The sequence below is a fragment of the Colossoma macropomum genome, unplaced genomic scaffold, assembly GCF_904425465.1.
Source record: "Colossoma macropomum unplaced genomic scaffold, Colossoma_macropomum, whole genome shotgun sequence".
Classification (NCBI taxonomy): Eukaryota; Metazoa; Chordata; class Actinopteri; order Characiformes; family Serrasalmidae; genus Colossoma; species Colossoma macropomum.
In genome coordinates, this window is record NW_023494789.1 from 49,832,179 (window position 1) to 49,904,267 (window position 72,089).

General features: G+C 39.1%; 1 protein-coding gene across 2 annotated transcripts; it reads left to right on the plus strand.

Annotated features, from left to right (window-relative positions):
- Positions 1-24,704: 24,704 nt before the first annotated feature.
- Positions 24,705-32,080, plus strand: oser1 (oxidative stress responsive serine-rich 1). Of its 2 annotated transcripts, XM_036571565.1 has the most exons (5): positions 24,705-25,064; positions 26,086-26,318; positions 27,418-27,528; positions 29,238-29,348; positions 30,854-32,080. In XM_036571565.1, the coding sequence occupies exons 3-5, from the start codon at positions 27,443-27,445 to the stop codon at positions 31,608-31,610; spliced, it is 954 nt and encodes a 317-aa protein (XP_036427458.1). In that variant the 5' UTR covers positions 24,705-25,064; positions 26,086-26,318; positions 27,418-27,442; the 3' UTR covers positions 31,611-32,080. The 2 variants fall into 2 exon arrangements, with proteins under 2 accessions (XP_036427458.1, XP_036427457.1); XM_036571564.1 differs by lacking the exon at positions 26,086-26,318 and having other exon boundaries at positions 24,706-25,064.
- The last annotated feature ends 40,009 nt before the right edge of the window (positions 32,081-72,089 follow it).

Below are 72,089 nucleotides of genomic sequence, written 5' to 3' on the forward strand. Positions count from 1 at the left end.
TGCCTTGATAATTAAGAAAGGAAAGGAGCCAAATTCCTTTCAAGTGCCCCCCTAAAAATACATGCACACGCTGTCATGTGGAGCAGGCCAAGTTTTCACCCTTTCATGCTGATTTTCACACTTGCAGGTTTTGTGACAATAGCCGCTTTGTCCAAACCTATTTGTCCAGTTATGTTACCCTCATAGCAAAACTGATACAGAGGAGTTTGAGGAAAGAGGTTTTTATCAAAAACAAAAAGCTTTACCACCTGATTATTAAAAGTTTTGAATCACTTTTATATTAATGTTAATATACATATTAGTAATTACCATTGTTTTTTCATTATACAGTATACAATAACTTATACAGTGTTGACTGAAATACTATAAGCTGTTTTATTCAATATATCAAGTTTTTTGGGAACAACAAGATGTTATTAAATGAAAATAATGTAGATACTGTGAATGGATTTCTTTATAATTTATTTGCCTTGAGATTTTATCACTATTTTAAATTCTGGATGTCTCATCCACTTGTACAAGTGCAAAACACACTAACACACCACCACTACATCAGTGTCACTGCAGTGCTGAGAATGATCCACCACCCAAATAGTACCTGCTCTGTGAGAGTCCTGTGGGGGTCCTGACCACTGAAGAACAGGGTAACAAAGTATGCACAAAGTATATATATATACACAACAGTACTGTTGTCGGAACAAAACCTCCAAAATAGTAACTTTACAGGAGAAGGAAAAAACATACTTCACTTTTAATGTAAGTCAATGGAACCAGACTTTTTCCTAATTAATTTGGGCCGTTTATTTTGGTCCAGTCATCATGAAGTTTATACACAATGTAAAGGACAACAGGCATTTTCAAAGTATGTCAAAAACTGAAAAACAACAAAAATGGAGATACAAGGTTTTGTCCCCACAGCAGCGAATTTATCCATGTGGTCTGAGAATTCAGCATCATGTCATTAGTTTCACTTGCACCATATTTAAGTGAGTACTCACATGTTCCAGTCTGACAGGTACATTTTTGCATAATGAGATAAGACTCTATCCAGAGCTACTAGACACAGTTCTGTGTAAAAGTAAGTTGTTTACATCTATTTATCTAGGCAGTAAGCGTAGTCCTGCCTTTTAACACACTGTATGACATTAGAACAAATACAAATAAACATAAATACAGTAAAACATAGCAAGATAGTTTGTTTTAAGTAAAGTTATGAACATGTAGTTTAGATGAATCCAGTTAGAAGAGCTCAGGTTTGGTTCCTGACGTCTCGCTGCCCTCCAGTACAGTCATCACATGGATCTGTTCAGTTCCATCAGCGGCACCTGATTTAATTCAATAAAGGATCCTTTGCTTTGGTGTGTATATCTTTTCCTCTTGTGTGGGTGTGTCACTGACCATCACTGCTGTCATCGCTGGTGTTGCTACTTTGATGTCTAGTGATGATTGTTGACTCTGTACTATGTCTGTTGTGGGGAGCTCTATGGGCTTTTTGAAGATAGTTCTTGTATTCGTTGTGTCTGCTTGTTAATAAAATATTGATGACAAAAAGATAAACTATGCACTGGATGGTAACTGTAAGCACTGGACTTCCTCTAGGAGAGATTTGGAAATGGAAAACGCATTAACATGCATACATTTCTCAATGGATTGTTTATTTATTTGTATTTATTCTAATGTTAGTGTTTTTTGAACAAAGAAAGTCTTACTGCCCACAAAAATCACTTTACAGATGGTAACACTTTATTTGGATGGTCCACTGTAGATTCTTTGTAAATGTTCAGTGTATATTTAAGTAACATTCAACTGAATAGTCATTAAATGCCACTGAACTTGAAGTTGAATGTAACTTAGATGGTTCACTATAGGTGCTTTGTAAATGCTCAGTCTGCCTTTCAATAACATTCAACTAAATACCCATTCAATTCAACTGAACTTGAAATTCAGTGTGAAAGAGTTTATTAAATATATCCCTAACCCTAAACCTAAACCTACACCTAACCTCAACCTCAAGGCAAAACCTACATCTACTCCTAACCCTAACAGTAATGTTGTTGATAATCAACTGAGGATCACCAGAAAGTTTGTTAATGATTTAAGTATCTGTAGAGCATCTATAGGGGACCATCCAAATAAAGAGTGACCTTACAGATTTTTGCCCAGTCCAGTATATCAGCCTGCTGTGAAACTTTTTTCTTTTTCATCACATGGATCACAAACAAATGCTCCAATTTGATATTTTATGTATATCTTAATATTTTACTGTGTTAAATGAGGATTGCCCCATCATAGAAAATCAAAATGTACTTGCTTTTTTGAAATAAGAGTTTGATATAGTGTGTGAAGTTTGAAAACATAACTGTAACATTCTGTCGTGCCTCGTCCTTGTCTTTCACTGTTTTAGCCTTGTTTTTCTGTCATGTGCTTTTGTTTACATCTGACGTGCCTTTGTTTTCTAGTCCATGTGCTTTTTTGTTGCTTTAGCTCCTTCCGTTTTGTCATGCGTTCAGCCCACACTTGTTTCTTGTCCTTAGCTCCACCCCTATCATTGTTCTCAGCTGTCTCTCGTCTTGAGTGTCTGTGTATATATACTCTTTGTTTTAGTGTTCTCTTTGCTTGGCATTGAATGTTATACTGAATGTATGTCTGAGTCTGAGTCTGAGTCTGATTCTGATTGTTGGATTGGTTGTAGCTTTGTTATGTTCTTGTTTTAGTTCTGTTCATATTTCTTTTGTCTTGGCAATGGACTCAAATAAAACCCACTCGCACATGCACCCTGCTTCATCTCCTGGACTCCTAATGTTACAATAACATTCACTCACCACTCCATGCAATATGTCATCCAATCAGAACAGAGCTCATTTACATATATCTGCTTCGAATGGATCACATCAAGGAAAACCAATTTTTTTTTAAACACCTCAGTGTCACTGCTGGACTGAGAATAGTCCACCAACCAAAAATATCCAGCCAACAGCGTCCTGTGGGCAGTGTCCTGTGACCACTGATGAAGGACTAGAGGATGACCAACACAAACTGTGCAGCAGCAGATGAGCTATCGTCTCTGACTTTACATCTACAAGGTGGATTGACAAGGTAGGAGTGTCTTATAGAGTGGACAGTGAGTGGACACAGTGTTTAAAATTCCAGCAGAACTGCTGTGTCTGATCCACTCATACCAGCACAACACACACTAACACACCACCACCACAGCAGTGTTACTGCAGTGCTGAGAATGATCCAGCACCCAAATAGTACCTGCTCTGTGAGGGTCCATAGGGGGTCCTGACCACTGAAGAACAGGGTAAAAGGGGCTAACAAAGTATGCAGAGAAACAGATGGACTACAGTCTGTAACTGTAGAACTACAAAGTGCACCTATATAGTAAGTGGAGCTGATCAAAATGGACAATGAGCGTAGAAACAAGGTCATAATGTTATGCCTGATCGGTGTATAAAATATGGCCCTCAAATAATTTCAGACCTGCAGGATGGTGGGAGTGCACACAGCTGTCTAGAAGATTTTCTGATCTTTCATCGAGGACGCGTGCAGCCAGGCTCAGGCCTGCACAAGCACATTTTACAGCCTCACAAGGTACCAAAATGGCTGAGTTTCGATTCGAAATACCTCAGACTCAGCTCTGCAGAACAGGCCTGGCTGGAGAGGAATACACAGACTCCACTACAGCGTCAGCTTTTCCTATCCAAGTTGTTTCCTGAGCGTCTGACTCTCTGTGCTCTTTGTGCAGTGAAGAGAGCATGTGCAGCTTGCTTGAGGCTTTATCTCCTCTTTTTGATGCTTTGCTCCCCAGAGCCCACAAAGGAAGCCAGTGGAGATAATGTTTCTGATGTTTCTGACTGGACATTCAGATTTGTGTCTAGACTACAGGCTGTGGTTGTTGATGAAGCAGGATGGTGCACGATGCCCTTGAGGGTCACTTCTAAGAATTGAATTGTCAGAAGAATTGATTTCGCAGGCACTGTTGAAAGGAACACTTCCTTTTGGACCTTTTCAGACTTCAGATTCTCAGCAAAGAGAATAACAGGCAGGGTTGGGTAGTAATGGAATACATGTAACAGCACTGCGTAATCAGGAGACAAAAAAATAGATAACTGTATTAGAGAAAAAATACAATAATCAGATTTACAGATACATTGGAAAAAAAAGGGTTTTGACTTTCAGGATTCACTTATTTTCTTTTGAGAGAGTTGTACTGAGTGGTAAAGTCTCATGAAAGAAAATAAATTTAACAACTTAAATGGCCAGGGCCCGCCGGCCGGCCCACCTCTATAACCTATGAAAAGCTCAACCAGTTTGCACTAAAGCCCCTGTGGTTGCTGAATAATCAGTCTTAGTATGTAATAAGCCAGAAGTTTTAAAAGGTTAACTGATAACTAAGCTAAATTTTTCTTCTTTAGTGTTTTAAAACTCACTTATTTTTACAATTTCTTTCACTGCTGTTCATGGGGAGAGATGTAGGCAGTGACAAACCATGACTTTCCCAGCTGAGCCTTGTCATCAATGTCAAAACTGCCATTCTAAACTAAATACAGACTTAAAGCTTGTAACAGACATTATCATGTATGTGAGCTTGTGTTATCGTGTATGTATCAGTGTTACTGTGAATCTTTCAGTAAAGAGTTCTGACACAGAGCTGCCGCTGCTGTTTTACGTTCCTAACAACTAACCCAATCCTGTTTACACTACAGCTCATATTCACAGTCAGTGATGTATCTAGAACTTCCAGAAGGACTAAAGTGATGGGTTTTCCTAGCAAAATTGGTCTCATGAGTGCAGTGTGAAGAGTGAACCACCTTGCAGGACAAAATCAGAATGTAAAGCTGAGGGAACTCAATACTCCAATGTTTTGTTTTTATTCCAAACTACGTATGCCTTGCTTGAATACCAAATTAACTCCACCCAAAAATTTGATATTTTTGCTTTGACATATGACATTTTCAAATGGATTTGCATTTCTGTTTACCTTGTGTTAGTTGTAAAGTTGTAAAGTTGTCCTGCTGAAATTGTCTTTACTGACTATATATATATATATATATGGTGGAAAGTCAGTTTGTGAAATTTCTTCCCTCCTAAATATTCTATGATCAACTGTGAGTGTATTATTGAAAAGTGGAAGTGTTTAAGAACCACAACAGCTCAGCCACCAAGTGTCAGACCACGTAAAGTTACAGAGCAGGTCTCCGAGTTCTGAGGAGCTTAGAGCATAAAAGTCACCAATGCTTTGCTGATCAATAACTGCAGAGTTCAAACCTCCTCTGGCATCAACATCAGCACAGAAACTGAGCGCCGGGAGCTTCATGGCTGGGTTTCCATGGCCGAGCAGCTGCATGCAAGCCTTACATCACCAAGCGCAATGCCAAGCGTCAGATGGAGGGGTGTAAAGTGCCGCCACTGGACTCAGTGGAAACATAATCTGAGGAGTGACCAATCACACTTCTCTATCTGTCAGTCTGATTGAGGAGTCTGGGTTTGGTGAATGCCAGGAGAACGTTACCTGCCTGACTGCACTGTGCCAGCTGTAAAGTTTGGTGGAGGAGGGATATATACACACACATATATATAGACACACACACACACACACATATATATATATATATATATATATATATATATATATATATAATGTTTTCAAGTGGCCACATTGGTGGCCTTTTTTTTTTTAAAGTCTGGCACCCTCAGGCCAGCATGGAGGTCTTAATGTGAGGGGAATGCCACAGTCTGGTTGTGTGTGGCCCTCTCTCTCTCCCTCTCTCCCTCTCTCTCTCCCTCTCCTCTCTCCCTCTCTCTCTCTCTCTCTCCCTCTGGCACATAGCGCAGCAGCTACTCTCTCTGTCGACACCTCCACCCCGTCATTACTGCTGCTCCACTCGGTCACAAAGAGGCAAAAACATAAATGATGAGGTAAAGAATGTGAGTTAACCTGTTTCCATTCCTGTCATTACAAGATAGGGTGACTGTAAACGTAAGTCTCTGTGGAACAGTGAGCACAGCGACAGTGTGTTTATTAGCTGCTCAGAGGTGATATAAGTGTTTATGCACACGAAGAATTCATGGAAAAATCCCGTTCCTCTCGCTAATCAAAGAATAACAGAGCACTCTCCCTCCCTCCGCTGCTCTTCTTTTTTTCCTCTTTATCCGATTAATTCCCTTTCCAGTTAATTGGTTTCCACTTTCGCTGTTAAGTTGTCTGTGCTGGGGAGCAGACAGGGATGGAAAACGCACAGACAGACAGTCAAAAATACCAACATTTAAACGTATTCAAGTGTATAAAAATGAGTGCTCTAAAATTAAATCAGGACATGCTGATTTATTTACTTAGTTAGCTAGTTTACTTATGGTGGTGTGAATTTGGAAAAAAATAAAATGTATAAGAAAATAAGAGAAAAAATACAAAGAAATATCTCATGAATCTCAGATTTGTAACGCATGCTTGAAGGTCGAAATGACGATGTAAAGAGTAAAAAGTATGTTTTTTGTCTTAGAAATTTAATTGAGTAATTTCAACAATACTCAAACTCTTCTTGGTGGTTTTGTATGGTTCAGTTAACGAGCTGTTATTTGCTTACTTTTTTTTTTTTTACCAATTTTTTCAATTAAGGCAGCTTTTATTTTAACCCTGATGGTGCTTTGCGTTCAAGTTCATCAGCTCAGTGTGTATCAGCTTCTGAATTTCAGAATAACAATAACATTTCAGAATAACATTTAAATTATTCCCTTACAAAATGAATTACTCCATTATTTTATATCTTACATGCAGCTGCATCGCGCCATACAATCCTGAACTGCCTGACACAAACAGAAATGTCCTCAAGGCAACGAATTCGGTAATGAATTTGAAATGTGTGCCAAAGAATGAATTTTTAAAAATAGCTTGATACATCGATACAAAGCAACATGCTGTAAATTCTAAACGCTGTAAATGTAAACTTAAAAACTTGAAAAAACTAAGCTGCTTGTAAAACAAGTTGAGTCTCAAATAAAGGGTCCATATTGTGCAAATACAACATTTCCCCCCTTTTTTCTCACCGAGAAGCAGCATTTGGTTACTGTTTTTTTTTGGTTGATGTTTCTATACAGAAAAATTAGAAGAGACTTATCGCAACCACTCTGTGTTTGAAGAGATTTCGAATGAAATGGCCAAACACGGCTGTAGGAGAACAAGGCTGCAGCGTCAGAACAGTTAAAGGTCTGAAAGCAAAGTTTACAAAATCCAAGGACACCAAAGAAGTGACCATGGCTGAATAACGTGCCCTTTTTACGGCTCGAACACGTTCTGGGTGATGAGCCCAGCTGTCAGTCAGTGAAGCTTCATGCTGGCTCCTGTGATGCTGGTGAAGATGAAGCTGATCCTCCGGGAGCGACTGGCGTTCATTGGCAGTCATGATTGTTTACCTAAAGATAAGCCACATGAAGCATTGTTCTTTGCATGTGTGGGTCAGTTTAGGAGCTGATCTGTTCAGACTGATGTCTCATACGGATCACATTTAAAAGATAATGTAAACAGCCAAACAAAAAAAATCGGATTTGGTGAGAAAATCAGATTTTGGTCACTTTTACCTGCTGTGTGAACGTAGCCTAACACTCCTCACTCCGTTCAGAACTCCAACTCCCAGAATCCTCTGGGGGATCACGTGACCGCAGACTCTCATCCATCCACCTATCCACGCTCCCGTTCACCTTATTTCTGATTGTTGACACCTGTTCTAGTGCCTATATGTCTGTTTGTGTCCGTAGCCTCAGTGTGCAGGGTTGTATCAGTGTGCTGTGCATTACTGAGCCTTTATTTCTGTGTTTGACTACCTGGTTTGTTCTTCTTGCTCGTCTTCTCGTTTCTAACCTTTTGGACTCTGTTTTCTCTTTCGTGTAGTGACCTCTAGCTCATGTTCTCTCATTCTGCTTTAGCTTAGCCCGCATTGCCCTGTTTGCCTGTGTTTGGACCTTTGCCTGTTTTTGTACTACATTTCTGGATTAGCCCTTATTTAATATTTTAACCACAGTCTGCTCTGCAAGCGTCTGACAAATATCTGCCTATTCAGCCAACAGCAGTTTAGCCCCACCCACTTACACTGAAGTTATAAGAAGTGTTTCAGCCTGGACTGCTATTTGAATAAGGCACAATCCAGGACAGCCAATCAGAAGAGAGCTCATTTACATATCGCTGTTGTCCGAAGAAAACTTCGTATCTCCAAAGTAGTAACTTTACAAGAGAAGGAAAAAACCTACTTTACTTTTAATGTAAGTCAAAGGAACCGGACTCTTTTCCAAGTCATTTTGGGCCATTTTTTTTGGTCTGTTCATCAAGAAATTTACAAACAATGTTAAGGACAACATGCATTTTCAAATTTTGTCAAAAAATGGAGATACAAGGTTTTCTTCAGCAGCGATATATTAGTCTTAAAGTTAGCCTGTTTGATTCTAAGGGATAAAGAGAGATCTCTCACTCTGACAGAGAACCTATGAGATGGTTCTAACTTTACATCACTTCCTCCTGGATTAATCAGAATATTTCTGAAGGATGTTCAACCTCTAAGCTTCTTTGCTGTATCTTGTCATAAAATCTCATTAGCTGTGTCATTGAGTGTGTTTACATGCACTCAATAATCCAATAACTGCAGAAAATCAGATTTTGTCAGTAATCTGATCAACACGTTTAACACGTTTCGGATAATGGGGAAATTCCAGGTCTACATGAGTCAGACAGTAATCAGATTTCTGTTTTGCAACCAGCCAATAGACTCACAGAAGAAGATGCGACATAAACTTGATAAAACTCAAACTTCATGCTGCAGCTTTTTTTAAGCGTCGCGCCGCTTTACCTGAAAATATGAACATACATCATCTAGAAGATGAAGAATATTTAAATCCTTTATTTCGTTTTTGGTTTCAGCGCCGCTCCAACAGTGTTTTGCTTCATCTCACGACATCCAACATCTGATCTCGCGCATGCGCAGACTGAGAAATCGGAAAGAAATCAGAGTAAGAGTTTACATGCACTGAGAAATCTGATTACTGTGCTAAAATCCAGCCTCTTTATCAGATTTCTTAATCAGATTTCTAGATGTGTATGGTCTTTACATTACCATTTGAATAATCGTATAACTGCAGAAATTCGATTATGATCGGATTATTGAGTGCGTGCATACGCACTCATTGATGCAAGCATCTATAAAGTGTTCTCATACAGGATCTCACTCACTCTAGTGATCGCATAATTAATCTCTCCACAGCTGCTCTTTCATTCTCCATCTGTGCTTGATGATGTTTGAAACGAGGTTCCACCAGAACCGTCTCTAATACCCTCTCAGTGCAGAGGCTCAGGAAGGTAAGATGGAGAGAAGAGAGAAGAGCACCTGGAGAAGAGATCATTCCAGTCTGACTGCTGTGGTCACGTTATCCTGGTGAAAAGCTCTGGATGTTCATCATGTGAGTGAGAATCACAGCTTGCTGTTATTCTCTGGTGGTCCATAAAGTGAGGAAGCAATTATCTTTGGCCTCTTTTTGCAAGGACAGGAGTCGACACTTTACGCTTTCGGCCTCGATCTTCTAATGGGGTTTTGAGAGCTGAAGTGGTCCGACCACTCGAGTGCTGAATTAGGATAACTGGTGAACCGTGATTTATCCGAGTCAGCAAGAGATTCTGGCTTATATGGGGAGGAATTTGTGCCAAACTGAAAAGCAGTGACTGCAGTGGAAAAAGGTGAAATGCAATGCACACATGACTTTACTTTTCCATAATGACATGCAGAGTATGGGCCAAAATGAAAAGCAAAACCTCTGATACAATGTTTTCATGTCGCTTGATCCCATTTTTCTACTTCAAATGTATTTGCTTCATTAAAATGTAACCAGATTAGTGAAATACAGTGCACACACGAGGCTGCATTTAAACAGCAACACACAGAAAGTGTGCCAACGTACGACGGCGTTTAGGGCCACTGTTAAAAAAATTTAATATAGTAGACTTCAAGAATAAAGTCATAATATTTTGAGATAAAAAGTCGTACTGTATGATTTTTGAGAATAAAGTCATAATATTTCTAGAATTATGACATTATAGTGGAATATTACTAGCAGCAATCTCCAAGGTAGCAACCTCTCTGTGTTAAAATGAGGGACGCTGAGGAGTTGGTAGAGTTATACATTTGTGTCGGTTTCACCGAAAGAAAGAAAGAAAGAAAGAAAGAAAGAAAGAAAGAAAAAACAAGAAAGAGAAAAAGCAGGAAAACAAGAAAGAAAGAAAGCAGGAAAACAAGAAAGAAAGCAGGAAAACAAGAAAGAAAGCAAGAAAGAAAGAAAGGAAGGAAGAAAGAAAGCAAGAAAACAAGAAAGAAAGAAAGAAAGCAGGAAAACAAGAAAGAAAGAAAAAAAGAAAGCAGGAAAACAAGAAAGAAAGAAAGCAGGAAAGCAAGAAAGCAAGCAAGAAAGAAAGAAAGGAAGAAAGAAAGAAAGAAAGAAAGAAAAAGAAAGAAAGCAGGAAAACAATAAAGGAAGAAAGAAAGAAAGCAGGAAAACAAGAAAGCAAGAAAGCAGGAAAACAAGAAAGAAAGAAAGCAGAAAAACAAGAAAGAAAGAAAGAAAAAGAAAGAAAGCAAGAAAGCAAGAAAGAAAGAAAGGAAGAAAGGAAGAGAGAAAGCAGGAAAACAAGAAAGAAAGAAAGAAAAAGAAAGAAAGCAAGAAAGAAAGAAAGAAAGAAAGGAAGAAAGAAAGCAGGAAAGCAAGAAAGCAAGAAAGAAAGAAAGGAAGAAAGAAAGCAGGAAAGCAAGAAAGCAAGAAAGAAAGAAAGGAAGAAAGGAAGAGAGAAAGCAGGAAAACAAGAAAGAAAGAAAGAAAGAAAGAAAGAAAGAAAGGAAGAAAGGAAAGCAAGAAAGAAAGCAGGAAAACAAGAAAGAAAGCAAGAAAGAAAAAAAGAAAGAAAGAAAACTTTGATCCCAATGGGAAACTGCAGTGTTTCAATAACAAGACATATAATTGCACATAAAAATGCATATACCATGCAGAAAAAAAAACATAGAAATAAAACTAGACATAAGTTGAAATATAAGAGAAATGAAATAAAGCATATTTACATGGCATATGAGATTTGTTGTATTTACATGATAGCAGACACTAGCCACGTTTACATGCAGCCTGATAATCCGTTAATAATCCGACTAATAGCTCAATCGGAATAGAACAGGTCCATGTAAACACCTCAATCGGAATAGTCTAGTCCGATTGAGGCCATTCGGAATACAATTTCTATCCGATTGAACGAGGTGGGTAAACTTCTAAATAATCCGTTAAATAGAAGAATAATAGCCATGTAAACGCCTGAATCCGATTACATTCCAATCGGAACGTGTAAGTATGTTCTGCGCATGTGCGTCGCGTCATGGCGAAAGTTTATACCGTTCAGCATGGCGGAGCAGAAACGGGTCTGCAGAGGAGACGAAGTTTATGCTCTGAGCTTTAAAAGACGGCGGTGGGACGGACGTCCAGCTTATGTGTCTCAGAACACGACGTCTTCCTCTCGCCGCTTCCTTTATAAGCACATGTGAAGCACGTTTTCCTGAGTCTGACATCATTTTAAAGCAATTAAAACACAAGCGCGCCAACTGGAAACTCATTTCACGCGGACTGGACCTCACGTGATGTTCGCTGTCATGGTAACGTTTACGCTAAACGCTACTCCACGCATGCGCGTCATTTTGCATCGGATTACTTGTAGTGAGCATGTAAACGAAGATTTTCCATCAAATCGTTGAATAGAGTGTGCATATAAACACCTCAGTCTGAATCTGTAATCGGATTGTATTCAATCGGATTGGCAAAAATCTTTGCATGTAAACACAGCCACTGAGTGGTATGAGGTCGACTAAAACCCCAATGACTATAGACATAATTAACTCTGAGTTGCATCAATATTACAGTGTTAAGTGCGCAGTGAGAGTCATTACAGTAGCCGTTGTGATATATTGTACAATGTGTATTAACAGGAGAGGTGATATAGTGATGTGGTTCAGCATCAGTACTCTGTCTCCTGGCACATCAGCACCAGATTGATGTACGATAAGAAACACCTGTGCAAGAAACTGTGTCTATTTAGAATAAAGAGCCAGACGGACTCGGAGGAAACTGTCTGGTTTGTTGAAGGAGAACTCGCAGGCAGTGCTCATCTACACAGCTACCAGTGGTTACATCTCCATGCCATTCAAAAAGGGCATGTAGTTTCACAGGAGACAATGAGGACAATAATCAAAATGATTGATCCCGAAGGCGTGGAACTCCAGGGGCGCTTGCTGTACAGCAACCAGTACAGCAACCAAGGCCCATACGCGTTATGGCAGCCCCCCTACAATTAGCCCACTTTACCCCTAAAATATTGCAGGTTTATTCTTGCAACTTTACAACCTTATTATCAAAACATTACGACAATATTCTCAAAATATTACAATTTTATTTTTAAAAATATCACTTTATTCTCAAAATATTATGACTTTATTCTCAAAGTCTATTATTTATTATTTTATTTTTTTTTATATTGGCCCTAAAACACTGTTGTATGGTAGTATGAGGGAAGACTGATTGAGGGAGGGGGGAGGACTTTAAGAACTAAGGCTAGAGTTCTGTGCAGCTTCTGGCTGTTGCAAGAAGACCAGACCACCCTTGTAACTGAGACTGTTATAGGTCTGAGGAACAGGGGGGAGATGGGGTGGCGGTGGGGACTGCGAGAACCTCGTCACAGAAGACAGAAGGTAAGGATGTGAGTTTAAAGGACATTATATGGAAAGAGAAGGAGTTTCAGGGATGTTCCTCCTCCTAAACTTCAGATATTCCATACCATTATAAGTACCGCACAGTGGAAAGCATTATAGCAATGACTTTATTACTTTTCAAGGTGGATTACATTCAATTCTGACACAAATTCAGCATTTCGTTTTTAACAGTCCTCATGCCCTGTTTTTCAGTAAAGAGGTCAAGCGACATAAAAACACTGTAATAGAGGTTTTGCTTATCATTTTGGCCCATATTCTGTACATCACTATGGGACAGTAATGTCATGTGTGCCCTGCATTTTACGTTTTTCCACTGTAGTGATTGCTTTTCAATCTGACACAAATTCCTCTCCATAGCTTAGGCAGTAACTCTATATCTGTACAGTAACTCTTATGGCTTTGGTGGTAAATGGAATTGAAACATTATTGATCCTTGTTGTAACTCCTTTTAAAGTATTTGAGGTTCGTCAATGGCCACACACACATTTATAAAGATGGTTCTTGAAGAGTTCTTTAGTGCTATGGTATTTAAAAACATTTCATGCTTAAATAATTCTTTGCATGGTGAAATCGATCTTCAAATTGATGGAGAATGTGTTGTGTTTGGTTCTATATAGCACCAAAAAGGGTTCTGCTATTGTTACAATGTCAGGGTTGTATACAATAGAAGCTTGGTTGCAAATTCTTTGCAGGCAATGACTGTCTGAAGTCTAAATCCACAGACATCACCAGACGATGGGTTTCTTCAGTTTATTTATATGTCACTTTTTACAACAGGTGTCACAAAACAGCTTTACGGAATAAAAAATGTGTCCAAGCCCCCATGAGCATTGCCCTTGGCGATGTTTGCAAGGAAAAACTGCCTAAGAGCAAAAAGAAGGAACCTTGAGAGGAACCAAGACTCAAAAGGGGGAACCCATCCTCCTCTGGTTGACACTGGACAGCAAACAATAACAACAGAGAATGAGGTTTGACTATCAGTAAAAAGTATAAAATATGGAAAAGGGGAAAAGCAGGAGAAGCAATGTCTATGATTTAAAAAAAACAGCGCTCTACTGGAGCTGTCTTCAGTTCCTGCTTGTTCTTGGGCTATTTAACCTTCAGTTTCAGTCCTCAGTGAGTGAAATCTGTGCTTGATTGGACTGAGGTCAGGTGATTGACTTGGCTGTTGCAGAACATTCCACTTCTTTGTCTTAAAAAGTCTTGGGTTGCTTTCGCAGTAGGGTTCAGGTCATTGTCCGTTTGCACCGTGAAGTTCCATCCAATGAGTTTAGAAGCATTTGGTTGAATCTAAGCAGATGATACAGCTCTGTACACTTCAGAATTCATCCTGCTTTCGTCAGCAGTCACATCGTCAACAAATACAAGGGAACCAGTGAGAAGGGTCTAGCTGCAGAGCCGCAGTACCGCACTCTCAGCTCTGGATATGATGTCAGGTAAAGGTCAAGAGGCTTGCCATTTGTAACATGGGAGACGTACATACAGATGCCTGTTACCAGAGAACTGGCTCTGCTATTACTGCATAATGTTTAAGAAACCCTCAGATATCAATCTAAAGAACCATTTCACCAAGAACTATTTAAGCATGAAACTCATAGTTCTACATAGAACCATTTCTTTTACTAAAGAACCCTCGGAGAACCTTCATCCATCCTTTTTAAGAGTGCATATGGATCAAAACACCAGTAAAATAGGCCAAAATTTGTATATATCAGCAAGCTAATAAACACACATTTTACAACCTCAGTATTCTTTTTATTTGTCATAAAAACTGCTTGAACGCACGCGATAGGTTAACGAGTTCCTCCTTGTACAAAACTATCGCCTCACTTGCACTTGAAGCAGCATTAATAGGTACCATATACACTTTGGTGCTTAAAAAAAAACGAAAATGTCATGTTAACATTGTCTTGTAAGGGCAGGAAAGTGTGACTGCAATTCTGAAATGAACCACTAGGGGCATACTTGTAAGGAGCTGAAAGTGAGGGTTTGGAAGTGCAGTACTGCGGGACTGCAGTTGGATACTACTGGAACCAGTTCCATGGCAGCCATACACGCCCACCCCATAACACTACCTCCACCATGCTTGAAAATGGAGATCACACTCTTCTCTTCCTGTCACTCTGGTACAAGTTGACCTTTGTCTTATCTGTCCGTGAGATGTTGTTCCAGAAGTGTACAAGGTTTTTGGTTTGGTTGAGAACCACTGGTTCACACTAGGGGGCAGTGAGCACATTTGCCCGGAGCGGTGGGCAGCCCTATCCACGGTGGCCGGGGAGCAGTTGGGGGTTAGGTGCCTTGCTCAAGGGCGCTTCAGTCACGTACTGTCAGCTCAGGGGATCAAGCCGGTGACCGGTCAGAAAGCTGGTTCCCTAACCTCCAGCCTACGACTGCCCCGGTTAATTATTAGGAAAGAATCAAGCTTATAGTCATTATTTAACTTCAACTTCAATGTGAAAAAACAATAAAATAACAATAACTTTATCGACTTCCAAATATTTATGGACCTGACTGTGCACCGAGTTAAGGATTCTTTCTTGAAACTTTACATTATGTGGAGGTTCTTTTAATGTTAAAAACGGTTCTTCATACTTACATATTTCATTTATTAAAAATGGTTCTGTACCCACTAAGCCACGGCGCCACAGCCGGAGATATATTACCCTACCTGCAGAAATTATGATTTAGGTAAATGATTATTCAGTGTTCCTACACGAGAGTGCTTAATTATTGATGTTATGATGTTTAATGCATCGTGTAAAATTTAAACTGCATTCGTTTTTTTTTAATGTCCATATATGAATTGCTGGTATTATTGGGCCGTATGTTCTCTGGTCCAGAGTTTTCATGTAATTTATCATATTTAATTTACTCTTTTGGTCACTTTTTTTTTAGGAAAACATCCAAATAACCATCCAATGAAAGGTTTTCACAATCAAGACTCAAAAGTGGTTCTTCTGTTGCTCAGTACAAAGAACGCTTTTTTGGTGCCTTCGATTTTAAGAGTGTATTTAAAAATTGTGCAGTTATCAAATCTGTTCCAGGCTTCTTATTCACTCAGAGCCAAATCCTCCCCCGACTTCTTGTGCCAGCAATGTACATTTTGCTTACCTTAACCTTAAGAAGGTTAAGCGGTCATAAACATCACAAGGGCCCACTGTTGATATATGGAACCCACTCTCAGAGTTAACCACGGCCATCATCCCCGCCCGCTCCTCCAGACCTTCACTACACCTCCCACTGAGGATGAAGAACTCTGAACAAGAAGTCCATAGACCACTGCCAGACCACAATGGCGATGCCGCATGGAAAGCAGCGACGGGATTCAGAGAGTGGCTACTGCTTCTCGCAGTCAAACAGAGAAGCATTTCATCTCCATATATGGAAGGCTGGAAAGAGATGGCGACGGGGTGAGACAAGGACGAGGAATTACGGCTGGAAAAGTGAATAAGAACAACATTTAGTTCATCCAGTGCGGTACTGAGTGCTATCTTCACAAGTGTCAGTGACTACATGTATATATTTACACTAAGAGTTTCAGACCTGCTGTACACGGAGTCAAACAGCAGAACTGCACTGTCAGCATTTCTTTAAGGTTGGCATTCAGTTTTTCCTGTCACTTCTCAGGAAAGAGTGTTTCTAAACATTTAGTGGTGTGAGATATTTTACCTGCCCTGCTTGCAGTACAAATTAGGATTTAGATAAATACAATTCCATTTCCAAAAAAGTTGGGAATGAAAAAATAGAATGCAATGGTGTGCAAATCATGTAAATCATATTTTTAAAGGAAAGTACTATGAAGACAACATATCAATTGTTGAAACTAAGAAATTTTATTGTTTTTTGAAAAATGTTTACCACTGTGTTTCATCACAACACTCTAAGCGTTTGGGAACTGAGGAGACACTGCTGTAGTTTAGAAAGTGAAATGTTTTCCATTCTTGTTTGATGTAGGATTTTAGCTGCTCAGCAGTTCAGGGTCTCCTTTGTCATATTTTTCATATAATAATGTGCCAAATGTTTTCAGTGGTGACCAGGTCTGGACTGCAGGCAGGTCAGTTTAGCACCCGGAGTCTTTTAATACGGAGCAATGCTGTTGTAATACATGCAGAATGTGGTTTGACATTGTCTTGTTGAAATAATCAAGGCCTTCCCTGAAAAAACGTTGTCTGGATGGCAGCATATGTTGCCAAAACATGTATATATTGTTCAGCATTAATGGTGCCTTTGCAGATGTGCACGTCACCCATGCCATGTGCACTAATGCCCCCCTATACGATCATGAATAGCTTCTTTTGAACTGTGCCCTGAAAACAATCCTGATGGTCTTTAGCGTGGAGGACACAGTGTCCATGATTTCCAAAAAGAATTTCAAATTTGATTTGTCGGACCACAGGATACTTTTCCGCTTCCCCCCAGTCCATTTTAAATGAGCTTGGGCCCAGAGAAGGTGGCAGCATTTCTGGATCCTGTTTATATTTGGTTTCTTCTTTGCATTTTAGAATTTAACTTGCATTTGTGGATGCAGTGATGAACTGTGTTCACAGACAGTGGTTTTCAGAAGTGTTTCATGCAGTGATTTCCACTACAGAATCATGTCTGGTTTTAATGCAGTGCTGCCTGAGGGCCCAAAGATCAAGACCAGCAAATCCTGGTTTTTGGCCTTGTCCTTTGCATACAAAGATTTCTCCAGATTCTCTGAATCTTTTAATGATATTATGTACTGTAGATGATGAAAAGCAAAAGTTCTTTGCTATTTTATGTTGAGGAACGTTATTCTTGAATTGTTGCACTATTTGATGGTGCAGTCTTTCACAGAGTGGTGAACCCCTCCTCGTCTTTACTTCTGAAAGACTCCGCCTCTCTGAGATGCTCTTTTTATACCCAGTGATGTTACTGACCTGTTGCCAATCGACCACCATGTGTTTTTTTTAGCATTTCACAACTTTACCAGCCTTTTGTTGCCCTGTCCCAACTTTTGAGGAACGTGTTGCTGGCATCAAATTCAAAATTGGCATATATTTTTCAAAAAACAATAAAATTTCTCAGTTTCAACAACTGATGTTGTCTTTGTACTATTTTTAATGAAATATGGGATTTAAATGATTTACACATCATTGCATTTTGTGTTTCTTTACATTTTGCACAGTGTCCCAATTTTTTTGGAAATAGGGTTGTAATTACTCAGTGTCCCTACACAAGAGTGCTTAATTATTGATGTTGTGATGTTTTAGTGCATCGTGTAAAATTTAAACTGTAATAGTTTCTTATATCCATGTCTAAAATGTTGGTATTATTGGGCTCTTTGTTCTCTGGACCAGAGTTTTCACCTAATTTATCATATTTAATTTTCACATTTTTTAGCAAAACAGTCAATTTTGGATTTTCTACTATGAATAAATGTATATAAATTTAGATATAATCAAAAAATCCAAATGGGTCCTGTTAGATGTTTATCTAAGGAATAACTATACTATACTTCATCACTTTAGACCAATCAGAACAAGTTCTGCAGGATCATACTAAATTTAGTTATTGAAAATAAGCTGCTGGCATAAGATTATTAGTTATTAATGTCTGTGTCTATGTATATCATGTGAAAAAGTAAGTACACTCCATTAAATGTTTCTTTATTGGGGCCATTTCAGTATTTGATCATCAGCTAAACTGTATGTATAGATAAATATTGTGTAATAGAACAAAAAACAATAAAAATTTGACTTTGCAATCATTTAGTTAATAAATAAGTAAACTGAGATGTAATTTTTTCTGTTGAAAAAGTAAGTACACATCTGACTTCAGAAACTAGTGCTGCGCTTTTTGACAGAAATAACTTTGTGTAAGCATTTCCTATAACTGTCCACCAGTTTCTGGCATCTAATGAAGAATATTTTGACCAACTCTTTCATGCAGATTTATTTTAACTGTGCACTGTTTGAAGGGCTTCTTCTGTACAGCCCATTCCATCCCCCCAGCATTCATGGGATTCAAATCCAGGCTTTGACTAGACCATTCCACCACCCTCCATTTCTTCCTTTTCAGCTGTTCTTTGGTGGATTTACTTGTGTATTTGGGATCATTATCCTGTTGGAAAGTTCACTTCTTCAGCTTTACCTTTTTTACAGATGGTCTCATATTCTCCTCAATTTTAGCATCTTACTGTCTGCTCGGGTTGAATTTGTTGGCCTGGACATGTTGGCAGCGGTTTTAAATCTTGTCTACTTGTAGATGATCTTCCAGACGGTATAATGATTGATTTGCAGTATTTTGGAAAAACGTCTCAAACCCCTTCAGAGACTCATAGGCAACTACTACCTTCTTCCTGAAGGCCTCAGAGAGCTCTTTTGACCCAGGCATAATAATACCCCAAACTCCAATAACAAACAGCAAACCAGACCAGATATCTGAGGTTTAAATGAGTTGAGTGTCTCAGGATATTCTCTAATGGTGTTCTAATCATTAGGACCTGATCAGGTGCATCTGATTTAAATTTGACACGTTTAAAGTAGTGGTATATGTAGGGGAGTATCTACTTTTTCCAATGAGGAAATTGCATTATTGTTTATATTAATTCAAGTTATATTAATTAGATAAAGGATGATAAAAATGTGAATTCTAAGTGTCACTTGTTAAATTATATCATCTTTATCTTTTAGCACTTTTTAAATGAAGACTGTACATATATACTGAAAATATGCTGAAAAAGTCTTTTTTAACTTTTCACATGGTGTACTTGCTTCTTCACATGACTATATATATACAAATATATAAATATATATAGGCTGAAAATTATTATTATATGATTAATAATAATAATAATAATAATAATTATTATTATTATTATTATTATTATTATTATTATTATTATTATTATTATTAATTATCATAATGCAAACCCAATTCCAAACAAGATGGGACAGTAGAAAAAAACAGAATAAAAACAGAAAGGAATGATTTGCGAATCCTTTTTGACCTGTATTCAGTTAAATACAGTACAACAGTCACATGGTGTACTTGCTTCTTCACATGACTACATTTTTTATATATATATATATATATATATATATATATATATATATATATATATATATATATATATAATAATATATATAATAATAATAATAATAACATTATTCATTATCATAATACAAACCCAATTCCAAACAAGATGGGACAGTAGAAAAAATGTGAATAAAAACAGAAAACAATGATTTGTGAATCCTTTTGGACCCTTTTTGGTATTTTCTGGCTCAGTTAAATACAGTACAATGTTTTGATTAATTCATTTTATTGTCTTTTGCATATATATTGTGATAGACTGGCGACCTGTCCAGGGTGTGTCCCACCTTCCAACTGCTGGGATAGGTTCCAACACCCACCCAGAAGGATAAGCAGTTTAGAAAATGTGTGTGTGGGTGTTTTTTGCATATATACGCCTATTTAAAATGTGATGCATGCAACACAATTTTTGGCAAACCTCAACCAGTCCTTGCTCATAAACGACTGAGCCTTTTGTGAATGCTCCTTTTATACCCAATCAAGGGTAGCATCACCTACCTATTCACTTGTTTACCTGTGGAAAGTTCCAAAACAACCAAGCTGTTTGTCATCATTCCACAAACTTCCCAGTCTCCCCATCACATCATGATGAATGCAGCTACATGTTGAGAGTGGAGTAGATCGTAAATCGCTTCTCTGCAGTTACAGACACTTGATAAATACAGAGGAGAGTGTATTAAGAAGAGATGCTCATTAAACTGTCTCCTCTGTCGGAGCACCATGTCCATTTGAAATGCTGACTGTTTGGCTGTTTTGGAGCTTTCTGACCATCCCAGCTTCAGGCTGCAGCAGAGGGGAATGTCCTTAGAGCAAACGCTAAATAAATAAATAGCTAAATTTGTGAAGAGGCACAGCAGGTCTATTCTGGATATCATGTTATTTGCTACAAGAGCCAGAGTCTGTTTCGGTCTTCTGAGTTTGATTTATCTGAAAGCAAAATTATAACTGTGAATTCAGCAATAAAGATATGAAAAACAGAAATATTATGACTAACATTTCACACATCAGTGAGTGCAGAAAATTCCTTGCCTTGTTTGCATTTTAGGCAGTTTTAAGTGACCAGAATGAAGATATAAAACAGGCTCATACCAGGTCCACATCTGGATTATGAATATGAAATAGTAGCATTTTCTTGTGGCAGAATATAACTGGACTGTGGGCGTTCCAGATTTTTCATAACCTTCACTTACAGCCAGATCCTTTTGGAAGATCTTGCTTGAAGCATGAATTCATGTTACAAGTATACTTTAAAGGAATGGTTCCCCAAAAGTAAAATTTAGAATTTGTTTCCCTTTTCCTCAAATGTAGTCAATCAGTAACATGTTTAAAGGAGAATTCCACCAACCTTTCAAACTTTTTCCATAAATCCATCACTGAGATGTAAACAGAGTCATTGTGATGTGAAAAAGTTTATTGTAGACACTCAGATTTCTTTCTATGAGGGAGCTTTTATAGGTGGACGCCTGGTTCCTGTCACCACCACTGTGAACAATTCTGACTCTAACTTTCTCCAGAATGGAGCATTTCACATCAAACCACTCTGCATGTCTTTACTAACATCTTAGCCATTTAATTGTGCAGAATATATGAAAAATCTGTCGAATTCCTCCTTAATGGCTGATTTTTTTAAATTGGAGATACAAGGCTGATGTAGCTAACAAGCAATAAAAGTCTATGTCATCCAAAATCCTTTTCTTACACTTCCATTTTGTAGACTTATGTTACATCAGCCTTCTAGCTCCACTACAAAACTAAATCAGCAACCTTCAGACGTTAAGCATGCCTTGCTAAATAACTACATTTGGAGAAATGGGAAAATTTTTTAAATTTTAGATTTTTGGTGAAGCGCTCCTTCAAATAGGTAGCCTTTAGAGCTCTTTAAATGAGTAATGAGCACTGTCAGTTACACTGAGCTACAGTGAAATGTGTATAAAACTATTCTTAAGGTTTTTTTATGTAGAAATTGTGTTGATCTTTGTTTAAGCAAAAACAAACAAACAAACAGTAATTTAAACAGACTCGACTGATCCTCAGATTAAGCTGACAGTCAACATTACCAGCACTTATCAGCGTTTATAAGCCTATCACTTCTCACTTGGGCCAACTCCTAGATTGACTGGCCTGATATGAAGGATCTCTGCTGAGTGTTGATGTAGGATATGAAGACCAACCCTTTGAGGAAAATAAATGAAGGAGGGTTTTCACAGTAACAGGGAGATATTTGCAAGGAAATGAGCTCCTGTCATTCAGATGGCGCCGAATAGCGCTCTGTTTCTCCGGGACTCCTTTTTCCTTTCCGTTCGGTTCCATTATCAACATGTTGTTACAGCTGAACATTATAAAAGTGCACGCGTTCTTGGGACGCACTTCGGAATAACACCTCGTAGGTGTGGAAATGATTTAACAATCAAAATGAATGTGCACTGAGATTATATTGGCCTTACTTTCCAGTGCAGTTTGATGGTGACTGGACACCACATGTAGGCCTGTAAATCCAAGCAAGAAACATTAATGCCCCCCTCATCAAATTTCCATAAGAGGGCTGAAAAGTGATAGTTTTAATGAGAACTGTGAAAATTCCCCTTCAACAGTGGCCCCTGTAGTCTCCCCATAAGCAGACGCAAAGGGGCATTCGGGGGCCAGAGCGAGCTATGAAAAGGCCATCATTGTGTTCATGAATGGTCAACTGTATAGCCTACTGTGTGCCACGGCGTTTCTATAAATTGAGTGATGGCAGTCTACACAGCTTAAGTTTGTTTGGACAGGATTTTGCGCTGTGTAGATATTATACAAGGTCTGCAGGAACCTCGGGAACCCAACAATGCGCCATTGTCCGAGGCTGGCCTAGCGGACAGGCTCCTACACAACAGCCTAGCATTGACCAATAAACACTTCAGGAGCAGCTGCTGTACGTTCAGCTTTACCATCTGAGTTTGTGAAAAGCAATATTTCCAAAGCAGGTTTGGTTTCTTTAATCTCTGGTAATTGTGATAGTTTGATTTGCGCTAAAACACATCAGGCCTTGTTCTTGTTATAAAAATGTAATAATGCACAAGAATGAAATTTAATAACATTAGGAATGTCTGTGGGGGGGCTGGAATATAAGGCCTGATTATGTCAGGGAACAGAAAATCTTTTCAATGCATGGAACCTGTAGGAGCTCCTCCGTGGTGGTCTAGCAGGAAAATGGTGGGCTTAAAGGAGGTGCTTTGGCGCCATCTGCTGGTGGATTCTTAACACTGCACAACACTAGTGGTAAAGTAAGATTAAGATTAAGTGACCCTTATTCGTCCCACAATGGGGAAATTACACCTCTGCATTTAACCCATCCGTGCAGTGAAACACCACATACACACTAGTGGGGGCAGTGAGCACACTTGCCCAGAGCGGTGGGCAGCCCTATCCACAGCGCCCGGGGAGCAGTTGGGGGTTAGGTGTCATGCTCAAGGGCACCTCGGTCATGTACTGTCGGCTCAAGGGATCAAACTGGCGACCTTCTGGTCACAATGCTGGTTCCCTAACCTCCATGTGACGGTCACACATGCCATATGTTGTTATTTTCAGGAGACCCTGGGCTGCTCAGATATGCTATTGTTTGACATGTAAATGCTGACAGAAATTTGATATCTTTATGAATTTGGATCATTTCTGATCAAAAATGTACCCAATGCCTGCAATATTTTGTACTTTTTTAATTATAGAGATCTTGAAAACAAGTGGAATTGTAGTTATCTTTTCAGAAATTGTTAGTCTGGAGTGTCTGTGAGCTGAAAGTGCAATACTTTGATGGTGATTCATTCTGTTGGTTATTATGAGTAAAAATAAACAATTAGCATAAGGTGGACATGTTTTTTTTATTGATTTTCAGTCCTCTTGGATTCAGGCTGAGTGATGAATTTTAATTTCAAATTGAGTAATAAATTAATCCGGGTCCTAAGGGTTAAACAGTGTCACATCAGGCAGTGAATTCATAACCATTTCATGTAGAACCTTTCTGTGAGGGAGCTTTTAGAGGTGGCCGTCTGGTTCCTATCACCACCACTGTGAAGGATTCTGACTCTGTAAGTTTCTCTAAAATGGAGTATTTCACACCAAACCACTCTGAACGACTTTGTTTACATCTTAACAGTTTAATTATGCTGAAGTTTTAAAGTTCGATTGAATTCCTCTTTAATCCATGGTTATACAGCAGCCTAGTTCTGCTGAAGTGTGACTTCGCTGCGTTCATTAAAGTACGACCTCATGTGTTAACAGACTTGTATTGGGACTCTTGAAGCATATTTGGTGATGCGCTTGAGAGGAAACACAACAAAGTGCATTGCGACATATAAAATAGTTCTGTATAGAACCATGAACACTCAAAGAACACTTTACATGATTAAAGGGTTCTTTGCACTGTGAAAGTGTTCTTCAGAATGATGGAGAATGTGCTGTAAATGGTTCTATATAGAACCTTGTTGAAAAGAGTTCTCCTGTTGTTACAAGCTTGACATCGAAACAATAGAAGAACCGTTTCTGGTGCTATATGGAACCCTTTTTCCTAAAAGGTTCTTTATAGAACCATCTACAGCACATTCTCCATCCAAGACCCCTTTAATCATGCAGAGTGTTCTTTGAGTGTTCATGGTTCTAGATAGAACTGTTGCCTTTACTAAAGAACCCTTGAAGAACCTTCTGTTTTTTTTGAAGTGTGCAGGCTACCTTAACTAAAACGCTAATCTGGTCTATTCTCTTCCCCTGTTGCTGTTCCCAGTCCGGGGGAATCACATGATATTTACGAGTACTGGCCGAACCCTGTAATGCCCCGAATGAACTGGAAGTTTCGATTGCGTCATTGCGGTGTGACGAATGCGTACGCTGCGCTCTACGTCATCGCAGTGTGCGCTGCTGCAGAGTCACTGTGCGGGTCTGAGTGTAAACAGCCCAAGCGGAGGAGAGTCTGCAGTCACAGCGCTTTGTTGTGGAGCGACAGATGGATTGATAGTCATTATACAGAGAGATCTGTGCTTGTTGTCAGACGCAGTGTTAGTGCGGGCAGCTCTGCCCAATTTCAGCGCAACAGGGCGGGTTTAACACGGTAAACACAACCGCTCTGAGCGTAGCTTAAGCTAAGCTATCGTAGCTTAGCGTTAGCTTTAGCTGCGAGAGGCCTTGTACGCGGCGGGAGCTGCAGCTGCTGTATGCCCGGACTTTAGCTGGATCTTACGGGCTGGCTGGAGCCCTTGAGCCGTGAGTATTTTGCCTTTGCTTCCAAAAAAAAACATGAAGGAAAAATACGTAGGTGAAGCGTTCGAATTTCCCCGTTCCACCTTAAATGGTGCAGCAGTTCGTTTCTGGCGCCTCAGGCACCAGAATGTAATTGCTGCAGCATTTAAGGTGGAACGGAGAATTCGAAGAAGAAGCTAACTAGGTGAACATTCGTTGGCTGTTTTTTTAGTAGTGTCTATACGTAATGAATGTGTCTCCGCGACAAATATAACCTGGATTGCTAACTCAAAGGAGAATTCCACCAATTTTTGAAAAAAATTTGAGTTAGTTAGTCAGTCATTGAGATGTAAACAGAGTCGTTCAGAGTGGTTTGGTGTGAAATGCTTCATTGTAGAGACTCGGATTTCTTTACAGTGGTGGTGATGGGAACCACGGTTCACCACGACTGCAGCACAAATATAGACATTTTATTTACTATCCAGAACCACCAGTGAAGCTACACGAGTCTTCTGAGCTTTTATACGTAGTGTTGATGATGGTAAAGCAGTGGTAAATATGAAAAGAATAAGTCTTCTGTGGGAATTATTTTGCCATACTGCCTTTCATGTACCTCCCCAACACAAATGGATTGAAATACATGTAATAAAATACATTTTAAAAAAAACAAATCTATCATAAGACAGTGTGTCAGACACCCAGCAGCATATATATCTAATCATTTCATGTAATATCTTTGTGTTGAAGCTTTTAGAGGTGGACGGTTCCTATCACCACCCTGTGACCTGGCAAGTTTCTCTAGAACGGAGCGTTTTGCACCAAACCACTCTGAATGACTTTGTTCACATCTCAGCCATTTAATTATGTAGAATTTTTGAAAAATTGGTGGAGTTCCCCTTTAAATCAAATGTTCTGTTAGAAAAGAAACGATGACCATATTTCAGTTACTGTTTGGCTGATGTCCAGCACTAGAAGTGGAGGCCCCAAATTCCAGTTCTGGATGGTCCTAGCGATGCTGAGATTTCCTGTTTTCCCATTTTCCCAGCTTCACCTACCTGGTTCACTGGAGTGAAGTGTTGTGGATCAGAGGGTCCCAGCTCCCATGCTGAGGACCCACTGCTCTGCACAGTTCCAAGCATTCTGTGACCTTGTACAGCCCATCAGACTGTTATCAAGCTCTTAAAGAGTTGGATCAGTTGTTTTGGGGTGGGAAATGCTTGAAGCTGTCCAGGGAAAGTGAGGATCTGTTCTAAACAGCCGTACTGCTCATACTGATTAGTAAGTAGTATGCAGTGAGTGACCAACCTGAATATGTCCACTACCTCAAAGATTCTTGTATTACCATTATGACAAAGTATGGTACATAATGGTAATTGTTGCAAACTTGATATGATGCTGTATATTTCTATGATGAGATCCATGCAGTATACATTATATACTCATTATTTGGTATACAGCATATACTCAGTATACAGCATATACTCAGTATTCAGTTTACAGCATATACTCAGTATTCAGTATACAGCGTATACCCAGTATTCAGTATACAGCATACACTTAGTAATCAGTTCACAATATATACTGAGTATTCAGTTCACAGTATGTACTCGGCATTCAGTTCACAGTATGTACTCGGCATTCAGTTCACAGTATGTACTCGTATTCGGTTCACAGTATGTACTCGTATTCGGTTCTCAGTATATACTCGGTATTCGGTTCACAGTTTGTACTCGTATTCAGTTCACCGTATATACTCGGTATTCAGTTCACAGTATGTACTCGGTATTCAGTTCACAGTACATACTCAGAATTCAGTTTACAGTATATGCTCAGTATTCAGTTTACAGAACATTAGGTGTGCATCATTGGCAATGAGTATCTATCTAATCTAACTGCATTGTTTGAACACCAAAGTAAACAGTCAGCACCTCAGTCCAGCACTCCTCCTGCCTCTCAGCTCTAGCGTCACCAGTAACGTGTGCAGCAACATGATTAAAGTCATAATTTTCCATCATTTGAGTTTTGTTCGGAATATCGTGAGAATACCAAATTGTGAACCCAGTATTGTGATTTGAATTGCGTCGTGGACTGAATGTACTACTTCATCCCAGAAGTACACAGCATGCTATTTTGATCCCTGCGCTTGTGTCCAGGACTGGAGTTGAGAACTCTCTTCATTTTTACAGCAGATAAACCACTAAACTGAATTGCCCTGCTCTGTACAACGGGGTTTCACCAGATCTTGGAGTGAACTTGCAGTACACAGTCAGCGGTTTGCCTACTGTAACACTGTGTCTGTACAAATATAAGGCTTTATTACACATGTTAAGCCATTTCATCAGCTCTGGTCAGTTATACCTTTTGACTTTTTCTGCAGTTCTGAGGCTGTGAAAGGCACTACCATGGCCACTGTGAAGACGGGAGGAAAGGAGTGCGAAGAGGAGACATTGCAGACTGCCTTTAAGAAGCTGCGTGTTGATGCTGAGAGGTCTGTTCATTTTTTGGTTATGTTGCGTATTAATGCCACTTTCTTGACAATAAATAAAAGCCAAGTCAATATCACAGCAAAGCAAGTACATCTCCTTATTCAGGTTAAGGATTCCAAATAAGATTATGAAGACTAATATGAATAGTATGACTAAACTGGTAGGAAATTTCTGTGTTTTTTTTACAGTTTAAGGGAAAACCACCAGTTTTTCACAATCTCTACATATCACTTGGATGTAAACAAGGTGATTCAGAGTGGTTTGATGTGAAGTGGTTAATTGTAGAGAAGCTGTTCTTTACAGTGGTGGTGATAGGAACTAGGAGTTGCAATGTTTATAACACAAACATAGCCATTTTATTTACTAACCAAAATGACTCATCAACCTACCTGTCTCCTCTGAGTTTTTATTTATAATGTTAATGATGATAGTATGTTTGGCCTTACAACATCCTGCATGTACCCCTCCACCTTCACGGATTTAAAACAAATACAAATACAAAAACGTGTGGAAAAAACTGTAGTAAAACAATGTCTCAGATGTCAGACATTGTATTCATAACTAGTCCACGTAATAAAACTTTGTGAGGGAGTTTTTAGTTCAGTTACAGAGGCTTCCTATCTTTTTGTCTTAACTTAAGATCTGCAAGGTCAAGATAAGATTTTTCACAAATTCGTTTTAGATTAGCAAATCTGATCTTAATTTAGGAATCACGTCTTATCTCAAGTTAAGAAATCTTAACTTACTCAATCAAAGTCGACAGTCACCTGTCACGTTTGTTACCTAGCAACAGGTGGTTAAAACTGAAGTTAAGATGCTCTGGGATTGTCTTAAAGTTAGGACAGTATTTAGGAGATTTAGTCTAGTTAGGATGTTTCTGTAATACTGTTTTCTCATCTTGAGTTAGGATAAGATTCTGAACTTGAGAACTGTTGTTCTGTAATAGCTTCTGTCCCAAGTTCAGTCCTAACTGAAGTTGTCATGATGACTACGCAGATAAGATTTCAGACTTAAAAAGTTTCTGTAATATAGCCCCTGGTTCCTATCACCACCACTGTGAACAGTTCTGACTTGGTAAGTCTCTGTGGAACGGAGCGTTTCACACCAAACCACTCTGAATGACTCTGTTTACATTTTAACCCTTTAACTGTGCAGAATTTTTGAAAAATGGTGGAGTTTCCCTTTAATAATCACAGCACACAGGTAAAAAAAACATTACTTGCTCTCGAATTTCCCTGCAGGAAATGTTGGAATGCTTCATAAGTAATCGTATAAACATGAAGAAGAATGGTTTATTCAGATGAGTCAGCATGCAAACATTTGGAAGAATAGCTTAACCAGAAAAAGAAACTCAGTTGAAGTCATTTTTTACAGTTTCCTAGCAATTTTATTGTTTAAAAATAATATTTTTCTTGGTTTCCTTGAGATGAACCCACAGCTTACTTCCACTCTGGGCTTGGTGAAGTTCACTAGAAGTTGTGCCATAATAAACAATGCAAGGGTGGTAGTTGGCATGATAATCCAGGAATTCCATTCCATAGTGAGCTACTTCGGGCAGCAATAATAGACTAAATCTGAGTCTCTGGCTCAAGAAAAATATTGTGGTTGTACTGTTTGTTTTGGATAACCGTGTGGCGAGATGGCTTGTGTAGAACAAGAGAAAATGTGCCAGCAAGGATGTTATGGTCATTGTACATGTGTATCCTGCTAGCTCTGCAACCGCAGTGCATGTCTGCGAGGCCTTGGCATCCAGAGCGGGAGCTCGAGTCAGCGCAGATGGAGCCAAACCCAAGGTTACTTCCCCGAAAGAGAACTGGCTCGGGTAAGAGGCCATATTTTATACTTCATTGTTTTTGTTGGCTCTCATTTAGGCCTACACAATATTTCAAATATTAATTTTTGTCATATTAATGGCCATTATTACTATGGCAACAGTGATTAATAGGCTTGTCTTAGCAGTAATATAAATGATTGCACAACCTTTCTTAGATCTAAAGTTAGTCCAGCTTTAGAGTTACTTTTATTACATTATTGCCGGTAGCACGTAAAAAACAATGACCATTTGGGGGGCACAGAGACTTCGGGAGGATTTTTTCCTCGTATATGCTTATTTTTTATTTCCACAGAGGTTATTTAGCATGCATAGCTATAATAATTACGATAATAACAACCCATACAGTACAAAGCGTGTGTATATATACACCGATCAGGCAAAACATTATGACCACCTCTGTTCTTCAGTGGTCAGGACCCCCATGGACCCTCACAGAGCGGGTACTATTTGGGTGGTGGATCATTCTCAGCACTTCAGTAACACTGATGTGGTGGTGGTGTGTTAGTGTGTGTTGTGCTGGTCTGAGTGGATCAGACACAGCAGTGCTGCTGGAAACATAGTATATATAGTAAGTGGAGCTGATAAAATGGACAATGAGCATAGAAACAAGGAGGTGGTCATAATGTTATGCCTCATCAGTGTGTGTGTGTGTGTATATATATGTATGTATATACACGTACAGACACAGTCATATGCAAAAGTTTGGGGGTTTCTGGTCATTTTCTAATTCACGCTTACTGTTTTTGATTTGATGAATTTAACATAATAAACATAATAAAACATAAAATATGGCCTGTGCAAAAATGCATTTTATATTTTGTTTTTCCATCATCAGTTCAAAAAAATAGAAATCGTGCAATAAAATGTGCTCTCAAGTTGTCTTTAGAGAGAATTTATTAAAAAACTTCAACTGTAAGACAAAACTTTTGGGTACGACTGTATTATAGCACACCTTAACCAGAAAAAAAGTATTTTATTATTTTTTTTCTGGTAATTTTGAGACACTCACCAGCACTGAAGCGGACTTTGTGGTAATGTATACATATAAAAAAGTTGTAGTATGTTTTTATCTTTATCAAAATGGCTATGATATTGTTATGATAGTAATAAAGAACAGAATTGTGAACTTTACCATTCAATGTTGCTTACATAGCTTAGCCTGTTACCCTCATCTGAGGCTCTTTGAAACGGCCCATTTCACCTGATAGACGTGAGCTGTGTGTGTGGGGTTTTTTTTGTTCCCCGAAACCTGATGCTGTGGTCTGATTATGTCCTAAAACACACAGGCAGCTTTTTATAGGCATATCAGCCTGTAGCACTGAGCGTGTTCAACCAGCTCAGCTCAACAGCCACATTTACAGAACAATCTCATCTGTTAGGTGCAATGTGGTGTAAATATGGACACCCAACATGTTCAAAAGTTAATTTATGTGTGACTATGAATGTCTTCCTATGGGCTAAATGTAATGATCATTTTGGTGTCCTTTATATAGATGTACACGGAAGTCCTCCAGAGGATTAGTGAGAAGCCAGAGACGGAGAAGATCAAAGTCCCCCATCCTTCACCCTCCGAAGTTCACTTACTGTAGCTCCAAAATGCCCAGTCCTCCTTGCCACCTTAAACACAAGAGCCCTCCGGAGCCAGAAGACCCCAGTGCCTCTCTGGTTATTCCAGCTAAGAAGGAGCTTTTATCTTCCGGTCCCTGTTCACCTGTTTTCGGCGTCGCTGGCTATGAAACCCATCTCCCGGTTGCTCTGGAGAGCCCCAGCTCCCCCCTGCTCCGCACCGGGACCCCGTCAGACGATGAGAGCAGCTCTGAAAGTGGACCCTGCCCAGGAAAAGAAAGTTCTCATGCTCCTTCAGAGGAACCCGGCGCTGCAGCTCCAGCGACCGCTCCATCTGACTTTAAGTCCCTGTGCAAGCTTCAGGAGGGCGCTCAGTGCTCGTGCGGCCAGAGAGAGTGCCAGTGCTCCGGGTGGCAGGGCGTGGAAGTCTACTCGTTCACAGGCCTCCGCGAGGTCATCTCCGAGTGCGAGAGAAAGCTGCCCAGCCCTCCGGACGCGGCTCAAAACTCCAGAACTCAGAGCGGAACCGGAAGCAATGGGACGTCCAGCTCGCCGCGCTCGTGTTCCGAACAGGCCCGTGCCTACGTGGACGACATCACCATAGAGGACCTCTCAGGCTACATGGAATACTACCTTTACATCCCCAAGAAGATGTCGCACATGGCTGAGATGATGTACACTTAAGGCAAATAATTACATTAAACAGTACATTGAAGGAACATTTAAAAAATCTGCATATTGATGAGTTTGTATAGTGGAGGATTATAAAAGATGGGTATTGAGGGAAACATATGATTAAAAGATGGGGTCATTTATGGAAAACAGCGAGGCATGAAAATGTTATTTAAGTTTTTCTGTTGATGTCCTCTTTTGCTCCCCGTTCTTTGGTGTCCCTGTGGTTAAATCTGGCTAAGAAACACTTGGAGTTGACTCAATTGTCAGTTGTCTTTTCTGTTTTGTTTTTTTTTTTCCTGTTATGGATATTTTTTTGCCTGGTTTCCATACAAAATTGCCAAAGCTCTGTTGCAGAGATTTCAGGTTTGAGTTTATTGGTATATGCAAAGTTGGAATGCCAAGTAATAACTACAGTCACGTTGTGTTGTCTTTTGCGTTTCCATTGATTCATAATAAAACACTTTCTGTTGTTGAAGGATTTGCTGGCATAGAGGTCTGTTTCTTTTCCTTCCTTGTTTGTAGGTGACTCAGATCTCTTTTGAGCTCCAGGACAGATTTTATCACAAGCTCTCACTCATATGGAAACTTCACATCAGAGGATGATGTACAGTGCGGGAATTCTCAGTAAGCTGGACACCTTTGGCCCGCAGCGAGGACTGTCCGTCATGCAGGGTTGACTCAGGCAGCTAGCTGAGAAATATGTAAACGATTTCTGTCACAATAGCCCTTCCCTTATTTGAATTAATACCTTGTGGCACATTCATCAGCGTACAAACAAAGTTTATACTATGAGTCAGTGGTGAGACTATTGTCCCATGATGTGAAAACAAAAACAACAGGATTATGTAACTGTACTTTGGTTCCTCGGATGGCCACTAGGGGGCAGCACTCGTTCATTATTTTGCTTCGTTCACATCCCAACATGAATACATTGCCGATGAGTCTGAGGTTCTGCAGGGTAAACGGGATGGATAAGGTGCCATGAGCACATTTCACTCATTTGTGTAAATGATTTGGACTCGTCTTCCACACATTAGGCTGAGTTATTCATCGTCTACTGCCTGAGCACAATGGACTGATTCTGGGTGATGAATGCAGCTATTCACAGCTTTGATGAAGTCCTGATAAATTTAGCTGCTTAAAGAGCTCATTTAAATCAGCCTCTATCAAAACAGTTTCAAGATCTTCTATAATCTCCTGAATGGGGTTATATGTAAAAAAAAATAATAATACTAATGGTCAAAAAATGTGATCATAACACTGAGCAGGACCCTTCAACCCAAAATATGAAAATTTGAAGGGACTGTTTAAATTTACCCAGACATGTTTGGTGTCTGAAATTTGCTTGTTTAGTTTTAGCACTGGAGCTATGAGGCTAATGTAGCTAACAAAGAATGGGGGTCTATAGCCCACAAAATAGCATGTCACTAACTACATGCCTAAATTGTCATGCACTTGCCTCAGTCTGTTAAATAAAGGTTAAATAATTTCTAATAAATGTGGTTTCTGACACTGTTACCTATAAAAATGAACAAACCTACAGTGAAAATTTAAACACCCTAAATTTTGAGTGTTCAACATAATAGGCCTCCTTATTTCCTACTTATCTCACAATCTGAGAAATGCAATTTTTGTTTTTTTGCTAATGGCTGGGAAATTACAATTTGTTTTAAATGTCTACATAATTGAGTGTGTGAGATGTAAACAGAGTGATTCTGAGTGGTTTGGTGTGAAGTGGTTCAGATTTTTTAGAGTGATAGGAACCAGGGGTTGCCATGACTACAACACAAATCTAGACATTTTATTTACTATCCAAAACCACCAGTGAACCTACACGAGTCTTCTGAGTTTATATGGAACGTTGATGATGGAAAATAGCAGAAAGTACGCTTTTTGTGACTATTTTGCTTCACAAGGTAAACCTCCACCATGAATGAATTTTAAAAAACTATTGTAAAACAGTGTCTCAGACATCAGGCAGTAAATTCATAACTATTTCATGTAGTAACTTTCTGTGAGGGAGCTTTTAGAGGTGGACGTCTGGTTCCTGTCACCACCACTGTGAACAACACTTCATATCTAATCACTCTGAACAACTTCGTTTACATCTTAACCTTTTAATTATGAAGACATTTTCAAAGAAGCAGTGGAATTCCTCTTTAAACCAGATCAAGGGGTCAAGTAAAGTTGGATCTTCAACATTAAACACCCAAAATATGGTGCACCAAGGATCATAATCTCACTGAAAATTACTCAGTTTACCCTAATAGTCTATAACAATAGCAATAATAGTATTCATTTATATGCGGAGTGGAAAATCTGAAATGATAAGTTTTCTTTGGGGCCTATTTTGCCTCACAACACCCTGCATGTATGCCTCCACCATGAGTGGATTGTAAAAAATACATATAAGGCCAAAACCTTCTCAAAAACATCTAAATTTAATTTAGTAACTTTGTGAGGGAGCTTTTAGAGGCAGACGTCTGGTTCCTATCAACACCACTGTGAACAATTCTCTACACTGTATCACTTCATATCAAATCACTCTGAGCAACTTTGTTTGTAATTATGAAGACATTTTTAAATATTCCCCTTTAAGCTGGATCCTCAACATTAAAACAGCTAAAAACCAAAAATATGGTGCACCAAGATTAATAATCTTAATGAAAATGGCACAGTTTACCCCAGTAGAGCCCCCAGGGGGCTTTTAGAGGTGGATGTCTGGTTCCTATCACTACCACTATGAGGAGTTCTGACCTTAGAATGAAGCATTTCACATCATGCTACTGACTTTATATCGTAATTATTTACTTGTGCAGAAATTTTGAAATATTGTTGGAATTCCCCTTTAAGTTTAAGTCCATTAAAGCATATCTGCAGTGTCTGTAATAGCAAAGAAACAATAAGGATGATGTGACAGACAGCCTTGACCGTCGCTCTGTGCTGTTTGGCCTTGCTGACAGTGAAGAGCAGATATGGGACCAACAGTCACGAGCAGAGCTATTCATTCAATCATAATGTCCCAACATAGAGTGGCTAGAACATCCCTGTAACCCAAAAGCTCCACTAAACCTCATTAGACCAGACCTGAAATTCCTCCTCCCTCCTTTCTTTCTATAAATATCAACCTCTGATTACTGTATCCTGTGACGTGTGTGAGTTTCGCACCCCACTTCTCCGCCTCTTCACCATATCTCAGTCCTCTCTCTTAGTCCTGTCTTCAAAGGTGGGTTTGACCTTCTAGCATTAACCCAAATTCTCAAATAGAAACTCGCATATAAATGAATACTATTATTGCTATTGTTATGGACTATTAGGGTGAACTGAGTCATTTTCAGTGAGATTATGAACCTTGGTGCACCATATTTTGGGTGTTTAATGTTAAAGATCCAGCCTTACTTGCTCCCTTGTTCTGGCTTAAAGGGGAATTCCACTGCTTTTTAAAACTGTCTTCATAATTAAATGTTTACGATGTAAACAAAGTTGCTCTTTAAATGCGGTCGCCTGTGTTTCGACATCACTTGGACTTTCGTAATCTGTACTTTATTAAAGCGTTTCCAGTGTTTGAGACTTTGTTCACTTCAGAACATACATACATCATCTAAACCGCTCATCCTTCTGGGTTGCGGTGGGGTGCTGGAGCCTATCCCAGCTGTCATTGGACAGAAGGCAGGATACACCCTGGACAGGTCGCCAGTCCATCGCAGGGCAGACATACACAGTCACTCACACCTAGGGGCAATTTAGCGAGTCCAATTAGCTTAACTGCATGTTTTTGGACTGTGGGAGGAAACCGGAGTACCCGGAGGAAACCCACGCAGACACGGGGAGAACAGGAAAACTCCACACAGAAATGACCCTGGTCGCCCGGCCGGGAATCGAACCCAGGCCATTTTTGCTGTGAGGCGACAGCGCTACCCACAGCACCACTTCAGAACATTTAAAAGTAAAATACTGTACTTTTAAGTCATAATGCACATTTAAACTGAATAAACCAATCACAGCTCACCATTCACAACACCCTTCTCCTAACCCAGGCGTGTCAAGCTGGGGACCTTCCAGGCTGCAGAGATCAGCATTTACCATCATCTAACGCTCTGAATTCAGTTAATGAAGGTCTTGCTAATTAGCTGATGAGCTGAATCAGGTGTGTTCAATGAGGCAGTGCGCTGAAGTCTGTGGTGTTGTGGCCTGCAAGGACTGGAGCCTGACACATGTGCCCTAACCTCCTTTCACAGTAGCCATAAAATGCAATTTCGGTAACACTTTATTTGGATGGTCCACTGTAGATGCTTTGTAAATGCTCAGTCTGTTTATAAGTAACATTCAACTAAATATCTATTAAATGCAACTGAACTACAAGTTCAGTGTGAAAGAGTTAAGTCTATTCCTACTCCTAACCCTAACCTCAAGGCTAAATTTACATCTACTCCTAACCTTAATCCTAACCACAATGTTGTTGATAATCAACTGAACATTACCGGAAAGCTTGTTAATGATTTAAGTATCTGTAGAGGACCATCCGAATAAAGTGTGACCGCAATTTCTGCCATTTTTGTAGTTTTCACTGTTGAACTACGAATTTTTGAATATATTTGGGTAGAAATGTGTATGATCTACAAAACTGGATTTGCATCTTCATGGGTGAGCGAGCAAGTCGATTGTTTTTGACAGACTTTTGCAACCGTACTTTCTGAACCATAACATTTTGTCGGGGATTTTTACACCACAAACAAACACAAAAAGTTTTCTACGTGTTTGGAAAAGGGGGAGTGAAACTTGTGAAATATTGAAAATGAAACTTTTCTGATTAAAGAATCCAAAATGTTTGGTAACAAAAAGCAGTTTAGCTATTTTTAAACTGTTCTTCTTGTCTACAATATCTAGAATAACTAGTTAGTTTACTTCTGATATTCAAGTACATTTAAAAGTGAGTACTTCAGCACTTTATCTATAAACAGAGAACTTCTACTGGGTAATATTTTAGTGAGGGCATTTATATTTTCACTCAAGTACAGGATTTGTGTGATGCTAACAGCACATATTCACTAAGCTCGTGCTCAGGCCCGTTCAGGAAGAAGCAGCGTCATTAAACAGCCGTTCTCAGTTTTTTTCTCACTTCAGTGGGCTTCGCTCAGCCCCTCTGCCGCTGTGGGAGTTCCTTGTAAGGTTGTGTGGCCCCTTGAAAAAAAGGATCAAGCATCAAAGCATACCGGGCAAATCTATGGAGACGGACAAAAGAATCGGTTAGATGTTGCCGGTCAACAAGAGCTGCTCGACTGAACAATTTGCCTAAAAATCTAACCTTTTGTTGTTAAGAGCTCTTAGCGGGAGCGTTTATATGTGTGTTAAAGCAAAATAGTTTTAACCTTCCATTTGGCCTTTTGTGTAAAAGTGAGAGGAACATGTTCTGTAATGTGTACGATCCACTTGTATAAGGAAGAAAAAGGTCAAAAGAAAATAAGTGAACAAAACAATTTTTTCTAAAACTGGAGTTCAAAAAAGAGAAAATGTGGCTCCTAACAACCACCTGGAAGAGCTGGTCGACCCCCAAACTGCCCCCATCAGATAAACAGCACTTAAGGCTTTCATCTCTGAGAGAGAGGAGAAAATCAAGCTGCTTCAGATCTGAAAACATCCACAGGTGTTTCTGTCCATCCTTCCACTGTGAGAAGACGACTCAGCGCTGTGGGTCTGAAAGGATGTGTAGCTGTCAAGAAGAACCTCACTGAGAAAAGGAGACGGACACATCAAACAAAGAAGCTGAACGATGGACTGACCACCCCAGAGTCCAGACCTCAGCACCACTGAATGTGTTTGATTACTTCAGAAAATGATCAACCAGCTTCTAAGACTGAACTTTGGAGGTGTGTCTGCAGATTCTTTGAGGAACTGAAAGTGAGTCTCCTGAAAAGAATGGAAGCTGGAATAAAGGTGAAGAGTGACTCACTGACACTCACACATCTGTTAAAGATACTTAATGGCCATTTTGATTGGAAATAAACAATAAATAAATACATAAACAAAGTTTGGACTTTGCGTAGCATATTAAAAATAAATTAAATGTTCTAAACCAACCACACAACTTACTATATCGCTGCTGTCCGAAGAAAACCTTGTATCTCCATTTTTTTTGTTTTTCAGTTTTTGACATAATTTGAATATACCTGTTGTCCTTTACATTGTCTGTAAATTTCATGATGAATGGACCAAAAGAAACGGCCCGAAATGACTTGGAAAAAAGTCTGGTTCCATTGACTTACATTAAAAGTGAAGTAGGTTTTTTCCTTCTCCTGTAAAGTTACCATTTTGGAGATACGAGGTTTTCTTCCGACAGCAGCGAAATGCAGAGATGTTGCTTAAAGGGCGTAAGAACTGTTCCGTGGTATGAGATGATAAAGGTGTATTGTCATTCATGAGGAGTGGATGGACTGGTTGCTGTAATGTGATCAGGACGGTCTTGTCTAGGCTTGCTCCCTCACCTGCAGCAATCCCCCCACACCACCCCTCCGCCTCTACCACCACGTCCCCCTCCCCCACCCAGCCCTTTGTGTGCAGGAATTCTGGGCCGTCACTTCTCTCGCTCCTCTGGGCCCTTTCACTCACATTATAAAACAAGCTCAGGGCCTGAGGAGGGCAGGTTTGTGTTTCGGTCTGGATCAGGGTCGGTCCTTCATCGGCAGTGCACAGTTTGCTGGTATGTCACTTAGCAACAGGGGCGGGAGCGACTCACTTCACTTATTCCTCAGTGAAAAGGCGAACTGCATGTTTTATAACAGTGATTTGGCTGTAAATCAAATGTACACATTTGATGTTTTCCTCCTCACCCCAAATGTACTCGATCATGTTCCCCAAAGTTTGCTTCTTTAGATTTTACATTGGAGACTAAGGTCCAGTCCCATGTCTTCTTTTTACCCCTAGCCCTTGTTTTCGAGTGTCACCCTAACCTCTGGGAGTTACAGGGTGGTGGTTGAAATCTTGCCCTACGAAATGAGACCCTCAAATAAAAAGAGCATCACTTCATTAACAGCTACCAGCGCTGCTCTGTAGGCGACCCTGCCAGTCTGCAGTGACAGCAGAGGAGGGTAAAGTTCAGCTCCTCACTGCTGGGCTTTAGTTACATTTAGGGCATCATATGCCTTCAAAGAGGGGGGCAATTATTTATTATCGCCCACCCCTAATTCTTCAGTGATATGAAGCTGAAGTCAGATATTCACCAGCTTCTCAGATTTTCCCGTTCCACCTTAAATGGTGCAGCAGTTACATTCTGGCGCTTCAGGCATCAGAACTGCTGGACTATTTAAGCCAGAACAGGAAAGTTAGCTAGCTAGCTACTGAGACATCAGCACTATTAGTGATTTTTTAATGCTTATTATGAAGAAAATGACCATAATACATTGAAACGACATTAAACTAAGATAATACAGTGGTTATTGTAATTTTTAACACATTCTCATATTTGTGGGTTTCTTTGGTCTCTTGTTCTCCGTCTTGCCAGTTTTTCTTTTTTCTCATAACTCTCTGTTTGGAGTCTCTGAAAAACCTCCGTTTGGAGGGTCATGTAGCCCCAACACTTGACCCTCCCCCTCTATCTCAACAAGAATCATGAAATGGGATTGGGCCTAGATTTAGCTAACAAGCAATAGAGGTGCCCTCCTCCTTAAGTGGGACAGTCCTGGTTTTGTGATTGTAACTGCTGAAATTAGCTACACAACAACTGTTAGCAGTTTTCAGATGTGAATCTTATAAAGATGGACAGCAGAGACAAAAACAAAACAGAGAGAGAAGCTAGGAATAAAAGGCACTTGAGGGGGATGCAATGAAGTGCTCCAAAATATATCCGAACAGACGGGCCTTGAGAAATGCAGACAGCTACCTAGCATTAATTTACAGCATATTAACTGTCAAGAAAACGTCATATTTACAATAAATGTGTTTTTATTTCATCACTAACTAGCCAGGTTCTCATTTTATACAACAGTCAGCTCTGGCCACGCAAGCTGATTGGTTGAGAAGCGTTCTAACTGTGCTTTTATTTCACCACAAGTTTTTCACAAACAAACACTGTATCACTCCGCTGAGACGCCGTTGCTAAGCAACGACTTTGACAGCTGTAGGAGACGCTCAAGCCATTTGAACGTTTTTACTTCTTACTTTGCCACAAACAGAAAACAGACACTTTTAGGATCACATTTGACCGACAGCCGATTTGGTCAGACTCTGAAGATGAGACGACACTAAATTCCCAAACTGTCATCACCACTGAGCAGCTTTTCAGTCGGCAGCTGAGACAGAAGAACAGCTAAACAACCTGGAATCAGCCAGAAATGAACCCAACACCATTCGCCAAACTAAATGGGCTGTAAGATGCTTTACAGACTGGCTGGAACAAAACAACATTAATACTGATCTGGCAAAAACTGACAAAACTGAGCTGAACTTGATATTGTGGCAGTTTTATGGCTCAGTCTGATTTGGTCAGACTCTGAAGATCAGACTACACATATTATTTTTGTCCAGTCCGTCACTTCAAAGCAGCCCCGGATGTGGGAGGCACATGGTGCAACTGCTGTTTGAACCTGAGTCCTGTTTTTCTGCTGGGTGCTCTAATCAGGGGCCCTCTCGTAGGAGCGGAGTTCCAGACGGCTGCGGTCTATCGAGGCTCACTCAGCCTGACTAACCTTTGACCCCTGGTTGCTAGGATCACAGCCCTCTGAGGGTGGCACTCGGTCGAGGGGCAGCACGGAAGGACGCGTCAGCGTGACCATAAACGCTTCCATATGACGCTGCTCCCTCCGTCCTGGGAAAAGTCCTGACGGAAGACAGAGCAGCCAGGGTCAAACTCTCCATTAGGTCAGTTGTGAATGTCCTTGTAGATAAACAAATCAGAGCAGAGGAGTTTGAGACAGCCTGACTCCGCAAATACTTATTATTTATTTATTTATTTGTTTGTTTGTGTTTAAACTTACTCATTTTGTAAGACGTAATACAAAGTGAGCACTTATTTTTCAGACATAATGCACTTCAAACAATACTTTGGCAAGTGAAATCATCTTTATTTACAACTTATTTACTCCCAGACACTTTTGAGCTTCTTTCAAGCTTTTTCCTGAAATGAGCAAAAATATTTAAAAAAGGAATAAAATTGTCTGCCAAAAGTTAAATGACTTAAAACAAGTAAAAATGGTTAATATTTCATAATATTACACAAATTACCTTCAGTTACCAATATCATATTTCACAGTGAGGGACTGGATTAAAGGGGGATTCCACTGATTTTTCAAAATTTCTGCATAATTGAATCAAATGCTTCATTCTAGAGAAACTTACCGAGTCAGAACTGTTCACAGTGGTGGTGATAGGAACCAGACGTCCACCACTAAAAGCTCCCTCACAGAAAGTTACTACAGTAAATGTAGATATTTTTTTGAGAAGGTTTTGGCCTAAAATGTATTTTTAAACACATTCATGGTGGAGGGATACATGCAGGGTGTTGTGAGGCAAAATAGTCCAAAAAAAGAAAACTTATTATTTCAGATTTTCCACTATTTTCCCTCATCAACATTCCATATAAACTCAGAAGACCAGTTGATTTACTGGTGGTTCTGGATAGTAAATAAATGTGGTAACAGTTTCTATGAATGTCACCTTTATAAGCACCTATAAACACATTCATAACATGTTATAATGCATTCATAAGGCATATAAACGTGGCTATAAATATTTATAAATATGCATTACACATTATAGCCATGCTTATTATGCATTATGAATTGTTTACATAATACATTATAAGTACTGATCATAACAAATTATAAGAGCTCATAAGTTGTATTTGTCCACTCTAAGTAGCTTTACTTAGAGTGTACAAATACAACAGAAGCGTACTGTACTAAAGCCTCCTCCAGTGTTAAGAGTGAGGCTTCAAGTTGAGTATTTACTGAAGGATTTACTGAAACACTAAAACATACACAGTAAAGCACATTACAGGCTTCAAATGTCAGAGTTTAAACTAGAGCTGCCCTCAGTGTTTTACCCAATGTGGGAAAGGTAATGTACACCACCGTTAGCTTGGTATTTGTCTTTACTTTACGCTCTCCAAGCTGGGACTGACTTCTTTGGCACTGTTATAACATGTGATACTGTCAGTGTCAAAGAAGTCAGTCCCAGCTTGGAGAGCGTAAAGCAAAGACAAATACCAAGCTAACGGTGGTGTACATTACCTTTCCCACATTGGGTAAAACACTGATGGCAGCTCTAGTTTAAACTCTGACATTTGAAGCCTGTAATGTGCTTTACTGTGAATGTTTTAGTGTTTCAGTAAATCCTTCAGTAAATACTTCAACTTGAAGCCTCACTCTGAACACTGGAGGAGGCTTTAGTACAGTACGCTTCACTTTACTTAGAGCGGACAAATACAACTTATGAGCTCTTATAATTTGTTATGATCAGTACTTATAATGTATTATGTTAACAATTCATAATGCATAATAAGCATGGCTATAACGTGTAATGCATTTTTATAATATTTATAGCCATGGTTATAATGCTTTATGAATGCATTATAGCATGTTATAAATGTGTTTATAGATGCTTACAAAGGTGACATTCATAGAAAGTGTTACCATAAATGTCTATATTTGTGTTGTAGTCATGGCGACCCCTGGTTCCTATCACCACCACTGTAAAGACATCTGAACCATTTCACGCCAAACCACTCTGAATCACTCTGTTCACATCTCAAACACTGAATTATGCAGAAAAAAAAAAAACATATCCATGCATGATGGATTAGTACATGCAGGATGCTGTGAAGCTGATTTATCATGACTGTACCTCACATGACAGTGTGATTTAACATAATGCAAGACTAAAATGCTCTTTTTAAAAGACCTGATTCTGACATGAAGCTACTGAATAGCTTAGAAAGACTTACAAACTCAGTCACGTGTCCCTGCGAGCTTTCCCTCATTGTTAAGCAGCGTTTCAAAGCCGGCATAGACTATACCATGATAAAGTGTGGGGGTAAGAGTGCAGCGAGTGCTGTGATCTGTCAGTGTTTTCTCTGAGGGTGAAACTGGAGCTGGAAATGGGAAAAAGATCCTCATCACTTTCAGTATTTGACAAAAGCTGATGCAGCTAACCTTTAAACATAATAAGAACCTGCTGATCATGAAAAGCACTGCTGCCCACACCCTGAAACACAGACACGGACAATACGTTTAATGGTGATGTACGGAAACGCGAAGGAATACGGATATTACTAAGTTCATACGTCTATTTCTGAAGACACTTTCATTTTCCACTAACAGTTTAATTAGTAGATAAAGGAAATCTAAACAGCGTGTTGATTCCTTACTGTCCATTTATTTTTCATTTCTGTTTTTATTTTAACCTTAAATAAAACTTATGTACTTATCGCTGTTGTCGGAACAAAACCTCGTATCTCCAAAATGGTAACTTTACAGGAGAAGGAAAAAACCTGCTTTATTTTTAATGTAAGTCAATGGAACCAGAATTTTCTCCAAGTCATTTTAGGCCGTTTCTTTTGGTCCATTCATCATGAAATTTTCACACATTGTAAAGGCCACATGCACTTGAGTGATCAGATAATGGGAAACTCCAGGTCTACATGAGTCAGACAGTAATCAGATTTCTGCTTTACAACCAGCCAATAAACTCACAGAAGAAGTCGTAACGTAAACGTAATGTAAAACTCAAACTTCATACCGTGGCTTTTTTTAAACTTTGCGCAAATTTACTTAAAAATATGAACAAACATCATTTAGAAGATGAAGAATATTTAAATCCTTTATTTCGTGTTTGGTTTTAGTGCCTCTCCAACAGTGTTTTGCTGCGTGACGCGGCATCCACTGTCTGATCTCGCACATGCGCAGACTGAGAAATCCAATAGAAATCGGAGTACAAGTATACATACACTGAAAAATCTGATTACTGAGCTAAAATCCAGCCTCTTTATCGGATTTCTTAATCGGATTTTCAGATTGGATTTCCAGACCGGATGATAACTGCAGAAATCTGATTATGATCAGATTAATGAGTGCATGTAAACACACTCAATAATAAATAATACAGTACTACTTAAGTCTTTTCCAGCACCCAACACAAAGGTAACAACAAGGGTTCTTTGGACAAACACATTTAGTTCCTTTAAGAACCTTTCACAGGATGGAACTGTTCTGAAGTTTAAACAACCTGCATAATGCAAAGGTTCTAGGAAGAACCTTTGAATTGCTATAGAACCTTTACATTATCTTTTGTATAATTTTAAAACTTGTTCCACATACTCTTGTATATCTTTTCCAAAAATGGTTCTTTAGGGATCCATAACCTTTCTGTAAGAATGCGAGTGAGGAATAGCGCCACCTGTGTGGCATTAATGAACCTATAAACCTTCAAAACTGTTGGCTGAACTGAGAATAATAGTGATAGTCTTTTATAGTCTTTTCCAGCAGCCTGAGTGAAGAAAATCACAGAAAACCGCTGTCCTTTTCACTGGCAGCCTTAACTGGATCATACTTTGAAATGACACAAAAATATGGTGTTAATGATTCATGGGGATAACAGTGCGAGCCTTTAACTTCCATATACTCTCAGAAATAAACTGTCGCTGGGTCAGTACCCCTCTTGTCACTGGGGTGGGACCATCAAGGGTCCATCTCAGTACCTTTAGTCAGGGAACATAACTGAACCATAATCCACTGAAATGATATGTTCTAAGCTGTACTGACTCCACACACCCCGTCTCGTCTCCAGGCTTTTATTTTACTGTTCTGTTTTAAAACATTCGGTTATGAAAAGGTACAAATACGAACTTTTCACCTGGAAAAACTTATTTAAGGTTCACAATCGGACCTTAAAACCACTGTTGGAGCTTTGAGGGAACATTTACACTGTTTGTACCTTGATGAACATAAAATGAACCTGGACAGAACCTTTATTTCTAACAGTGTCAGTTAATCTCTTTCTGCAGGCCCCTTATTGGCCATTCAGCCAGCGCAGTGAAAACTGACTTGGATATTTTAATTGATGCAACTAAATAAAATCTTGTCCACTGTAGCTTTGTCATCAGATGAACTAGAACACTCCAGTCACTCCGTGTTCAGCTGCTAGTGAGCAATTAGGGGTGAAAGGGGAGGGCTGAGAACCTCTTGCAGTGAAAACTATTCTCACCTCTCCTGAGAAAACATGCACAGCACTCCACAACAACCAGAAATTGCTCAGTGAGGGTCCAAGGGGGTCCTGACCACTGAAGAACAGGGTAAAAGGAGGCTAACAAAGTATCAGAGAAACAGATGGACTACAGTCTGTAACTGTAGAACTACAAAGTGCACCTATATAGTAAGTGGAGCTGATAAAATGGACAATGAGCGTAGAAACAAGGAGGTGGTCATAATGTTGATTGGTGTATATGTAGAAACTGTATTCTTTAAATACTTCTCTAATTTCTTTGCTCATTTTTTCCAAATCTCTAAAAGTGCTTCAAAAATGAAAAATAAAAGGAAAAATAAGAGGCTATAAAAATAATAATAATAAAAAAAGTATATTTGTACAATTTAACTGAACTGGTTCAAAGTCAGAGCTGAAAACACATTTCAGACTTTCAACTGATTTGGAGTTTGGACTAAAATACTTTTGCTCTGAGTGACTCTAAACCTTAATTATGTTTACTTTATTAAAATAAATGATTGAACATTTCATTTTGTCATGACCAAAACAATCAGAACTCTACCAAACATTACCAAATGTTTCAGTAGTGACTGTTTCAGTGACAATTTTAGCTCATTTTGAGCTCAAAAACTCAGCCAGTTCATGACCAGCAAACACAGCTTTGAACAGCTGTTCACACAGAAAATCATCATATTTTACAATAAAACACAATAAAATTCAAAAATAAAACCCATAATAAATCTAAATCTTTCAACTTCACTTTAAAAGAAATCAAAAAGATATTTAAAAAGCCAACAATGAAAAAATGTAAAAAAAAAAAAAAAAGTATTATTTTGTAAAATATGTAAATTTAGGGTGCATATGGGACAGATGTATATATTTAGCTTATCGCTATCTCAGTTAATGCCTTGGTTTTTAAATAGATCATAACATAATCCTTGTAAATATGTAAGGTCTGAACACTTCATTGCTTTTTATCCCTTGTGTGGTGTTGATGTGTTTGTCACTCAGTGGTCTGATGGACCCACCACATTATTGTTTTTTAAATCAATACAGCCATAACAATTTATGTAAAAATACCAGATGTTTAAAATATCACAAGTGTCCAGTGTAGGGTTCTCCTTTTGCAGCTGTAGCCAGTCAGCAGCCTGTCCATGTTGTCCACCCTCACACACACACTCACACATATACAAACACACACACACACACACACACTAACAGCAGGCCATGTAGAAGGAGAGCAGAGTGAAGGACACAGCACCTCCACCTTTTACTCCTCGCAGGTTCACCCAACACCACATGTGTAATATAAATGTGTGGGGGGTGAACAGAGTGAAGACACTGAAAATGGGTTATTTTATATGTTCTTCACAGAAAATGAGCAAAGACCAAGAATCTGAGGCTGAAATAGTAATAAACCACATCATTTTTTATTTTGGTAAACACTGAAAATGGGTCCCACAGACCTGAACACCACACAAGGGTTACGTTTTTTAAAACTGATTCAGTAAAATGGTCCGTATTTGAATACATGCTCTCTCATTAGTGGAGGAGTGGGGGCCAAATCAAACGTCCTTGTGGGCCAACCGTGGCCAGCAGGCCACCCTTTGAGCAGTCTTGCTCTGCAGTATTCATCAGTCCTTGGGATAACAGTGCTAGCATTTGGCCTCCAAGTGAGTTAGGATAGTCAGGATAAACAACAGTGTATAAATCGTCAACAATGTATGCGCCGTTGGATTAACCCTCAAAAAAACCCAATAGTGAATGAACTTTGGCTGGAACCTTGACATTAAAGATAAAAATGGCTTTCTACGATATCTGACATCAAGAGGGACTTAGACGTAGACGTACTGCTTTGATACTGATATGTTTTTATTGGCTGTTCTATCAGAATGAGTCATTCAGTGTAGTACATAGACCTTCACCAGCAGGAAATTCCAGTCATTCCTCGGTAATGTCCCCTTCATACAGCTTTACTCTCCAGTTGCTGCTCAGTGTTTCCTGCCTCCCACCCCCACACTAACCCACTCTGCTAGTCTACCGCCCCCCCTTTCCACAACCCCATGATGTTCCTGTTAAATCCTTCAGCGTTTACAGGGAGTTGTGACGACTTCTCAATACGCTTTACCAGGAGAAGGAAACTCTGCCATATATGGTCAGGCCTTCCAGTAAACAGCCTTCGCCGCGAGCTGCAGTCGTGCTGCGGCCTGTTCTCATGGCTCCAAGCCACATCTGCCTGAATCTCTGCGGCCGGCTGGCTGAGGAGATGTTTGTGTAAGGGCCAGGGAGAGGCGGGCTTTGTGGGAGTGGACGCTGAAAGTTTTCAAAACCAGTCCAAAGTTCATCTCGATACAGGGTGGTGTGTTATCAGTGTTGTATGACTCATTCGGAGAAAAGCGAAAGTGCCGTATGTGTCAGTGGACAAAGGAAAGGAAAGCAGGCCCATTTAATCTGAAAACGTTGTCGGGGTTGAGCCCAGACTTTCACGGAATGATTAGGATGACACCTCATGCTTGATCTTTGAAGATTTCCGTGATAGCATTTAAAACTTACTCCCCTTAAAAAAGTGGTAGCCCTTTTCAGCTGCAGTATGAATCATCTCATCCAGCAGATAACACCGTCCAAACGCGGGAAACATGCTGCAGGTCAAAGACCAGCACATGCCTCCTCTGAAGGGCCCAAAAACCTTTTCTTATGTTCTTCCAAACTACCAAACGCTGCCAAATGACGCACATGGAAGAGAATGCTTTACTATGGCCTTGTCCTGGAGGAGCTTCCACTTTCCTGATTCAAGGAATTTCACTGATTTTGCAATATAAAAATCTGCGTAATGAAAGGCTTAAGATGCAAAGAAAGTCAGTCGAGTGGTTTTATGTGAAACACTCTGTTCTTGAGAAACGTATTGAGTCAGAATTCCTATCACCACCACAGTGACATCTGGAGAGTTTAATTCCTCTAAAAGCTCCTCATAGAAAGTTATTGCATGAAATGATAATGAATATGCCGCCTGATATCAGAGACACTGTTTTACAAGAAGATTTTGCCCTAAAATGTATATTTAAAAATTCATACAGGCAAAATAGTCTCCCATAAACATATTTTTTCAGATTTGCTGCTATTTAGAGACGTTCATAAGTCGATTGCTGCGAGTGTGAGTCGAGTCTCAAGTCTGCAGTTGAGAATTTTTGTTTACTCTCCTTGTTAGCTGCAGGCATTGCGTAATACAAAGGTAAACCTACTACAAACCTGTCAGATTTGGCACGGCTTCAAATAACAAGCCTTTCGTTACGGGAAAAACTTCAGGTTAATGGACAGAACTGAAGCGCTACATGCAGTAAATGCAGTGTTGAAGGGAAAGAGGTAACTTGAAACGGTTGTTCTGCAGGTTTTATAGCACTTATTCAGGGAAAAGTGAAAGTGCTGTGTGGATTCAGATAAGATTTTAGTAGATTTTAAAGGAATCTGTCACTTCAGTTAGATTAGCCGACAACTTCAGCTAGATTGGCTATTGCACTAGCAAGCATATAGGCCTACTTCAAATCACAAATCATGTTTATCGTCACATCACATTTACACAGGTGCAAAGGTGAGTGAAAATCTTAGGTGCATGGCCCGCTTGTAGTACTTAAATATAAAATAAACAAAAAGTAATAAAAAAATAAATATAAATATAAAGTAGAGTCTTATGTGTGTGTGTGTGTATATATATATATATATATATATATATATATATATATATATATATATATATATATATATATATATATATATGTATGTATGTATATATATATATATATATATGTATATGTATATGTACATATACACACATTAGACTCTAAATATACACATGATTATATACCAGTATTGCACCATTTCCAATGTACAGTTTTGTGACAGTAAAATGTAAAATAAAAGTTATGATATGTACAGTATGTACACATATAGACATCCTGTATATCTTCTATCTTCTAATCTTCTACATCTTCATATAATTTATAATCTGTTTTATATATATATATATGTGCACAATATTTCACAGCTGTCAGAACAAAACCTCATATCTCCAAATAGTAACTTTACAGGGGAAGGGAACAAACCTGCTTTACTTTCAATGTAAGTCAATGGAACCAGACTTTTTCCAAGTCATTTTGGGGTCATTTCTTTTGGTCCATTCATCATGAAATTTACACACAATGTAAAGGGCAACAGGAATATATATAGTGTGTGTGTGTGTATATATTCCACTTATACAAGATATGGATAGACAATGTACCTGGATATATATTAGATTGAAACCTGCTTTCTAATCTACATGCTAGCCAAGTTGTTTTCCTTTTTCCTTTAAACGCTGTATTTACCCCCTTTAGTGCTGCATTCTCTCCATCAAAACTGTATCGAACCTGATGTCAATGTGAGCTGCAGGCAAACAGCATTGCAGTAATGGCTGCACATGATCTGAGCAAAACTGACCGTAAAATCACATGTTTAAGCTCGAAACTAACAGTTTCATCCATTTACCGCATCTGGGTCCTAATTTAGTCTACTCATGTGTTTTCTCTGTGACTTACGAGTCATACTTCTCAAATCTGAGTGTTGTGAAGTTGTGAGTCAAAGAAAGTGTGACTCAAGTCCCCATCTCATGTCAGCATGAAAGGTGCTCTATAAATTAAGATTATTATTATTAGTAGTAGCAGCAGCATATCACTGCTGTCAGAAGAAAACCTTGTATTTCCATTTTGTCATTTTTGACACAATCTGAAAATACCTGTTGCTCTTTACATTGTGTGTCCATTTCATTAAGAATGGACCAAAACAAACGGCCTAAAATCACTTGGAAAAAATTATAAAGTAGGTTTTTTCCTTTTCCTGTAAATTTACCATTTTGGAGATAGAAGGTTTTCTTCTGACAACAGCGATATGTGCTGGCCAGCTAGCGCAGTAGCTCATCTGACTGAAATCTGAGTAAGTTTTACAGGAATGTGGTCTGTAACTTACTAAAGCTTTAGGTAGATTAGCTGCCAACTTTAGCTATAATAGCTGTTTCACTAGTAAGTGTACTTGCTATGCAAACTAAACACTAGCCAACTATTTCAAGTTGTTTGGGCACCACACTTACCTCATCTAGCACCTCATTCTGTCCATGAGACTGAAGATTTTCTCATAATGAAAGGCTTAGTATTCAAAACTGAACTGAACCTGAGTAATAGCTGCACATGATCGTAACAAAATTGACAGTAAATCACATGTTTAAGGTTGAAAGTGAAAGGTTATTACATGAAATGGTTATGAATGCGCTGCCTGGAGTCTGAGATATTGTTTTATGATAGTTTTGAGAAGATTCTGGCCTAAAACATATTTTTCGGTGAAATTTTGAAAACTTACTGAAATTCCCCTTTAACAACTTGGTTGAACTGGGTGTGCTAGAGTTAAAAATACTAAACGGTTCGGGGCAGAACCGCTTGGTTAGCGCATTCCATTAAGAGGGACAAGAAAGGCACCTAATCACCACCTGCCAGTCTCGACCACCCGCTCCATCATGGACTTCGCACAGACGGCACATAGCACAGCTGAACCTGACTACTAACTTTAGGGCACACCCCTGTAATGTGAAGCTATGTCTTTGCTGGATACGCCCTCTCAGTAATTAACACTTTAATCTCAGTAATTAAGTGCAACTATTTAGATTAGTTCACCCTAACGCAGTTACCTCTTAACTCCATTAGGCCGTTGTCTGCTCTAAAGAATGCAGTATGAACCAAATCTGTTATTCCTCACGGTCACTCCTTTGATGATTGGGTCAGTATTGAGTAATCTGCCCCAGCAGTGGACCTCCTCACAGGGTGATAATGAGGGTTAATGAAGCCGTTACAGCTGAAAGAGCCAGAAAACTCCACGTAATGTAACTGCACTGAATAATAGATGTGCTGTATTCCTAAAACACAGCAGACGTTGCTGTAAAATGGCGAATTCTGAGAGATGCAGGTGAAGCTTTTTGGCAAAGAAGTTAAAGCTCCCATGTCTTACATTTTGATTTCATTCTCTTTCGTTCCCTGAGGTCACCTTACAATGTTCACTGCAAAAAATGGTGTCTTGTCAAGTAAAATGATCTTAAATCTAGTCAATAAATCCAATATTTCTCCTGTTGAGATTGTTGTGATCTTAATTTAAGATTATTTAACTTATTTCTATACATTGTTTACTTGTTTTAATTGATTAAGTAAAATTATCTTATTATAGTGGCAGATAATTTTGCTTTTTTTAAGCAAACCAGCAAAATTATCTGCCATTTTACTATAACAAGTAAAAATGTCTAGAAATAAGATAGATAATCTTATAATCTCAAAATGGAAACTATTCTATATATATCATAAGATCATTTCACTTGGCAAGACACCATTTGTTGCAGTGTTTGGGTGAGTTTTTGCACCAGAAATTCATTTTAACCACTTTCTAACCTCTCTTTGCATTAATCAGGCTGTTTTTGTTACTGTGCCTTTAAGACTGATATATGTAAATGAGCTCTGTTCTGACTGGCTGCCCTGTATTGTACCTTGTTCCAAAGGCAGTCTGGCTGAAACACTCTTTGTAACGTCAGTGCAAGTGGGCGGGGCTAAACTGCTGTAGGCTGAATAGGCAGATATACAGTACATAAATGTACAGGTTTTTGTGACAAAACCATCACAAAACCAATACATTTAAAATCTTTTTGCAGCTTACTTTCCAAATATGGACTTTATGGAGTGGAGAGTGAACAGAATGTTTTGAGACTTTAGCAATGTTTACATACTACATCAAACTCTTTTATATCAAAAAAGTATGCCTGTTTTGTTTTTCCATGATATGGTCCTTAAAATGTTATTTTACGGTAATTTGCTGTTATTTTGCAAATTATATTAAAAGTAAGTGGTAGTTTGTGCAGCCTTGAACGGCCTGTTGTTAATATTGTTATTCTTTGTGATATTGTTTTTTTTTAATTCATTTTACATTTGTTTTTTTGTTTTTTTTAATTGTTATTTGTACCCCAAATATATTTAACACATTTTTCTACACTAACCATGATGGTGTTTCAGTTAACCAGTTCATCCAACCAGGGGTTGCCATGTCTACAACACAAACATAGCCATTTTATTTAATATTTACTATCCAAATCAGCTGTAAACCTATACATTTTCTATTTTTTTAAATAGGTTGTTGATGGTAAATTAATGGTAAATCCAGGAAAAATAGAATAGATTCTGGGTCTATTTTTCCCCATAGCACCCTGCATGTACTCCTCCACCATGAATGGCTTATAAAAACATGTTTTATACCAAAATCTTCTCAAAACTATCATAAATCAGGCAGTGAATTCATAACCATTTCATGTAGTAACTTTCTGTGAGGGAGCTTTTAGAGGTGGACGTCTGGTTCCTATCACCACCACTGTGAACAGTTCTGACTCTGTTTAATCTACAGTTCATTTCATGTTAGTTTCTCTTCTTCTTTTTTTTAACTTGTTATTTGTACCCGAAATGCATTTAGCACATTTTGTTAGACTAACCATGCTGGTGTTTTGTGTTTCAGTTAATTAGTTCATCCTTTAGTGTTATAATGAATAGGTGTTTGGTTACTGCTGCCACCGTAGTATAAGTATTGTCATTCTAAATTATAGTATGAATACTGTAAGTGAACTAAATTGGAGAATTGGAGAAGTTGTTGCCAAAATACAGGGTGATTAAAAAGATTCATCTGATTTCAAAATGATTTATTTCACTTGTAAATCATTACAGAACAATGCAGTAAACTGTAAATGGTTTAAATGAGCATAAAGTTTATTATGTAATTGTACAAGGTCTCAGTATGAACCTCCTCCAGCTGTACAGACAACATCAGCGCCATAGTCAGATTCATCCTATACTGGATTGAGCATGTCGGGTGTCGCTGCACTCACGGCTCTTTCAGTACGATTTCGGAGATCATCCAGTGCTGTGGAACCAACGTCGAACGCTCTGAGCTGTTGGAGCTTCACTGCCTACGAAAATCACACTGCACAGTTATGACTGATTCACTCTTATTGAAGTAGAGAAGGCAGAACGCTTTCTGCTCAGGGGTCTTATCTCCTCTCAGACTGAAGGGAGCCACAGTCAGAAACTCTATGAGCCCCTCTTTCAATTGGATTGTGATTGGTTCCTAGGCGGCTCACGGTTGTAAAAATATGACGCTTTGAAATCAGATGAATCTTTTTGAATCACCCTGTATTACTGTCATTTTACACTAAAATGTTTTTTTTTACAGTGATACAGATTTGGGACTCAGCTCACCTGTGGCCCTTTGTAATCAAGTGGTTCCCGTATTAAGAAGTAAACAGTGACAAACACAGATCACTTCACGGCCCACAACGAGGTGAAGATAAGACCTGCTTGAGTACACAGACCCCCCCACAAATCCAATACCGTCACCACCCGCTTCACATGATGGCTCAGTAGATAAAACAGAGAGTAGAATTGTTTGTTTGTTTGTTTTCAGGCAGGGCTGTTTTACCAACAACTGAAGGTGTGGAATTTGAATTTTAATTAGTTCCTGGTTTGAAAGCATTCCTGCTGATACTGGGAACCTTACAGAAGTCAAAAAAGCTTCCTTAACCTTCACTGTAATTGAAAGCAAATTTCACATATTTTTCATAGTCTCTGCATAATTAAATGGTTGAGATGTAAACAGAGTCATTCAGAGTGGTTTGGTGTGAAAAAATACTCTGTTTTAGAGAAACTTACTGAGTCAGAATTGTTCACAGTGGTGGTGATAGGAACCAGACGTCCACCTCTAAAAGCTCCCTCACAGAAAGTTACTACATGAAATAGTTATGAATTCACTTCCTGATACCTGAGACATTGTTTTGCAATAGCTTTGAGAAGATTTTGTCATTTTTTAAAAAATCCATTCACAGTGGAGGGGTACATGGAAGGCAAAATAGTCCCTAAAGAAAATTTATCTGGTCAGATTGTCCGATTGGTCACTATTCAGAGATGTTCAAAAGAGTGCGAGTTCAATAGAGTGCGAGTTGAGTCTTGAGTCTCAAGTTGAGAAATTTGGTGGATTTAGTTGAGTCTTTTTCGATTGTTAGCTGCAGGCGTGGCGTAATACAAAAGTAAATCCTCCTAAAACATGTCAGGTTACAACACGGCTTCAAATAACAAGGCTTTTATTATAGAAAAACCTAAGTAAATACAGTGTTTAAAGGAAAGCAGTCAAACTAATTGAAACGGTTGGTCTGTCTGTAAAGCACTTTGAGCTGCCACCAGCATGAAAAGTGCTCTAGAAATAAAGATTATTATTATCATTATTAGTAGTAGTAGTATAGGTGCTGGCCAGCTAGCGCAGCAGCTAATACAGCTGAAATTTGAGTCATTTTTACAGGAATATGATCTGTAAGTTACTAAAACTTCAGGAAGATTAGCTGCCAACTTCAGCTATAATAGCTATTGCACTAGCTCCTGTACTTGCTATGCAAACTAAGCACTAGCCAACTATTTAAAGTTGTTTGGGCACCACATTGACCTCATTTAGCACTTTGTTCTGTCCATGAGACTGAGGTTTTTCTTATAATGAAAGGCTTGGTATTCAAAGCTGAACTGAACCTGAGTAATAGCTGTACATGATCATAACAAAACTGACTGTAAATCACATGTATAAGGTTGGAAGTGAAAGGTAATTACATGAAATGGTTATGAATGCGCTGCCTGGAGTCTGAGATGTTGTTTTATGATAGTTTTGAGAAGATTCTGGCCTAAAACATATTTTTAAAATTCATTCTTGGAGGGTGGAGGGATACATGCAGGGTTTTGTGAAGCAAAATAGTCACCAAAAAACTTACTTTCCACGATTTTACCATCAATCAGCATTCAACATTAGTAAACTTCAACTACATTAGCTGACAACTTCAGCTCGATTAGCTATTGCACTAGCAAGCAGCGGCCTACTTGCTGTCCGAACTAAGTGCCAGCCAAGTTGTTTTGCTTCTTTCCTTTAAACGCTGCATTTCCCTCCTTTAGTGCTGCGTTCTCTCCATCAGACTGAAGGTTTTCCGATAACAGAAGGTTAATTATACAGCCTGACGTCACTGTGAGCTGCAGGCAAACAGCATTGCCGTAATGGCTGCACATGATCTGAGCAAAACTGACCATAAAGTCACACGTTTATGCTCAAAACGAAAAGTTTCATCCACTTACCGCATTCGGGTCTTAATTTAGTTGCTCGTGTCTTTTCTCTGACTTACGAGTCATACGTCTCAAATCCGAGTGAAGTTGTGAGTCAGTCGATACGTGACTCGAGTCCCCATCTCTGCCGCTATTTTACTATCTTACCATCATCAACATTCCATATAAACTCAGAAGACTCGTGTAGGTTCACTGGTGGTTCTGGATAGTAAATAAAATGTCTATATTTGTGTTGTAGTCATGGCGACCCCTGGTTCCTATCACCACCACTGTAAAGACACCTGAGTCTCTACAATGAATGAATTAATATACAATGAATTTGTATAGTATTTGTTGTCACGTCTAGTAATTATTGTGTTGCGTATTTATTGTCTGGTGTATTTATGGTATATTCTGCACTCGTTTCATGCTCTCTGTAGTCCTGTGTGATGTACTGCAGTTGTGTGTTGCACCATGTGGCCTGAAGAATGACATTTCGATCCAATGTATAAGTTCTCCTTTAGCAGCTGTAGCCAGTCAGCAGCCTGTCCATATTGTCCACCCTCATACACACACACACACACACACACACACACAACAGCAGGCCATGTAGGAGGAGAACAGAGTGAAGAATACAGCACCTCCACACTTTTACTCCCCGTGGGATCACCCAACACCACATGTAGGGGGTGAACAGTGTGAAGGCACTGAAGATGGGTTATTTTATATGTTCTTCACAGAAAATGAGCAAAGACCAAGAATCTGAGGCTGAAATAATATAATTATAATAATAAATCACATAATTTTTTCTTTTGGTAAACATTGAAAATGGGTCCCACAGACCTGAACACCACACAAGGGTTAAAACATCAACATTTCACATCAATCCGCTCTAAATGACCTTGTTTACATCCCAATTGTTTGTTTACATCACAAAATTTGGTGGATTCCCCTTTTGATGTAGCAATAGTGTTCTGTTCCAACAGTGAAGACATATCTGACTGCAGACTTCATCCTCTCTGACATGCATAAGCCATTTAGCCGATTTCCATCTTTGGCAAATATGAGAGCTTCCAAGTCACAAGCTCTGTTTGTGTTGTTGCTGCTTAAATCTCTGCAGCCGTTGTTTCGTAAGATCTTTGACTCCAGGCCAGATGATCACACACTCATCACTTGTGTTGCAATGCTTTTAGATGGGATGAAGGTTATTCTTCCTGCCAGTGTTCTAGGCTTCCACAGAGCAAGCTTAGCATCTGCATCACTCAATCGGCCATAAGGCTGCCTCTTTTAGATAAACAGTCATTACTGAATGCTTTGACTGAACGGATTAAATGTGGATAGACAAACAAGCCAAATGATCTCAGAAGCTTTCCAGACAGAGATCCTATAGTTAATTTACCATCATCATAGCGGAAACACTGTATTTGGTGCGACATGTTCATGCAGACTGTGTCGGCTGAATTGACCGTGTACAGTGGTGCTTGAAAGTTTGTGAACCCTTTAGAATTTTTCTAGATTTCTGCATAAATTTGACCTAAAATCTGATCAGATTTTCAGTCCTAAAATGATCCAATATTTCGCATCTGAGTGGCAAAAGTATGTGAACCTTTAGGATTAGCAGATAATTTGACGGTGAAATTAGAGTCAGGTGTTTTCAATCAATGGGATGGCAATCAGGTGTGAGTGACCACCCTGTTTTATTCAAAGAACCGCTGTAGGCTTGGAGACTGTATTTTGTTGAATGCACTTTGAATTTAAGGAGAAATTTCACCGATTTTGCAAAGTTTCTGCATAATAGAGACATAATAGAGACATCTCTTCCTGCATAACTGAGAAAGTTTTTCCAGAGTGGTTTAGTGCGTTGTAGAGAAAATGACCAAATTTCTTTACAGTGGTGGTGATAGGAACCAGGGGTCACCATGTCTACAACACAAATATAGACATTTTATTTACTATTTACTATCCAAACCAACAGTAAACCTACGTTTTTTAAAATAGTTTGTTGTTGATGGTAAATTAATGGTTAATCCAGGAAAAATAGGTTTTGTCTGGATCTATTTTTCCTCATAGTGCCCTGCGTGTACTTCTCCACCATGTATAGCCTTTAAAAATATGTTTTAGACCAAAATCTTCTCAAAACTATTATAAAACAAAGCCTCAGATATCAGGCAGTGAATTCAAAACCATTACATGTAGTAACTTTCTGTGAGGGAGCTTTTAGAGTTGGACGTCTGGTTCCTATCACCACCACTGTGAACAGTTCTGACTCGTTAAGTTTCTCTAGAACGGAGCGTTTCACACCAAACCACTCAGAATGACTCTGTTTACATCTAAACCACTTAAGTATGCCAAAATTTTGAAAAGTCTGCAGAATCTTCATTTAATTATGAAGCAGAAATCCGTTAGCAAGCTTTTGCTCATGGCTCAGAGGTAAGTCTAAAGCAGTATTTCTAAATCCTGGACCTGAACGACCTCTGCACTTCGCATTTTAATGTTCTGCCAGCTATAACACACCCATTACAGCTCCCTAAAGGACTTGTTAATGAGCTAATAAGTTGATTCAGGTGTGCTGGGTGCTGAGAGAGCACAGCAACATGCAGTGCAGGGTTACTCCAGGACCTGGGCCTGTTTCACAAAGGAAGTTCAACCTGGACTGGGGTCCAGCTTCACAAGACCTAGGGTTAATTAACTCACTTTACAAAGGCATTTAACAGGTTTTGTGTGTGTGCACATGAGAGGGTGACATTTAGGACTAACAGCCAATCGTGAGGAGTCGAGTGGCTTGTTTTTAAAATCATACTACATAAATATTAAGAAAGTGAAAAGTTTATAATGATCTCCCACTGTCTTCCATCATGTTGGCACTTATTGGAGTAATAATTTCTTTATATTCTTCATATGTAATATTTGTTTCTTTCACCAAAAAGTGATATTTTTCACATAATTGATGCTAAAAAGTCACAAATAATAATAATAAAAAGGTTCACCTCTGTCAGAAGCCATCATAAGAAGACTGGTCAAAAAAAAACTTTAAAAAGAGCTGTTTATGATTCAGTGTGTGTTCAGTTTGAACTGGAATGTCAGAATTTCCCAGTTCCCTGCAGGAAGTTTCAACTGGAACACCCCACAAGTCGGATTTCCTACTCGGAAATTTGGGAGAGCCTCACCATCCCTGACCTGAAAATCCAAGATGGTGGCACTACACATCAAAAGTAAAAGTAAGACCTGTATTATTACGCTGTTTATTAGCACTTATGTCTGTGTCTAATTAAATCAGTCGTACACACAGTACTGTCCAACTTTTACCTGTTGACAGGTTGCTACAGTGTTTGGATTCGCAAAATACTACGTAATGAGTTGATATCAACTGGTATTGCTAACATTGGCTAAGGGTTAACAGCCAACCTGGCTAGTGAGCAAACCATCAAAACAAAGGTTTTCTTTAAGACGTCCAGTTTGGTTTCCTGAATGTTTTACTGGAGCGTGATCAACTTAGGGGTGGCATCATTCCCAGCTCTGACATCCGACTTCCGAGCTAAATGGGACACACCATCAAAATCCTGAAATGAACCCGCACTGGAGCAGGTTATATATCTCCAAGTTGGTATATCTCCAAGTTGGCCTCGGAGCGGCTTGGGGTCCCCGGGAATGAGCTGGAGGAAGTTGGGGGGGGGCAGGGTCGTCTGGGATTCTCTGCTCTCCCAACTGCTACCACGACCCTATCTGGACTAAGCGGTTAACGACGACGATGATGATGATGATGATGATGATGATGGAGCAGGTTAGTTGTGCAGCATCAGTTGCCTTGGTGAACACATACATGTGTACTAGTAAGAATTGATCGACCGTCCACTGAAATAAGCTTTAAGTTAATAGGCCTGACATTTTAAAGGAAAAGGGCATTACAAACATGATTTAAACTTAATTTAATTAATTAATAAACTTAATTTAATGTGTATTTCAATCACCTTTATTGAGACACACAGTGCTGCCATGTTTCAGATAAAACCAAAGCAGTGTTGAGTCTTTCCAAAGGCAGCAATCTTACTATAGGAACCGTTCTACCGAATTAGTATAAACTGCTGCTACTATTAAGTATTCAGATCTTAGATATTTACAAGAACTGTGTTATGATCTGTTTAAACCCAAGGCTTTAATAGAGATAGTAAAAAGGTAAATCTATACCAAATCGTTATCTATAGGCTACTTTCTATTGGGAGTTCTTTTATTTATTTATTTAAAAGTGAATCTGAATAAGTTAAATTTTTAAATACTTGTCTCCCATTTTCATGCCACTACAGAAACACAAAGGATTTTTTTAACCACGCCCCTCCATTTTAGCACAGGAAGTGAGGCTGCATCCCTGTCCCTCATGGCCTCATGGTGAGCAGTTAGATCCCATTGTTTTGAAGTAAATGTGTCCCAGAGTCTGAAAATCAGTGTGGAACATTGAGAATCGTCATATTTTCTGTAATGAAGTAAACTTTTTGTGTTTCAATGAAAAAAAGTATGATTTTCTGTGTGAACAGCTGTTCACAGCTGTGTTTGCTGGTCATGTACTGGCTGCGTTTTTGAGCTCAAACTGAGCTAAAATTGTCACTATTGAAACATTTGGTAGAGTTCTGATTGTTTTGGTAGTGACAAAATGGAACGTTCGATTGTTTGGTTTAATGAACAGACGTAATTAAGGTTTAGGGTCACTCAAAGCAGAAGGATTGTAGTCTAAAGTCCAAGATCAGTTATAAGTCGGAAATGTGTTTGACTTTGAACCAGTTCAGTTGAATGACCCATATATGCAGGAGGTCAACAAACCCCAGTCATCAGCATGCAAAGCTGTGGCATTAATTACTACACTATTTAACTGCTGTGTAGTAAAAATGTGTAACTCTATTTAGGAGCTCCACAGTGTCTCATATAAAGCCTTGTTTTCTTTGTAATGATGAAACGAGTCAGACACTAAAGAGTTAAGCCACATGTGACAACATTTTGACCAAAGTGAGAAAATCTAAATTTTATTTCTCAGGAGCCGAATTTCAGAAACAGGAGAAAATGGCTTCAGTCTCACTCTGATTTCAAACTGGACTTAACTGTGTCTAGGAGAAGAACCTGAGATCAAGAGGAGATCCATTTAGAATGTTTCTTTCCTCTGGGACGGCACTTATAATGAGTTTCAGCTACAAAAAAGCACTTAAAATTCCAGATCTCGCTGTTTCACATGATACAAACAAAGCTAAACTGGACCGGACCTGTTTGGGCTTTAATACACACACAAAAAGCACAGCAAAAATGCAAAGTGGGGATGGATATGTAGACAAGAAATACAGCAGGAGAAATATTTACTACCAACTGGCAGCTGAATTGACATAGTAAAGAGAGTTACTCTTTGCGTGTGTTGAGCAAGCAGCTCCTCTATCTCAGTGGTCCGCCCTGCAATCTCTTGATTAGTGGCTGTTGCTTGAATTAGTTGTTGAATTATGTTGTTGATCATCTCACACTACAGGACACCTGAATGTTCTGAGTCAGGGGCTGTTCTAGGATCAGAGCTTTAGGGGACGCCATCCCCCCCCCCATTTTTTTTTTATCATATCATTCTATAACAATAATTAGCTGATACGCTGATATCAACAGGCCACAGGCCAACCACTGGCACAACAGCCCACGAGTTCAAACAGTGGACGGTTGTTGATTGACAACCTGCAACATTAGCTTGCTTGATAAAAAAAAACATCAGATATCTAACAATATATAACAGTCAGTTCCGGTCATGCAAGCTGATTGGTTGAGAAGCGTTCTAACTGTGCTGTTATTTCGCCGTAACATCACGTTTTTTCACACTGTATCACTCCGCTGAGACGCCGTTGCTAAGCAACGACTTTGACAGCTGTAGGAGACGCTCAAGCCATTTGAACGTTTTTACTTCTTACTTTGCCACAAACAGAAAATGGACACTTTTAAGATCACATTTGACCGACAGCCGATTTGGTCAGACTCTGAAGATGAGACGACACTAAATTGCCAAACTGTCTGTTGGTCTGTGTGGAGCTGGAGAATGAACTGCTGGCTGTGCAGCGAGTGGGCGGAGCTCGTTACTCTGACGTAGCAACAAGCTGCTCGTTAAGGAACTATAATTTGGTGAAGGAACTGCGAACATTAAACACATATTAAACGCCGCGTTCACGGCCCAGTTTATTAATTTATTACTGTATTTATTTAACTGTTGTATTAAAGCAGTAGAACACTCGAGGAGTGTGTTATCGCCAATAACATCACGGCTGTGATGATCTACGGCGACCAAATCACAGCCGTGATGTTATTTCGCTATAACACACAACCTCAAGTGTTCTATTGCTAAAATAACAACATAAAGAGTGATCTGTGATTCAGTGGGGCAAAAATGAGGTAATTAATTGATGACTGTAATGTGTTTGTGCTGAGTGATAAGAGACCCTCGTCTGCGCTACTTACTGGAGCCACCACACCACACAGTCACTGTAACTGGCTCAGCCCACCTACTGCACGGCTTCAGGGGAGAGAGCAGGGTTGGGGAAGAGTAAGAGAGAGAAAATGGATCATAACATTTGCTTATCAGAGACAAACTTCTGTTTTTTTTTTAAAACAAAAAACAAAATGTCTTTTTACCCTTATTTTTAGGGGTGCTGGGACTCAATTTAGGGACTAAAAAGTTGTGAGTTGTAAAAATCAGACATTTGAAAATACTGAAAGGCCTCCAATGACTCAGAAGCTCAATCGGAAGGCTAAAGAGTGACTCGCGTTCCCTGTTTCACGCCACCAGATCATCCACGCTATCAGTTGCTTCCAAGCTCAGATTGTGAAAATTTGTCAGAAGGGGAAAATCAGGGTTAAACTCTAAAGCACTGGAGCTAAAAATCATGCAGCCCAGCTTAAGTAAGAAATCCTCCTCCATGAGACAGGCCTCAGGATTGAGAAACACTGGGTTAAAAGAACTCCAGAGAATGGATGACTCAAACAGACAGAGGCAACACATGCTCATACGTGAGACTTTGAGAGTATGATTCTAAGAAAGACTGGGGCAAGGGACATTCAAATGCCGGGATTGTGAAATGCTCAAGCTTGTTTTGACAAAGTCCTTATCTGTTATTATAAGTACATTTTTAGTATGTTTTCACATGTTCAGAGGATGTGGCCTTGTGATACAGCAGCAACGACCTGCCAGTTTAATCTTAAACCAAAAACCAGGCAAAATCATGAGGTTAGTGTGTGATTTAACCCTTCGCGGGTGCAGCATCTTGATGAGCAAGTGTAGAGGACACACTGTGTGTTTTTGTATACACCAAATCTCAGTTTTTCACTCATGCTGTTGAGAACCGTCACAGGTAAAGGAATTATCCTGCTATGTTTTGTATGAAAAATGATGAGAGTCACCTGAAAAGGACGGGAAACCAAAATGTCCACCCCGCCCTTCCAATGAGTGAATTCAGCTATTTTAAAATCTACTGATTTTTCAAAATATCTGCATAATTTAATAGTTGAGATGTGAGCAAAGTCATTCAGAGTGGTTTTCTGAGGTTTTATATGTAAAAATGATGATGGTAAAATAGTGGTAAATGGGTTTCCTTTTGGAACTATTTTGTCTTGTAATGAATCTCTTTGCCGTGAATTGATTTTAAAAAAATAAGTTTAAGGCCAAAACCTTCTTGAAAATGTCATAAAAATTCCTCAGACATCAGGCAGCATATTTTTGTAGTAACTTTCTGTGAGGGAGCTTTTATAGTTGGACATCTGGTTCCTGTCATCCCCACTGTGAACAATTCTGACTCAGTAAGTTTTTCTGGAACTCAACATTTCACACCAAACCGCTCTGAATGACTTTACATCTTAATCATTTAATCATACTGAAACTTTGAAAAATCACTCTAATTCCCCTTTAAGGTCACCCATTGCTGGCACAGGTGTGCACTCAGCTTGTATAATCTCCATGGAAAAGCACTGATCAATAGAACTGGACGCTCTGGAGCAGCCGCACATGAGCCTAAGGTCACCATGTCCAGTGCCAAGCGTGGGCTAGAGAGGTATAAAGCCCCCCAGCATTGGCCTGTGGAGCAGTGGGACTGTGTTCTCTGGAGTGATGGAGCTCCATCCAATACCTTTGGGACGAGCTGGAGTGATCCAGAACCGATCATCCAACATCAGTACCTGACCTCACTAACGCTCAATCAATGTTCCAACATCTAGAAGCCTTTCCAGAAGAGTAGAGGCTGTTACTGCAGCACAAACTCATTAATACTATTAATACCCTTCATTTCAGAAGAAATGCTGCTCTCAGGAAATGAGGAGAAGTAGAAAACTGCATTGATTATATATTCCAGCCTGTTTCATGAGTGTAATAAAAGAAACTGAAAGGCAAACACATGCTAGCATGCAGACAAAGGCCTTCATTGTTGTGCTGGAGGTGGAATGTCTGTCAGCCTGTGTAAGAGGTTGGGTGGAATTTGCCTTTCTATTTTTTTCGCTTGGAGACAAAAGGCAGGCTATGGCTGGGGGAAAGTGGAGGCAGTGATGAGGAGAAGCGTAGTATGTTTCAGCTTGGCAGGCTTCTCTAATGTAGAACATGTGGATCTGATTGCTTAACGGACTGAGCCAGTGTGTATTTCGCTGTTTTCCTTTCCTCAAAAACAGCCTTCAAGGTCCACGGTTGCTGTGGTGACACAGAAACTCGATGACACATACACAGCCTGCTGGACATCTCATTGTTGCCACCTTTCAAAATGATATTCATGATGGTGCTCAGAGATGATTTTCCCCAAATCTTTATTTAATAATAACCTGAGGAACATTTCAAACACTTTGCAAAAGGGGGTTATTCAAAACGTCTCCATAATTCAGTGTTTGAGATGTAATCAGAGAGATTCAGAGTGGTTTGGTGTGAAATGGTTCAGATGTCTTTACAGTGGTGGTGATAGGAACCAGTGGTCGCCATGACTACAACACAAATATAGACATTTTATTTACTATCCAGAACCACCAGTGAACCTATATGAGTCTTCTCAGTTTTGTATGTAATCCTGATGATGGTAAAATTGTATAAATTCTAAAAAATAAGTTTTCTGTGGAGACTATTTTGCCTCAAAATGCCCTGCATGTACTAATTTTTAAACAATGTTAAGTTTTAGACCAAAAGCTTGTGTCAAATCTATTGTAAGACAGTGTCTCAGTCATCAGGCAGTGAATTGATAACCATGTCAGGTAGTAACTTTCTGTGAGGGCGCTTTTAGAGGTGGACGTCTGGTTCCTATCACCACCACTGTGAACAAGTCTGACTCTGTAAGTTTCTCTAGAACGGAGCGTTTCACACCAAACCACTCTGAATGACTTTGTTTACATCTTAATCACTTAATTATTCAGAAGTTTTTAAAAAAATTGGTGGGATTCCCCTTTAACAGTTATGATCTTAATCTTACAAGGCTTTAGGAAACTAGGCCGTGGTTGACATCAAGCTGAAATATACAGTTCTGTGCAAAAGTATTCTGGGAAGATACAAAGCCATTTATCTGGGCAGTATGCTTTTAACATTAGCTCTCATGGAGGAAGTATTTACAGTTACCATCCAATATCTATCTAATAGATGCTTCATTAAATTAAGTCAGGTGCTGCTGATGAACAAATCCATGTGATGTCTGAAGAGCAGCGAGAAGTCAGGAACCAAACCTGAGCTCTTCTAACTGGATTCTTCTGAACTACATATTAAGAACTTTAGAAAAAATAACAAAAACCTCTTACACTTCACTGTATTTGTGATTGTTTGTATTTATCCTAATGTTATGCAGTGTTATACTGGCAAAAACAGACTTAAATAATAGGTAAATAGTTTTAAACACTAGACTTTTACACTGCACTGTATAAATTCTACTGCCAGTGAAACACTAACCACTGTTTCAGAAGTTCCTGTTCTGCTGGAGCAGAGTCTGATAGCTCTGTTACAAATTCTCTCAGAATGTGCCTCTGCTGCCAGCTTTCAGGTCCAATACGTTACTGTGTACTGTAAACAGGCCTTTGCCGTTGTTTAGGATCACGATGGCAAGAAAACTTTCCTACTAAAGTCCCAAGAGACAGAGTTTCACAAACAGCCTGTTGCAAATTCTGCAAACCTGGAAATACAGTTGTTTTCTATTTGAATACATAGGCTAATCTTTAAAGGGCCCATATATTACAAAACCTTGTATCTCCAAAATGGTAACCTTGCAGGAGAAGAAAAACACAAACTTTACTTTTAATGTAAGTCAATGGAACCAGAATTTTTTCCAAGTCATTTTAGGCTGTTTCTTTTAATCCATTCATCATGAAATTTACACACAATGTAAAGGACAACAGGCATTTTCAAAATGTCAAAAAACTGAAAAATGACAAAAATGGAGATACAAGGTTTTGTTCCGACAGCAGCATTTATTATTTCCCCCTGGGGCCCATTTCAAACAGACTTTAAAACTGTTATAATGTATGTAGAGTTATATGCAAAACTTTGGGCATCCCTGGTCAAATTACATGGCTTGAAGTAAAAAATAAGTTTACATGTCCTCTATAGCGAACACAATGTACATTTTAATGCATAATTACTGTTTATTTGCTGCATTTAACATTTTTAGGCAAGGCAAGTTTATTCATATAGCACCTTTCAGACACTGCTGTCATTGAAATGCTTGACAAATGAGAAAATACCGAGTCATTTAAACAAGGAGAATAGAAATTTAAAAAATCATTAAACATGATTAAAACAATATATAGAGAAAAATTTAATTCACATTAGAATTTAATTTAATTTAAAAATTAAAAGTTAAATTAGGATAAAAAAGTGCTGTTACAGAGGAAAAAGGGTTGAGAAACGCTAATAGTGTTTAAATTGAGCTGAAAGCTGCTCAAACAGGAACGTTTTCCGGACGGATTTAAAAGGTGTTTGATTGTCTTTTCGGGGATTCCAGTTAGGAACCATTACAGTGATCAATTCTGCTAGAAATAAAGGTGTGGATGAGTTTCTCCAGGCTGGATTTAGCCAGAAAATCTCTGATCTTGTTGGTGTTCTTAAGGTGACAAAAAGTGAATAAATTGAATAAAACTACAAAAATTATGACATATTTTAGATTTTGTTTTTTTCAAATATGTTAAAATCAAGCAAATAAATAGGAATTGTGCACTAAAATTTGGAGAAAAATGTAACATTTCAGACATCTGTCTGTAGAGGATGTGTTCAGTTATTTTCACTTAGAAAATCAAAAAACGTAATTTGACTGAGTGTGTTCAAACTTTTGCATACAACTGTAAATGAGCTCTGCTCTGATTGGCTGCCCTTTATTTTAGCTCATTCTGAAAGCAGTCTGGGCTGAAACACTCCTTATAATTTCAGTGTGAGTGGGCTGGGCTAAACTGCCATAGGCTGAATAGGTGAATATACACTAACAGAGCACTATATTAGGAACACTACACTAATGCTGGGTTGGGCCTCCCTTTGCACTCAAAACAGCCTCAGTTCCTCATGGCATGGATTCCACAAGATGTTGGAAACATTCCTTTGAGATTCTGGTCCATATTGACATATTTTCATCATGCAATTCCTTCCCTGATTTTTCAGGTGCACTTTCATGCTGTGAATCTCCTGTTCTACCACATCCCAAAGGTGTTTTTCTGGATTCCGATCCAGTGACTGGAAAGGCCTCTGAAGAGCACTGAACTCACTGTCATGTTCATGAAACCAGTCTGAGATGACTTTTACTTTGTAACATGGTGCATTATCATGCTGGAAGTAGCCTTTAGAAGATGGTAAATGAAGGAATACACATGGTCAGCAACAGAACTCAAATGGGCTGTGGCATTTAAGTGATGATTGATTCGTATTCATGGCCCAAAGTGTGTCGAGAAAACATTTGCACCCCATTACACCACCTCCACCAGCCTGGACTGCAGAAGAGGGCAGGTTGGGTCAATGGATACATGCTGTTGGGCCAAATTCTGACCCTACCATCTGTGAGCCTCAGTGGAAATCGAGATTCATCGGAACAGACAAATGTTTTTCCAGTCTTTAGCAGTCCAGTGTTGGTGAGCCTGAGCCCACTGCAGCCTCAGCTTCCTGTTCTTGGCTGACAGAAGTGGAACCTGACGTGGTCTTCTGCTGTTGTAGCCCATCCACCTCAAGGTTGGACGTGTTGTGCATTCTGAAATGCTTTTATGCTCAGTTGTACAGAGAGGTTATCTGAGTTACAGTAGTCTTTCTGTCAGCTCAAACCAGTCTAGCCATTCTCCACTGACCTCTCTCATCAACAAGGCGTTTCCATTTGCAGAACTGCCGCCCACTGGAGGGTTTTTCTTTATTGCTTCATTCTGAATAACGCTAGAGGCTGTTGTGTGTGAAAATCCCAGGAGATCAGCAGTTATAGGAGTACTCAAACCAGCCTGTTTGGCATCATCAATCATGTCAAAATCACAATGAGATCACATTTTCTCTCCATTCTGATGGATGATGTGAACATTATCTGAAGCTGCTGGCCGTATCTGCAGGATTGCACTGCACTGCTGCCACATGATTGGCACATGATTGGTTGTTTATGGTTCTATATAGCACCAAAAAGCGTTCTGCTACTGTTACGATGTCAAGCTTGTATATAATAGAACACCACTTTTTGGTGCTACATAGAACCATTTTCAAATAGGCTTTATATAGAACCACATACAGCACAATCTTCATTAGTTTGAAGAACTGTTTCACCATGCAAAGAACTGTTTCAAGTGCTTCTTCGACTGTTCATTGTTATGTTTATATAGAACCACTGTCTTTACTAAAGAACCCTTGAAGAACCAACTTTTTAAGAGTATTAAACTTTTTATTGCAAAAAAGTAAGGAAATCCAATTTTCCACAATATAGGCCCTTTAAAATGATGAAGTCTTGCTTAAACATTATCTGAAGCTGCTGGCCGTATCTGCAGGATTGCACTGCACTGCTGCCACATGATTGGCTGATAAGATAACTGCATGACTGAGCTGGTGTACAGGTGTTCCTAGTGCTTGGTAAGTGTGACATCACGAAAACAATGAATTCAAAATGCTGCTTCATTTCCATATATGGACTGTAAGGCCTGCAGAGTGAATGGCATGTGTTGTTACTGTTATTTCAGCAAGAGAAATAGGGCTTTTCTATGAAATTAGGCACTTTAAAACTACTTATTTGCACTCTGTACTCAACATGAGACACTGATAAATATTCTGGACCTGACTTCATCAGCGTCATTCTCACCTGTGGGACGACGAAAAGATCTTAAAGTTAGTCCTTGTCTGACCTTTACCCACTTAGATTTGTGAGTAGCTCCACAGCTGCTCTCCATCCACATCCTTAACCAATAACTACACAACTCCTGAAAAGCAACAGCAAAAAAAGCAGCTTACACAGCGTTTGTTCTGAAATGAGGGGTACTGATAGTGAGTTTATCCTCCTTTGCTGCAGTAACAGCCTCTACTCTTCTGGATAGGCTTTACGCTACATGTTGGAACATTGCTGTGAGGATTTGATTGAGCATTAGTGAGGTCGGGTACTGATGTTGGATGATTTACTCCAGAAAATATGGTAAAAGCACCATTTATCATTATAATAAATGCAAATAAACATAAATATAGTTAAAAGTAACAGTTTTTTTTTCCCAAAAACGTAGCTTATGTCTTGAGAGTTAGCTTGGAGAACGGATTTCTCCAGGACACCCATATCACAGTGAATTAAAGAGCCCATATTCAACATATTTTAGTATGTAATATTTTTCCTTGAGGACCACTTATGAGGTTTGTGTGGTTTTATGTTCCAAGCACAGTCATAACCATTATTTCTTTTTATCTCTTAGAATCCTTCATCAGTGGTCACAGGACGCTGCCCACAGGACACTGTTGGCTGGATATTTTTGGTTGGTGGACTATTCTCAGTCCAGCAGTGACACTGAGGTGTTTAAAAACTCCAGCAGCACTGCTGTGTCTGATCCACTCAGACCAGCGCAACACACACTAACACACCACCACCACGTCAGTGTTACTGCAGTGCTGAGAATGATCCACCACCCAAATAGTACCTGCTCTGTGAGGGTCCATGGGGGTCCTGACCACTGAAGAACAGGGTAAAAAGGGGCAAACAAAGTATCAGAGAAACAGATGGACTACAGTCTGTAACTGTAGAACTACAAAGTGCACCTATATAGTAAGTGGAGCTGATAAAATGGACAGTGAGTGTAGAAACAAGGAGGTGGTCAGAATGTTATTCCTGATCAGTGTATGTGCAAATGCACTGGTTTTGTGACATCACAGTAACAATTTATTCAAAACAAGCTATTTTTTAGCCTAATTTCCACAGTTGGAATGTATGGACTGGAAAGTGAACAGTACAGTTTTGAAACTTTTACGATATTTACTTAAAAATACTTCTCCAATGGTTCTTTAGTACATACAATGGTTCTATATAGAACCCTGAACACTCAAAGAACCATTTGCATGATTAATGGTTCTCTGGAATAGATGGATGGCTCTTTGCATGGTGAAATGGTTCCTCAGATTGGTGGAGAATGTGGTGTAGATGGTTCTATATAGCTCAAAAAAGGATCCTGCTACTGTTATGATGTCAAGCTTGTCACTTTTTGGTGCTACATAGAGACTTTTTCAAAAAAGTCTCTGTATAGAACCATATAAAACACATTCTTCATCAATCTGAAGAACCGTTTCACCATGCAGAAAACCGTTTGGTTCTTTGAGTGTTCGTGGTTCTATATAGAACCATTGTCTGTACTAAAGAACCCTTGAAGAACCACCTTATTTAAGAGTATCAGACTCTTTTATTGCAAAAAAATTGAGGAAATTCCAATTTTCCATTATATGGGACCTTTAAAATAATGAGGTATTGATTAGACAAACCAGGTATTGGATGAGGAGAAGTTTGGAAATGGTTAAACAAACACATTTATACACATAAAATCACTACTTATTGTGTTTTAACGTCATTCGTATTGATTATACAATAAGTGAAACTTACTGTATTTACAGTAACATCTACTGAACGCCAGTATTTTACCGTTTTATAAAAGGTGGCCCAGTTACACTGAAAGCTTTACGACACACTGTTCTCATGCTGTTTTCTCTCGCTCGCTGACATGATCATGTTCAGACATGAGAGCGAGTTTCAAAGCTATAGGGAAAAAAAGATGATGAGTGATGAAAATGTAATCCAGTTGTGGTTTCTTTCCATTATGAGCCTGGATGGAGTGTCTACATAGCTGCTGTGAGCTGCTGCCTGTCCTGTAGACCCCCCACCCCAGCAATGTCAAACTATAATGAAGAACATTGCTGCTTTTTATGTTTGTGTACATGCAAAAACAAACAAGAAGAAAACAGCTCTCATATACAAATATAGGCGTATTTGGACATTTGTGCCAGACTTTAAAAAATGTTTTAAGCTAATTGTGTTAGACAGACAGACCGTCCCACTAATGTCATTTCCATTTTGGTACAGTGTTCTTTCAAAGAGCAGCTGGCGAGTTTCAGATCAGTATTTCTTTGCAGACTTGAGTTTCAGGTCGGTACTAAAACAGCCCCACTTTGAGGTTTCCACGTCTGTGCTTCACAGTAGCTTTAGTGCTGTCTGGATGGAGTTCTTCACCAGGAGTCCTCCACATAAAGAGTCCACCATCAGTTTGATGTTGCATCAAAAGTGTTTTTCTCTTCACAAATATTTTTTTTCAGGATTTTATATAGTAACATAAGGATCATCAACAGATACTTTTGGGGCCGCTGTATGACGTCAATCCCACAAGAAAGGGAAAGAGAAAGACTTAACCCTAGAATTTTATTACAGTTCATTTTAAATGCTTAAAGTGTCCAAATAGTTTTGGATGCTGCTATTTGATGTCAAAAGTCCCACAACAAAGGAAAAGAAAGGAAAAGAAACAAAAGGAAAGGAAAAGAAAGTAAATTAAATGAAAGAGATGAAAAGGGAAAGGAAAGAAAAGGAAAGGAAAGGAAATGAAAATGAATGAAGAGAAAGTGAAATGAATGGAAAGGCAAAGAGAATTGAAAGGAAAGGAAAGGAAAGGAAAAGGGAAGGAAATTAAAGGAAAGGAAAGGAAATTAAATGAAAGGAAAAGGAATGAAGAGAAAATGAAATGAATAGAAAGGCAAAGGAAATTAAAGGAAAGGAAAGGAAAGGAAATTAAAGGAAAGGAAAAGAAAAGGAATGAAGAGAAAATGAAATGAAGGGAAAGGAAAAGAAAAGGAAAGAGGATGGAAAAAGGAAATTAAAGGAAAGGAAAGGAAAGGAAAGGAAAGGAAAAGGAAAGGAAATTAAAGGAGAGGAAAGGAAAGGGAATGAAGAGATGAAGGGAAAGGAAAAGAAAAGGAAAGAGGATGGAAAAAGGAAAGGAAAGAATGTTTTTAAAGTTAAATGCTTACAGAAGTACATTTTGGGCCACTGCATGGTGGCAAAAGTCCCAGAGGAGGAGAAAGAAAAGTGCAAAAGATAAGACCGGTGAGGAAAGGAAAGGGAAAATGTTAACAAAAAGCTAGTACAATGAAAAAGAAAAGAAAAAAAGAACGACTGTGTAAAGGCAGAAGTGAGTGATAACTACTCACATCAATACTCTGATAGGTTTGCACGTCTCTCTTCTAATGATAAAGCTTTTACTGTGAGGAACAGAATCGACCTCAGCACCATTCAGGTCACATGTGGCTCCTAATTACCTTTCGGGTTTAATTTCGTTCTGTTGTGTTGACTCAGCACTTAGGCTGCTTTAATGTTGCTCACACCTCCCACACCTCACACTTTAAAGGAGCCCAAAAAAGAGAAGAACAGAGCAGAGTCTGGCAAATTTCAGTTTCTATGAAGCTCTACCAGGAAGTCAGTACTCAGAATGGATGAACTTTTATACTTCCTTTTTCCTCCTCATCAAGATTTTTTAGCTACTTTTGCGTCTTCCTAACTCCTTATTTCATGGATATACGAATTCTTAAGAAGCACTGAAGAAAAAGCTGCTGCTGTTGCTGCAAGAACTGCAGAACTAGCGAAACAGGCAGCATGTTTCATTTCCACTTAGGAAGCTGATGACGCTCGCTGGAAGATTACGTTCTTCAACTTTCCAC

Coding starts and splice junctions, on each gene's coding strand:
- oser1 (XM_036571565.1), top strand. CDS start 27,443: ATGGCCACTGTGAAGACGGGAGGAAAGGAGTGCGAAGAGGAGACATTG. Junction 27,529..29,237: donor CTGCGTGTTGATGCTGAGAG/GTCTGTTCATTT, acceptor GTATCCTGCTAG/CTCTGCAACCGCAGTGCATG. Junction 29,349..30,853: donor CCGAAAGAGAACTGGCTCGG/GTAAGAGGCCAT, acceptor TCCTTTATATAG/ATGTACACGGAAGTCCTCCA.